The sequence below is a fragment of the Neopelma chrysocephalum genome, unplaced genomic scaffold (genome assembly GCF_003984885.1).
Source record: "Neopelma chrysocephalum unplaced genomic scaffold, ASM398488v2 Primary Assembly neopelma1_100, whole genome shotgun sequence".
In the NCBI taxonomy this organism is placed as follows: domain Eukaryota; kingdom Metazoa; phylum Chordata; class Aves; order Passeriformes; family Pipridae; genus Neopelma; species Neopelma chrysocephalum.
Window position 1 is genome coordinate 683549 of NW_020897763.1, and position 70995 is coordinate 754543.

A 70995-nucleotide genomic window follows, 5' to 3' on the forward strand; every position below is an offset into this window, starting at 1 on the left:
GCTATCATCACGCAATGGCACTTAGGAATATTATAAACAACTGTGTCGGTTTATAGGGCTGAAGACGTTTTCCCGTGGCTCGCTCAGCTTCCTTCTCCTTGGTGGGCTGGGAGCTGGGCAGGATGGCCTGGGAAATGAGGGATCAGCAGGGGGGTTTGTGCAGACCTTGGGGCTTCCCATCCACGCCTCCAATTCCCCCCAGAGTTTTTCTTGCAGCTCAGGGGCTGAGTTGCTCCCTGTGTCCCTCCTCAGCCACGGGCATCGCTCGGCCCGGCCGGTGCACGAAGGCAGGGTGGGATGACTCTGGCTCCTGAAACCTCCCCGGCAAAACCTCCCTCCCTCCTCTCCCCGGTCTGGTCCTCATTTTCTCCCAGCTCAGCACTTTCTCTGCCTGCAGCCCCATCAGCTGGCAGGCTGTAAATCAGAGCCCGGGCCTGTGTGGCCGCGCTTTGCTCCGGCAGCGCAGCCGAGGACGTTGTTTCGGAGGGGTGGGGAGGAATTATCTCGGCAGCGAAGGAAACCACCCCGGCGTGTGCTCTCTGCTGGCCCTCGCTGCACTCTGTGGCGGTTTCCTTCACGCAGCTGCTGCGTGGAGGATTTTTCCCTGCAGCAGAGCATCCCTGCTCCGGGCGTTGCCGGCTCGGAGCCTGGCTGCGATGCCGGAGGATGGACGCGCGTGTCCCGCCGGAGGTGCCTGTGAGGGGCATCCAGCCCTCTCCGCTCCTGTTGTGCCCAGAAATGAATGGGTCTGCTCCAGGCTTTGCTCTACAACGCTAAAACCCCCTAAAAACCTGCTTTATTCTGCGTGTCCAGGGCTGCAAAACACATGCTGGAGCTGGATTGCTGGCGCTGCGGTCCCTTACCTGGCAGATGGAGCGTGTAAGGCACACCCTGCAACGCTCTCACATGGAGCAGCAGAGGATTTATAAGATCAGTACGTGACTGACAGATAAGGGACTCCCACAGAGCAAAGACGAGAGCAGGGGAACCAGAAAAGCTCTATGCTTGGACATGAGTCAAGGAATTCGCAGCCCCTCTTGCTCAGGCAGGTTCTTGTAGAAAATTTGCCAAATCAACCGAATGCCGTAAAAACATTTCTTGAGGAAGGGTTGGGGCAGAGATGGGTTTGTAAAAAACACCCACCAACAGCCCCGTGTCCCACCCTGGTATTTATGAGATGCACGAGGAGGGTGTTGATAGCAGAGGCATTTTTGCAAGCCGATAAAACGGAAAAAGAGATTCCACTTGGTGAGGAGGGGTGGTGACTTTGAACGCGTCGAGGGCAATGAAGGAGATCATTCCATTGTTCTAAGATTTCCATAACTCACTGTGCTTAAGCACATAAAAATGTAGACATTCTGGCAATAAAGTTTGGGTAATTTTTGAGTATGAATCAAAAATCTCTCCCTCGTGCTCCCCTCCCCCCCTCGTTCTGCCTTTTGTTGTTGCTGCAGGCGCTGCCCCCCCCCGCTCGCCCGCTCCACCCCATGGCCTCACGAACGGAAAAATGTCTTCAGCAGAAACCTCCCAGCGTTTCATTCTCTAATCTGCAGCATCTGTGCCCGGCCCTGGCCATGGCCCGGCCTGCCCTGCAGCTCACGCTCGCAGGCACGTGCAGGTGAAGCCTCTCCTGCTGGACCAGCTCGGCTGCTGGAGGTGGCACTGGTACCGCTGTGATGGTGTCACCTGCACCTCTGGGTTCCCGCTGCCTGGGCAAGGGGATGTTCTCTCAGGGCACCCCATCACCAGGGCGACTCGTCACGGCCCAGGCACCCGCCCACTGTTTGCTGTCCTGTACCTGCCACCAAGATCAGCTTTGGGTGATTTTTCTTTTATTTTATTTTGCAGCACCAGGATGAGCCCCATGTGCTGCCACAGCCCTCAATGCATTCACCATCATCCCCTTAGCTCATGGTGGGATGGGAATCTGGGCCGTGGCGGGCAGCAGGGAGCACGATGGCAGCAGGAGCACCAGGGACTGATTCCTGCTCCCACTTTTCCCATGGGAAGGGCACAGGTGGCTGCAAACCCAAGGCATATGGTGGGTGCAGGTCCCTGTGGCCCTTGGGGTCACCAGTTCTTGGAGACCCAGCAGCCCTGGTGATGGGTGGCCACTTCTCCTCTTCAACTCACCAGATGGAAACACTTTCACCAAGAAATTGGAGGGATGGGGTGGTTTCCACCTGTGGAGGCTGGGGAGACTCTCTGAGGGCTCAGTGCCTGCATTCCCAGGGGTCTCTCCTGCCAGTGTTGGCAGCTCCATGTGGGGCAGCCCTGCACCAGCCTTCTCCTTCCTGCTGTTTGTGGGAAGTGCCAAATATTTTCCGTGAAGATTTGTTGGGTGAAATAAACATTGTTTTGTCAACATCTGATTTTCTGTGGGAAACAAGTTTCCCGGGCAGAGGGGTCTGGTCAGTGCTCCCCGTCCCTCCGGGGCTGCACAGGCAGAAGTTTCCCTGCATCGTGTCTCCTTTGCTGCTCTTCCTGCCCCACTGCTGGATGGGGCTGTGACACCTGTGCCAGTGGGGTGGGAGCTCTGCCAGCCCATGGTGGTACCAGCTGGGGGGTGTTTGAGTTGTGTGAAACAGCAAGGTGTTAAAAACTCTCGTGAGTGAGGAGAAACTCCCCGTCAGCCCCACCTCGCTGGTGCCCAACACCACCGAGAACGCCCGTGTGTGTTCACTGGTGCTGACCACGACTGATGATATGAGAACCAGATGATGGCAGAGCCAGGAATTCTCTCACCCATCAGTCACCTCAGATAAATAGAATCACCAGTTTCAGCACTGGGAGGCCTTCGGAGCCCAGCCCGGCAGGGCAGCACACGAGCTCCCAGAGGGAAAACTGAGGGAACCTGGGCTGGGTGTGAGACATCCAAGGGCCACGGGTGACACACACCCAGTGTGTCACTGGTGCTTTGTGTTGCCCTGTGTTTTTAGCCTGCTCCAGGGATGAAAAATCCAGAGACTTGGGCTGTGCTGATGGAGCTGTGGTGCCCAGCACTGGGGACATGGCAGTGACAGTCAGAGTTGGGAATCTCGGGATGCTCCCTGTTGGAATCATCACACTCCTACCCAGCAGACCCTCACTCTGCACCTTTGGGTCTTGTTTCTTTTTGTCTTTCCCTTTTTGCTTTCTTTCTCTTTTTTTTCTTTTTTTTTTTTTCTTTTTCTTTTTTTTTTTCTCTTCAGCGAACAACTTTATTTCCCACTTTGACATTTTCCAGACCCACCTGGGAGCCTGCTTGCCAGAAGGAGAAATGGCACAAGAGGAAATACATCTTCACAGCCCCGAGAGAGGAGAAGGTTGGAATCTGAGTCCATAAACAGCGTTGCTGCACACTGAGCAAAGGCAGAGCAGGTTGGGCTCTGGAGAGTGTAACCCCACCTCTGCTGCTCCAATGCCAATTAAAAATAACACAGACAAGTGGAGCTTGTTTGTTTTTTCCCTGTTGGACTGGGGATGCCATGCAGGGAAACCCCTTTCACAGATTTTTTTTGTCTTGGGAACCCCCCAGGACATGCTAAAGCTCAGGCCTGGCCTGGCTGGCTGGGACCTGCCAGGAGCCACCAGTCCAGAAGTACCTGTCAGTGCCCTCCCTGGCACCCACAGCCCCCAAAAACCACCATGGTGGGCACAGGGACAGCACTTCATGGCACAGAGGCAGCTGGGGAGAGTAAAACCACAGGCAGGAGATGGGAACCCCCCCCAGCTGTCCATGGGGTCAACATCTGCCCTGGGTGGGCACTGCCAGCACTGATATCCCTGCCCTGTGCCTGGCTGAGCTCCTGCAGCACCCAGGGTGGGACACAGGGCTGCCTGGGGGTCAGGGAGCTGCCTCCAGTGAGGAGCCACAAAAAATACCCATTTCTGCCCCAAACCATCAGTCCAGATCTTTCCACTGCCCTGAGCGTGGCCACCACCAGTGCAGTCCCCATGTCCTTGTCCCTGTCCTGCCACTGCCCTGGGTCATCACTGCCCTGCCTCTCCAGCTGTCTGCTGGCAGGGAGGTTCAGTTTAACCTGAGCAGTGCTGCAGTGGGTTTAACTTCGATTTAAACAGGTTTTCATCTGGCTTTGAAGATGATGAATCAGGGTGGTGGTTACTGGGGATGGCAGGGAAGTGGCAAAATCTGCTTCCTTCGATGCCTTTCTGCTGAGCATTGTCACATCACCCGCCAGCATCAGCACTGACAGCCCAGAAAACATGGAAAAATCAACCCTAGATGTGCTGGTGCTTTATTTTATACTGATCAAAGCCTGATCTTGGTTAAAGCCCCTTCCCAGCGTTGCTAGTACTGGTACCCAGTGACCCAGGGCAGTCCCCAGCGGTGAATCACACAGGTATGGAGCATCATTTACTCTCCCACCTTCACCCGCCAGAGCACGAGAGCATTCCTCTGTGCCCGGAATTGCCGGGATAACCTGTGCCTTTCACACGGGGGTGATGGATGTGGGCCGGCCGGGGAGGAAGCGCTGCCGGGGCTCCCGCAGCCCCTCCCCGCAGCCCGGGCCCTCCCACCCCACCGCGGCTCTCATCCCTTCACCTTTTTTTTCCGACTCACTGAGCAACAACTGTCATGTTTATACTCTTCCCCCACCACGTCCTGCTCTACCTCAAGGATTAAGCTTTCATCCTTCATTATGAGCTTCTCCCCCAGGCAACATTTTCCACGAAGAAAAAGGAATTTCTGGGATTTTGCTTTTAAGAGATTATGTTACTAAGCGTGTGTGTGTTTGTGCCGAGGAGAGGAGCTTTCCCACACACACACGGGTGATCTGTCACATCCTGGGGCGATGCAGGGAGCGGGGTGGTGTGGGGGGACAGGTCCCCAGGTGCTGCCTGGCCCTGGCCCTTCCTCCCCTTCCATCCCTGCATCCTCTTCACCCCACAGAGTGGTTCTGGTGACAGGACATCCAAGAGGGTGGACCAGGGTGGGTCGCACCACCACGCTGGTGTGGGGTCACCCCTCTGGGATGGGGGATACAGGGTTGGCATCGCTGGGCATGTGGGAAAGGAGGGAGCTCATCCTTGCTCACTGTTTTGGGGGTCACTGCCCTGGCCCTGCTCTTTGAGCCAGAATCACCAAATATCAGGTGCTCTCTGCCTGAGTTGCTGTGGCTTTGTGGCTTTCCCTGTCCCCAGTGCTGTCACAATGCTCTTGGTGGGGGGCTCCTGCCCTGGCAGAGCTGGGACCCACCTCCTGTGCCTGCGGGGCAAGCGCTGACCTCGCTGTGCTCTTGCCTGTGCTTACAGGAAACCTCAGCTCCTCACAGGGAGCTGATCCCACGCCTGGAGGCTCGGCCTTCCGAGGGCTTGGCTGCACAGTAAGTGTTGAACAAGGTTGTGCTTTCATTGGCAGCGGCTCTTGTTATTAAATCCTTTTCGGGAGCTCATCTAAGCCCAACAAATTAACATAAGGGAAGCACGACAGCTAATGTCAACCTACCAAAACAATCCAAATCTGTACTTAGGACAGGGAAGACATAAACACAGCCCAGGAGGAATAACTGCTGCGTGTTCAGCGTCAGCATCTGGGCTGCTGCTGCTCAGCAAGCACTTCGGTTGTGCTGGGAAATAACCAGGGGAAGGGCAGGTGCAGCCTCGGAAAAATTCCAGCCCCTGCCAAACCCTCGGGAGCTCAGGGATGGTGACGTGAGGCCGCTCAGGGGACACCCCAGGACGTGGCCTTGCCACAGGCGCGGGGGGGGGAGCAGAGGCAGAGCCCCCTGAGAGCCGGGACATCCCCACCCCGTTTGCATCTGCCGGGGGATGAGTAACAGCTTCACCCGGTGAGTCATGGCTGAGTCAGCCCTTGCTCATCCTCTGTGCTCTAAATGCCTCTTATTCGACAGTGTTCTGGGGGACAACACGAAGATCTGTTCCTAGAGAGGCGAGAAGCTTTTCCCTTGCTTCGGCTGTAGCCAGTAGATGAAATAATTAACAATTTCTTTCTCAAAGAGTGGCCCGCTTGCTGCCTGGCTGAAGGACCAGCTGCCACAGCCCTGCTGCTGGGAAATCAGACAATTCCCAGCTTTTCACTGCTTCTGACAAGTTGTTTTCAACTCTCCTTTAGAAGTCAATAAATAAAAACAGTAGATTCTGTAGATTTCACACAAATGTGAAAGTACATTGAAAAAAGGCTCTCGATGGCACAGGCAGCCCAAGCACACGCAAGAGCCCCCACCAAAATACACAGAACAGTAGGTCTGTATCACACATGCAGACTCTCACTATTGTGGGTATTAAAGAGCCTAAATCTGATTAAAGCCTTTCTATCCCCACCAGTGGTCAATTCCAGAAACCAGCTCACCCAGGAGGCCGAATTCATTTCATCCCCGAAGTCTAATTAAAGCCATTAGTGTATTCCTTGTCTTTCTGATAAGATCAAAGCATTCCAAGAGCCAGGCATTACCTTATTTTCAAGACAATTATACAACATACAGCATCGATTTATTCTGCCTCCAGCTGTACACATTTATCTCTGTCTATCATCGGGTAATCGGGACCATCAGACACAGCCCAGCTCTCGGCTGACAAGTGCCTGCGCTGGTTGGGCCGGGTTTCTTTGTCATTCTCACCTCAAATTAACATCTGAGGCAGTGCCTGGTGTCCCGACCCCGGTGCCCGTGGCCACGGTGGAACATGGGGCATGGCCGGGCTGCTGTGGTGCTGCTCAGGTGCTCCTGTGGCATGTGCCAAAGCCATGGGAAGTTGGGTGCCCACCTCCCCACAGCCAAGCCCCTGAGTCCCCTTGTCCCAATTGTCCCCACCTTCCCCTGAGCAGCCCTGGATTGGTGGGTGTGCAGATCCAGGACTGTCCCTGCCTGCTGCTGACCCCGGGGGCTCTGCCCAGCCCGCTGCTGTCGTGGCTCAGCGGGACCATCAGCCCCGGCAAGGGCTGGGCAGTGGGGCAGCGTGTTCGGGGGTGCCCTCCCCTCGCATAAACACCTCTCCAACAGCTCACGGCCCCTGCAAGAGCCGAGCTGTGAATTTTCATCTCTCAGCTAATCAACTCGCCGGCTAGTCCAAACTTGTCAGGAGCTTTATCCCTGCCCTGCCAGCCTCCTCCCGGCCCACGGGTGACAGGAGACGTTCCCATCCCTCCCCGAGACACATCCAGCTGCTACAAAAACAAACATCCTCCCGCTGGTGATTCCTCCTCGTCAAACAGTGCTGACCCTGGTCCCCTCGGGAACATCTGCGCTGCGCCCGTGCCCGGCCGCCGGCACATCCCGAGCCTCCGGGAGCGCAGGGCGCTGTTTACGGCGGGGACGGCAGAGCCCTGGTCCTGCCTAAGCCGGGGCTTTATTAATTGCCCGTTCTCCCTATTCCTCCGTGACAAAAGATTAATCACCCGGCCGAGGCCGCGCTGCCCGGGAGGCTCCTGCAGACGAGAGGCAGCTGTGGCAGAGCGGGGCTCCTGCACCGGCTGAGCCGACAGCCCCGTGCTGTGCCCCGGGAGGATGGGCTGCCCTGGCCGGGGTGCCTTCGGGAGCTCAGCAGGGTCTGGGCAGGTTGCACACTTAGGGATACCCAGGAACCCACCTGGGAAGCAGCTGTGGGATGCAGGGGAGACAGTGGGGCGTGTCCTGACCCTGGCCGTGTGTCTGTCCTGGTCTATTTTGCCACTGTGTGCCCTTGCATTAAATGCCCTGAGTGCTGTGCCTCGCCCAAAATGTGGCTCCAGAACACCCTGCAGACACTGCTCTTCATCTTCCAGTCACCAGGGTTTCCTTGGGGGTTGCAGCCCTGCCAGCCTCAATCCAGTGTCCCCATTTCTGGCACCTGGCTGGAGATGCTGGTGGCAGCAGATCCGCCCCTGGCCTGGGACGGGAGGCAGGTAGGGAGCTCTGGGCACTGCTGGGCAGCATGGGGGCTCTGGAGGAGTCTCTGCCCATGGCATGTTGGGCACAAGGTGAGTTTGTGCCCAGGCCCAGCGAATGTGTTGCACCTCCAGCTCCTCACGAGCAGCTCATGGAGCTGCTTCATCAATGTGTAAACAGCTCTTGGACTCCACACAAAACAAATTCCCCTCTGTCTTTCAGAGCGGGGTGAAAACCATCAGAATCAGCCCTTCAGCTGGATTCCCTCGTCTGTGCAGCACTTGGGAGCTGCTCACCCCATGGGAGGGCAGCACAGGGGACAGAGCCTGTGATGGGGAGCTCTGCAGGCCCCTGCCTGACCTGGGACCTGCCACCCTGCATCCAGCACCAGTTTCAGTTTCCAAAGCATCACCCCCCCAGTGTGGCTCTCCTTGGGGCTCAGCAGCTGCCTGACCCCCCATGTGGGGTGCAGAGCTGGCCCCTTGTCACCCCTCACAGCCACTCCTGTCAGCCAGAGCTGAGAGCAGACTCGAGGCACGTGGGATCAGTGGCCCAGTGGAGCTGAAATCACGCAGCCATGGGGGGAATGTTTTCAGCTGGACACCCACTGATTCCTAATTAGATGAGCCGTGTTTGATTTGTGTTGCAGTTACACCTACAAACACCTCTGCAGCCACACACACTGATTTTACAGAACCCTTCCTGCCCCTGAGCAGGTACAGACACATCCCCTGAGCAGGGATGAGCTGCAGGTCCCACATGGAGCAACTCAACACACCCCAGCAGGACGCACAAACTGGAGGCAGAGGACTGAGACCAGCACGTGGCGTTTCAACCTCCAAACCCAACCCTGCGTGTGCTGCTTTCACTGTCCTCGTCCCAAAAGAGACGATTACACCCCAGACTGGTTTTCTCAGACCCTTGAAGCTGCTGCTGTGGCTGCTGGGGTGGGTTGCTGTGGTGGTGAGTGCGGCGCCGGGCCGGCGCCCAGGGGTTATCAGCGGCGGTGGCCGAGGCTGAATTAGCAGGGCAGGGAAGTGGGGTAAGCAGAGCTCAGCTTCTTGGCATGTTTGCTTGTGCTAAACCTGCGGCAGGAGAACTTTTCACAACAACACTCAGCGCTTGAAGCCTCCCTTGGCTGCCTGCAAGAGATGGGGCTGGGTTGTGCAAACAAACCGTGGCCGCAGGATGGCCCGGAGCTGGTGCTTGGGGTGGATGCACAGCAAAGCAGAAGTGCTTTTCCTGGCAGAACTGCAGGTCACAGCACCTGGAAGGGGCAGCCACGTTTCCCAAGGGATGCTCCTGGTGGGATCACCCTGGCCCCGCTCTCGGTGCTGCCTGACAAAACCTCACCAGCACCCGGCATCCCCAACACTGCATCTCCCTGGCTGGTTTCTCTCCCCAACAGCACAGTGTGTTGTCCTGCAGTGGCTCCATAAGGTGCTCTGGAGCAACATGGTGCACCAGGACTGCTGGCTGACCCTGCATGAGCTCCAGTCCTGGGAGGGGAGGACACACAGCTGCCCCCAGCATCCGGGAGCTGGGATCAAGCAAGCCCATTCCTGTTTTCCCAATTAATTTAGCAACCCAAAGCTCCTGCCCTCCCTGCCTTGGGCACCGTGGTGGCCCTGCAGCTTGTCCCCAGCAGGAAGGGACTACTCTTGAGTTCTGTGCCATGTTTTATCCATGTTTGGAGGAAGTTGTGGCTCTGAATGGGAGGGTGGGAGTGGGCACGTGGAGCCAGAGCCTCGTAGGACTTGTGGTGTGTGGCCAGCTGGGTGCTGGAGGCTTCCTCCAGGGCTGAGCTCCTGCTGGGACAGAGCTGGGAATACTGGGAACAGCTGGTGTGTCGTGATAGAGCAGTAAAACCACGGCTGTCCCAGTAAAATGAGCTGTCCTGTGCTCAGGGGTGCCCTGCCATGGGGGTGCCTTATGATGGGGGTTCTCTACAACAGGGATGCTCTGAGATGGAGGTGTCCTGCAACAGGGATGCCCTGCGATGGGATGCCCCGTGATGGGGGTTTCCCTACGATGTGAGTGCCCTCCGTCGGGACAGGCGCTGCCCATTTCCCCTCGCGGGTCTGGCCCTGCCTGTCCCCAGCGCGGTCTCGGCACGAAGCGGCCGCCGGGCGAGTCCGGGCGGAGGGAGTGGGAGGGGAGCGGCCCCGGCCCGGCCCGTTCCCGGGCGCAGATCGCCCTCCAGCGGCCACGCATCGGAGAGAATGAGCCCTGCACAAGCCCCGGCCCGGGCTGCCCTGAGCATCCCTGGCCAGCCCTGAGCACCCCTGCCCAGCCCTGAGCATCCCTGCCCGGCTCTGGGCTCCCGTGCCCAGCCCTGAGCATCCCTGCTCTGCCCTGAGCATCCCTGCTCGGCCCTGAGCTCCCCTGTCCGGCCCTGGGCTCCCCTGCCTGGCCCTGAGCTTCTTTGCCCTGTCCAGGCTGTACAGAGCACCCCTGCTTGGCCATGAGCTTCCCTGCCCGGCCCTGGGCTCCCCTGCCCGGCCATGAGTTTCCCTGCCCGGCCCCGGGCTCCCCTGCCTGGCCCTGAGCTTCCCTGCCCGGCCCGGGATTCCCCTGTCCATCCCTGAGCATCCCTGACCAGTCCTGAGCTGCCCAGCCCCAGAAGCGTTGGAAGCAGGGTGGGACTCAGGGGCTGCAGCCCCGGCACCGCCGGCTGCAGGGATGGCTCAGGACGTGGCACCCAAGCCACAGCCCCACACCCAGCAGTGCCCGCGGCCGGCCTGCAGAGGGTGGCAAACCCCCGGGCAAACCCCCTCCTTGTGCTCCGGGTCCCCTCCTTACCCCACAAAAACCCCCAGGACCCCTCCTCACCCCACACGAGCCCGGGACTCCTCTCCTCACCCACACACGCAGGAACTGAGCTGGCACGGATGGGTTTTGGGGGATGAAGGGATGTCCAAGGAACTGATGCCCTGTCTCCTGTGCAGAACCCAGGTGTGAGCAGGGACCAGGACCAGGACCAGGACCAGGACAAGGACCAGGTTCAGCTCATCCCACTGGAAACAGGCTCCACGCTCACCCCAGCTGGGCTGGGACTGACGCCGTGCTCACCGCGCACCCCGTGGCGTGTCAGAGGCACGAGGAACCAGCTCGGTGGTGTTTACCCAAGGCTTTGTCAGCATTCCAGGCTTGGGCAAGGACCTGCCACCGCTGCTGCTATAAAAAGCCATCAGGGCTGTGGCTGAGCCACACCAGCTCCCAGTTCCTGCCCGGGCAGGGCTCCTCACCTCTGGCTGCTCACAGGCAGGAAGCAGCGCTTGTTCGGTGGCTCTTGGCTGGTGCCACCACGGGCACAGCACTCTGGGGTGTCACCAGGCCTGGAGAGGTGAACAAAGAGCTTCTTCCCAGGCTGCTGCAAAACCTGTTCAGCTGAACTGATGTAAAGATAAGAAAACCAGGTTACTACCGAGGTGCACATTAGGGAGGGACAGGAGCCGTGGGCTCTTCCCTGTGGGTGGGAGGGGAGGCACCTGCAGCAGCTCTCCAGGGCAGAGAGGTGATGGTTCTCTGCATGGACATGCTGCATCCTGGGCAAAGGGGGTTTTTCCACAGCCTGGGCCTGTTCTGAGCTGAGTCACTCCCTGTGACAGGACTGAGCCACACTGCTCTGTGGCAGAGGGAATCTCCATGAGAAACTGCATCCTGCCTGAACAAATCAGCAGGGGACTGGCACATCCACTTCCTCCCCAAGTGTTTATTCACATAATACCCCAAAAGTGTTATCCATCCAGTATCACAACACTGTGGCAAAGAGGTACTCTAGCAAAACTGGTTTTACTTAAAAATACCTAAAAGGCAGAGTTGTGTGGAGCACCCAGAGCGTGTTGTGCCATCTGAAGCACACGGTGCCCCAGGGAACCTCCCAAATTACAGCACCAGCAGCTGCAGGTGGGGGTGATGGAGGAGCCACACAGCCCAGGCAGCAGCAACAACTGCTCAGGACTTGCTCTACTCCCCAGAAATTTGCTTTCTTCTATATTTCAGAGCCCCCATTAAAGCTCCAGGTCCCACGTGAGCACAGACACCCCGTTCTCACCACCAGGACTGTTTCCTGCTGCGAAGTGCCAACTCCAAACATCTCCTTAAGCAATTTGCACATCTTAAAAATAAAATCCTTTATTGATAATATGAATGTTTAACATGTTTAATGCCATCAGCTATAAAAATGATTAAAGACTTCAGCTTGGTACATTTGGCTTTACAAATTTACAAGTGTTAATGAATTAATACTAGTGTTATACATTTTGCACTTCATTATACTCCATTAGCCAGTGACAAACTCTGCAACAATGTCTGCTTAGGACAGATGTGAGTTAGAGAAGAAATATTTAGTTGCTTCCACACAGAATCTACATCAACAGTTAAATACTAACTCTAAATGTCTTACTGAATTAGTTGGATCCATTTTAATCCCTTGTGCTTAGTCTCTCTCAGAAGTTAGGCTACTAGCAAAAATACATTCTTTTGCATACCCCCTTCCCATATTATATTTCAGAAGAAACAGTACTCAGTGCATTTCCTATTAGACTTCATCATAGTATCTCTCTCTCTAGAGCTATCAATAAAGGGGATAATACCAGTTAGATTAATGTAAAAGCAAAGAAACTCGTTAAAGCAGTGTATACAAAAGCCTCACTTTTGAATTGGAAGGGATACATGGGCCAAAATCCACCTGCCCATCCATTTTTACAGTTTCTCTCAGCAAGAGGAAAAAAAAATTTCCCGTGGATACTTAGTTAAAAAAGTAATAAATGTGCTTCCAAGAAGGTCACTGCCCATTTAGCTCTGGCTGCCTCTGTCCCTCTGCTGTTTGTGCACAGCCTGCTCCACTGGATTAGGAACAACAGCCCATAATATCACAATTTAAAAGGCTGCTAAAAGGTCTGTGCAAACCTCTGTTCTAGTCCAAACCTGCCATGGTGTGTGGGGTCACTCAGAGCAGCCCAGAGCTCTGCTGTCCTATGGAACGAGGCTCAAAGCCCCAAGGAACCTCCCTGCCATGGCCACAAGTGCATCCTCCCATGGCACAGGGATCCTCCCCCCAACAGAGGTGTTTTGTCTAAGGAAATATTGAAAACTGGCAAAGGAGAAGGTGTCTGTGGCAGTGGGAAGCTGTGCTCTGTGTAAACACCACACTGCACCCAGGGAAGTGCTCTCAAGGCTGCACGACACCGAGCAGCAAGTCCAGGTTCTAAATTTAGGATCATTTCCCATCCAACACCGGAGATCATTAACTCGGGGTCGTGCTCTCAGCCCCTGCCACTGAGCTGGGGGGGTTTGTCCTGTATTTCTCACCACAGTGGCTCAGAAAACCACCGTGCTGGGCTGGCTGCTTTGCCTGCAGCAAATGTTTCTGCACAGGAACCAGCTGCTTTCTCCCCTCTCGGGCCCAAATGCTTTTTCACACTCATGATTTGCCTCCAACTTAGACAACTCCTCACTAAATGGTTTTTTTAATTGCCACATCTTCTTCCTATTAGGCAGGAGATCGTGAGTAGATAAAGATTTCCCTAATACACTGTGTGGTTTAGTACATATGTGTGTGATATACCTACACATATATACATATTCATTTCCACAGCAGTAATGATTTGGTTCCATAATTGCAGCCAAGGAAAGCCAGCTAGTGGGTAAAATCCAGGTCAGTCAGACACAACTGACAGAGATGAGGAACAAAATTATTGCTTTTGTTTATAGTCGAAGATCCCATGTTACTGTTGCAAAAAAACTGTGTCATGTGGATTAGTGATTTTTTTTCAAGTAATAGTGAGATCTTTGTCAAGTAACAGAAAGATCCTTTTCTCAGAAGTTCTACACACAACAGTAGAATGCTTGAGGAGCTCAAAAATTCTGGGTGACACACCACAAACCAGAGTTTAGCCATTTAAAGCACACAGGCATCTCTGCAGAATGTGTGAGAGGAAAGCAAAAAGAACTATATGGACAAGAAATACTGTGAGAAAAAAAAGTATCTGGATTGTATTACAGCTACATTTTACCCCAAAAAACTCATGTGTTTCCTCAAATTAGCTGGGAGCTGTGTCCTGAAGGGCACAGCAAGGCTGGCTGTGTTGGTCTGGTGGTCACCTTACAGAATTTGTAGTGTATTTGCTAACTTCTTGTAGCAAATGGAAAGAATTCAAAAGAAAACCAGTGTTGGTTTCAACATTCAGGACTCAGAAGGATTTGTTTCTGCAGCTAGATGGTCCCCTCCTCACCTTTTCCCGAGAATCACATTCATATTGCAGGCTTAGTTCAGGCACTTTTATAAAATGTTCATCTGGAGTAAAAAGTCTGCAAAAAATCTTTTTCTGCATAATTTAAAAGTAGCATTTCAGTCCCATTAGAGGTTGATAGGTCCCACCACACGATTATGGTTCTCTCTAATGATCTGACTGTTGCCATGAGACATTTGGAGGCTACTGTATAGCTGTAGTTAAGGTTTCTTCATAAACAAAAATATTTTCCTACCTATTAAAAAAAAAAAGAGAAAAAAAATATACTAAATGCTTTATACAGACAGAATCTGCTACTATGGAAATAAATAACATGGAGTGGAAAAAACAGTGTCTTAGCTCCAGGGTGCTGAGCCGTGGAATGTCACATTCCCAGTTTCTGGAGACTAGCTGCTGGTTGGCAGGAGGATCTCCAGGTCTTTGCCATTCGACACGACAGCGTTGTTGGAGCAGCTGCTCGCCACGTCCATGGGGGCACCCAGGGGGGACGCCTGGCAAGGGGTTTTGGTGAGAGGAGCAGGAGCAGCAGGTGACTGAGCCAGGCCAGGTTTCTTGGGAGGGATGGGCGGAGGGTTCCCCCTCTCTGCTCTAGGAATGGTCGGCGACTTAATCCCAGGAGACAACGGGCTGAGCGGGCTGGACACCTTGACAGGGCTGGGGGAGTGCCCAGCCTCGGTTTTGGGGCTCCCAGCACTGGCCAGGGTTCGGTAGTCCGTGCCAAAGGGGGAGCTGTTGGGGGAGACGGGTTTGATGGGGCCCTGCTGGCTGGTGAACCTGGAGAGCACCTGAGTGACCGTGTTGCGGGCCAGCTGCTTGGCTGCTGAGTTGTCTGCCAGGGTGGGGGACAGGTCCCGGGAGGGGGGGCTCTGCAGCCCACTGGACTGATGGTCCTGCTCCGCCTGGGACTGGAACTTGTGCCTGGCTGCGTGGAAGCGCTGGTTGATGCCCACCTGGTAGGAGGACTGGTAGCCAGGGCTGCTGGCTGAGGCTCCCACCAAGCGTTTGGTCAGCACCGGTGAGGAGCAGGGAGAAGGTGTCAGGGAGGACCCAGCTGTGCTGCTGGGAGACAGGGAGACCCCCCCAGAAGGGTGCTGGGACATCAGGTGCACCGGTGACTCCGTTCTTACAGGAGAACTCCCGTTCTCCACCGCGTTTTCCGAGGCTGCACCAGCAGATCTCTCCCTCTGAACCTGGCTCTCTGCAGGGTGTGTCTGCAGGGGCTCCCCACCTGTCTGCCCATCTGGGTCACAATGCCCATTGGATTTTGCATAGGAGTGAACTGGTGCAGAGGGGCTGGGGAACATGCTGTGAACAGCTTTGCTTGTGCTGCCAGGGTTTGCCCTCTCTGCCTGCAGACACTCGGTCTGGCAAGACACGGATTTCACCGGGGGACTGTCGGTTGTGACACCTCTGGACATCACCGAGGGGCTCGGCTGCAAGGGCTCAGAGGGACTGTGCTCCTGCTGAGAAGCCTCCAGCTCTTTCAGGGCTTTCTTCAGACATTCCACCTCTTCTTTGAGTGCTTTTGTACGGTTTTCTTCTCTGTTCAGCTTGGCTTTCAGCTGTTCCCTTTCAATGTCGAACTCCGAGAGCTGCTTTTCTACCTGTGCTTCCATCTGCAAACCCCGCTTCCTCTTGGCTGCCAGCTCCTCTTCCAGCTTGCTCACCTTACTCTTCTCCTTTTCCAATTTCAAGCTCAGTTCTGCTGTCTTCTGCCCCTCCTCAGCTGCTTTGGCAGTGGCTTTCTTGCACTCCACTACAAGCATGGAAGACAGTTGCTTGTGGCGTGCCCTCTCCTCCTCCAGCTGGCTTGACAGCTTCTTCTGTTCTTTCTCAAACTTTTTCACTTGGGATTTTTCAAACTCCACCTGCAAATTAAGAACAAAAGAGATTCTAAGGGAACCTTAAAGCCTTGAAGGATAATGCCCCAAAAAGGAAGGGGGTTAACTGTGTATCTTGGAGAAATCACAAGGTTAAAGATGGCAATGGCTAAGAAAGAGGTTCTTGCCCCAGGAACCTGCAAGACAGTCTGGAATGACTCAGTTTGCACGTAGTAAGAATTATTACTTACTAGTAGTTTTATCATGTATGAAATTCAATTGACCTTTAGTGAGATATACACCCAGCCTGCCATGCACTGATGGAACAAGCGAGCCGGAGCAAAGCCTCCTTCCACCTCATTTACTACTTTGTCAGTTTGCCTTTTAAAGGCATTTAGGCTTTAAAATGCTGATGTGTTATGTGTGCTTAATAAAGGCAGCAGCGCCGGAGTAACTGAAAACAGTGGCTTAAATATTTATTAGCATCTCTGAATAACACCCCCAGGAGATCTTTCATGACTTATTCTGAATTTTGAGCACACAGAGCACCACTGACTGTAAGTTCAGTCCTGTTCTTGAGCACTCAGATTTCAGGTTGAAGGAAGATCTGATTGCCTATTAATAGCTTTTAGCACTGCTCAGCTACCTAAACGCCCCGAGAAATTAAGGTTGTTTTTCACAGCAAAATGATAAAAACCAGGAGTGCCTTAGAGAGGGAGGTTCCTGCTACTCTTTCAACACATCCCTGTGGGGTTCAGCACCCAGGAGCTCGGGGGTTTCTGTGGGCTGGGTAATCAGCAGCTCCCAAACTGTACCTGCTGGGTGAGCCGCTCCCGCTCCTTCTCCAGCATGTAGGTGACATCATCCCCCTCGGCCGTGTCCTGGGCGTGCCGCTGCCTCTCCTCCTCCAGGTCCAGGATCACCTGCCAAACAAACACCAGGGGATGCCCAGCTGTGCTTACAAGCAGGGAGAGATCAGCACAGACCAGCTGTGCTTACAAGCAGGGAGAGATCAGCACAGACATCCACACAGGTCCAAAGCCGCAGGGAGAGAGAGATCTGTGCCTTCGCACAGGTCCAAACAAAACATGAGAGCGACCACTGCAGCCTCAGACATCCAAATTCAACTCAAAATCACATTTTTGGACAGGCTCAATGCTATGTTGTTACCTGGTCTAACTGAGTTGGTTTGTGAAAGAAGTTAGGAAAATGTCACACTGCATCTATCTTCACATCTTCATTTTATTATTAAATACCTGAATTGCACGATTCTCCTCCACGCTGTGGAACAGCCTTGAGAAGTTCCTGTTATGAACATTCCCATCCCAGGATGGCTGGGGTTGGAAGGGCCCTCTGGAGACCACCTAGTCCAACCCTCTTGCCAAAGCAGGTTCACCTGGAGCAGGCTGCACAGATCACATCCAGGAGGGGTTTGGATATCTCCAGAGAAGGAGACTCCACAGCCCCTCTGGGCAGCCTGTCCCAGTGCACTGCCACCCTCAAAATACATCAGTGTTTCCTCATATTCAGATGGAACTCCCTGTATTTCAGTCTGTGCCTGTTGTGCCTTGAAACTCAGAATTTCCTGGCAGGAGCATCAATACAAACCCCAGCAGGAGCAGAGGTGCTGCATCCATGGGCCACAGCAGTGACAGGACAGTCCTTGCTATGGATCCAGCAGTAATTCCCACACAGGCTTCTCCCCAGTGCCTTACAGGGATTTGAGGGCTCCAGTGCCAAGTTTATTTTAAAGAACATTAATTTGTTCCTCCACTTAAGAGGAACAAGATGAGCTCTTGAAATGAAACTGCTTCCCATAAGGACCCAGTTAAGGAGCTCCTTCAGCTTTAACGCTGAATTACATGAATAATTGAAATTCTATTAACTCAACAAAAAAAAAACAACCACCCAGAATACAAACTTTCCAAGAGGATCTGCTGTATCTCATCACCAAAACTCCAAGCTCTCCCAACACATGTTCAACCTGAATTTAGCAGCTCCTCCTTAGCAGTTCCTCAGAAGCTCCGTCTTCCTGAAATTTAAGCTTCCAAATAATGCTTATATATCATTAAGTATATAAGGGAGATTTTCACAGAAGACAGGAAGAACAGAAGGAGAAGGGAAAAAATATCTGATTTTAATAGCATGATTTAATTAGATATTTGGCTGAAAAGTGAACCACAGCCTTGCTGTCACTTCCAGAGGCTTCTATTTCTGTGGAATTATGGGAACCAAGGACTATATTGATGCCAATATGCATTAAAACTACGTCTGAAGAATAACAGGTGCTTCATTAAAGAGGCAAAATAGCATGGAAAATACTTCTGGTCACTCCATACTTCCTTAGGGAAGCACAAGGAGGTGCTGTCCCATAACTACCTGGCACCAGCTCTTCAACAACCACTCACTACAAGCCACAAGCAGAACAGTGACTTTCTGCTGAGAATTCCATCTTCCAGAGATCCTTTCCTACATTTTGGGAAGCACTATACCCTCCCAGCTGTAAGCCAGTTCCTTTTTGGACTGTCCCAACAAAAACACCTTGTGTGTGCTTCAGATTTTGGAATTATAACTAATAAACTTACCAGCTGCATCATTCATCCCTGAATGAGAAGTTTAAACAAAGGTGCAAAGTCCTTTCAGTTACCAAACCTCAGGGATTTAAATGTTCTTGCTGAAGTTAACATATCACCAAAATGCACATCTTATTTGAAGCAAAACCTACCTTTCTGTGTCTGCTTTCTGCAGCAGCCAGTTGGGATAACATTCTTTCCTGCATGTTCTTGCAATGTTTCATCACCACTTTCAAAATAGATAAAGGATTGGAGCATACTGGTTGTTTTTCACCATGATTCCCCTCTTTCAGGGTCTCAAAATCCCTCTGCAAAGCCATCAGTGGGTCGCTGATGTTGTACTTGCCATAGCGTTCCTCAATGAACGTGTCCCTGTGCTGGGCCTGCAACACAAAAACAAATTTGCATTTTAATATCCTTGAAGCAAAAAAAAACCCAACAAAAAACAGCTAAAGAAGAAAGCATTTTGTAGTTAATATTCCTCTCTCTCTGTTTTCCACTTAGAGATAAAGAGAACTCCACACAGTTTGATTCATATCCTGTTATCTGCTATAAGAATAGGAGCATTCAGACAGGAAAAAACACAAGTGTGTGTCATGTTAAAGGTTAACAGACAGGAGGGTAATTCATAAAACAAAGGGATCTACCTGAAAGGCAGCACAGCCCATGCCACTGAAAAAAAAAAAGTCCACCTGGACCTTCTGATCACACCAATAACAAAGGGACAAACACTCTGATCATATTAATACCACGAGAAGGTAAGTGTAGGGCGAGGACAATAATCCCTCTATCATCAGAAGGGGTTTTAAAGCTGTTAAGTTTAAGGTTTCAGCTGGGCCCCAAGCTAATAAAAATGCTCATTAATACATTTAAAATGGGCAATATACCTCGAGTGCTGTGTCCAGCTCTGGCCCATCACTGCAAGGAAGACATTGAGGGGCTGGAGGGTGTCCAGGGAAGGGGATGGAGCTGGGGAAGGGGCTGGAGCACCAGGAGCAGCTCAGGGAGCTGGGGGGGCTCAGCCTGGAGAAAAGGAGGCTCAGGGGGGACCTTCTGGCTCTGCAACCCCCTGACAGGAGGGGGGAGCTGGGGGGGGGTCGGGCTCTGCTCCCATGGAACAAGGGACAGGAGGAGAGGGAACGGCCTCAGGCTGTGCCAGGGGAGGGTCAGGTTGGACATCAGGAGGAATTTCTTCAGGGAAAGGGTGGTCAGGCATTGGAAGGGCCTGCCCAGGGAGGTGGTGGAGTCCCCATCCCTGGAGGTGTTCCAAAAATGACTGGACATGGCACTCAGTGCTCTGGGCTGGGGGACAAGGTGGTGTTGGGTCATCAGCTGCACTCGATGATCTGGGAGGTCTTTTCCAACCTTAATGATTCTATGAAAAGCTGGTGGTTTCCCACTAATAAAGACAATAAAATCTAGAATATGGAAGTAAAGCCAGCTCTGGCCTGGATCAGATGCACAGCTGGGCATCTCCCCGCTTCACAACTGCCCTCCAAGTGAGACACCTGAGTCTTGCAAGTGGTTTTTGTAAATGTTCTCATTCCCACAGCTGGAACAGAGGCAAACCCACACTATTCAGCCTGAAAAAAGCCCCAGGGAGGTTAGAAAAACTATGTGCTTGATTAATTTCTCACTGTCTCTGTTGAACAGTGATTTTTAACTAAGTGGCCCCAGACAAACTAGAAATAAAGGAAAATCTTGCTTAAAACCAGCATCTCCACAATACATTCAGTCTACAAACATCCTCACACCACAGCTACCTGCCATGGCCATGACTTACATTCCACAACTGTGTGAAAGCAAAGAAGGTAAGTACCAACTCCTGCTCAATAAAAGATTTAATCATTTACTGTCCCATCAGTGAAAGAAGCAGTTTGTGTGGTTTCCTTGGCTGTGTCACCATCAAAGAATTTCATGTTGAGCAATTAAAGAGTTTCATTCTTGCCAGAGCCTATAAATCCGTGAATTGTTAATAAAATCCTTAATGTTCTCATCCAGACTAAACAGAGTTTAGTTTCTCAAGAAGCAAGACAGGACTGATGAGGTTTCTTTGGTGACATGTAAGAATTAAGACAACTCACATGTACCAGGCTCCACATTTACAGTGTTTAATGGTTGGACTCGATGAGCTCAGATGTCTTTTCCAACCCAAATGATGATGAATCAGCCATTCCATCTGGAAATCTGTTTGTTAGGATACCAATAGGCTTATCCCACTGAATGATTACTGTGAAGTTCTGAAAACTAAACAAAACTTCATAAACACACAGATATTAAAGTATTATCTGCATGTTTACCACCATGATAAGAAACCATGTGAAAACAGATATTTATGCAACAAGACACAGGAGGGAAAACAGTTCGAGACACAAAAGAGCCCTCAGAGCTGTCCTGGTTGGGAGAAATATAATCATTGCTTTCTACTGAAGTGGTTCTGGGGCTTTGTGAAAACCTGTGACTCTTTCACTGTGGGATTCTGAGCATTTGTGAAAACCTGGGGCTGTTTCATTCCCACGTGCACCACTGACAGCACAACCCGTGCCAGGGAATAACACCTTCCAAATCCCAGGTTTAACTTGGATTCTTCTGGATTCATATTGTCTCCTAAGGACTGGTTACCATGACAATTCACACCTTCACTTTTCCATACAAATGGCTCTGTTCTGTTCTGCATTGGCACGTTTTTAGTGAGGCCACACATGTGGGTTTTCCTCTGCACGAGTCACCTGCAGCACTGCAAGGCAGGAGTGAGTCCTAGTGCCTTTAACCACAGGGTGTTTAATTTAGAACAAACTTCAGCACCTTCAACCAGCCAAGCACTGTGTGACCCACAGGAGGGTTCTGATCCAAGCTGCACTTTTCCTGCCAGGGCACACAAATGACATGTTTTTGCCTCCAAACAAACGCTGCCTGTACTTTTATCAGATGTGCTTCGCCTTTCTGCTCCCAGCAGAGCACAAACAGCAACCAAACCATCCCAAATCAAGCACAGCAGCTTTCCAGAGCTGGTGGAGGGCTCCAAGCAGCAGCCCCACACAGCCCTGACTCTGCTGATGCTGTGAATGGCACTGAGCTGGCACAGGGTGGCAAACAAAGCTCCCAGCTCTGAATGCAGAGCCAGCCCGTGCCAGCCTCGCTGGGCACTTCCCCAGAAACCCCTTCAGGGAACAGGACTGGCAAACTGTCACCCATTTCTCATGGGACTGCACAAGGGCATCTTTCAGATAGCACAGACTGAGCCTGGCTCAAATGAAAAAGGCAGCTCAGAAGCCAGGACTTCTTGGAATGGCTGTTTCCTGATGTGCCAGTATCAAAAATGCAAATATTTCACTTGAGCATACAAGGGCTGCAGTCACAGAGCCATGGAATATCCAGAGCTGGAAAGGACCCACAAGGATCATTGAGTCCAACTCTTGGACCTGCATTCTAAGGTGCAACCATGTGAGTGGCATGAAAAAAATTAACAAAGTCAACTTCTGCTCTCCAAGGGAGAAGTGTTTGCATTGCCTTGACAAAAGGCAGAAAAAATGAAACCAGAATACTTTTATTTGCATATCTTCTCCATAACCAAATCCAATTAGGGACATTCATCCTGTTTGGAGCTGGGTTTTAACCCCTGCAGTAAACAACCACAGAGGAACAGCTCACACTCCCAGAAACCCCTCCCTCTCTATCAGCAATACCCATCAGGAACTGTGGATACCTTTGATCAGAGCTCCAGATATTGTTCTAACTTTACATAATGAAAAAAAAAGGAGAGGAAGGAAAAGATCAGCCCTGGAAATGGGAGGGCAATCCTGGATAATGGGGCAGCCCTGGTTTAATGAATCACAGGAAAAACTACAGACTATTTTTTTGGTTGTTTTTTTTTTCAGGAACAGGGAATCTTCAGTTTTTCTGAAGAATTTATAAAAATGACTCAATGAAACCTCAGTATAAGTGTGGAGGGAATTTCTACGTGACTCAAGCTTTAAAAAGCCTGTAAATATAAATGAGCTTAATCCCAACTCATCCCAGTGCTGGTCATTCCACAACCACACAGGAACACGGGAGAGACCCTTCCAAAGGGCACCAGTGTTTCAACAGTGTAAACAAACCTTGCTTTTACTGGGCAAGTTCTTCCTAATAAAATCTCAAAGAACTGGGATTAAGGTGTGTCCCCCTCCATTTTTTGCAACACTGGAGGTGTAACCAAAGCCCTGTTTTCCTCTGCTCCTCACAGCACTGATCTCTGTTGAATTTAGTGGGATGGTTTATTTCCTGTCTGGGAAAGAACAAGTAGTTCTTCCTTGCTACTCTGAGCAATTAAGTGTTTTCCTGCACTGGCATGACAAACAGATGAGACTGTCATAACATTAAGAGCTTTCTCAAGTCCAGCTATTCTTCTTTAATAGCCAGCAGAGCATAAACACTTAATTAAAGTTGTCTAGACTAGGAAAAGTCTTAACCAGGTCATCCTACACCGACCACATCTCGTTTGCAAAAACAAACCCAGCGCTTTGGCATTTGGGCCACCGTGCACTTGGGAATGCAAACAGGGATTTTTTTGCAGAGCAGTCACCAAAAATCATCGAGGCAGCTCTTTGAAAATGAAGTCACAGTGCCATAATATGGAGAGGCTCTTTTATGCAGGTGTGGAAGTGTCACAGAGTGACTCGTGCTCCTCGCTGAGACAACTCTGCAGCTCAACTTCTCCATCACTGGAGGACTCACAAACATCTCCAACAACTGGGATTTTGTCCTGTCTGAACTGGAGTTCAGTCTTAAATACAGGTGTTCAACTTTCAAAACAGAAGGAACTTGATGATAGAAGAGAAATATTCCGTTATTGAGCCCAAAACCTCGATCTCAGATCCCACTATCAACCTACTGAAACACAGAGATCCTCAGGAATACAAGGCTTTGATAATAAGGAAATAAGGTTACAAAATGCATTGTTAACTTAGGAGTGGAAAATTTCATCTGGATCAGAGATGACATATATACTCCCAACAGCAGCAACTATGCTTTGAAAGAAGATGAAATCCTCTGCAACTGGATGATCTCCTATTTTAGCACCTCCACCTGTAGCATCTCAAATATGCAGCTGGGAATTTCCTATCAAAACACTCCAACTCCTGAAGCAATTAAATGGATTACTCAGCAGTTTTGAAGACTAATAAACTGCCCTCTCCCAACAGGAAAAGAAGATAACATTTTAAGCTTGGGCTGCTTTTAAAAAAGGAAGCAGCCACGCACATCAAGTGCTCTTAAAAATAAAACTCCAGATGATTGGAAGAATTAGGCAACAGCAGAGAGGGTTCCATGTGAAACTGGCTGGTTTTGAGCTCCAGTTTGGGTAATGGACCACTGTTAGTCCATTTGGGAAGAGATAATTCTGGTTTTATGGAGCAGAAGCAATATCTGACCCAACTGACAAGATATTTCCCGTGCAGGCAAAGCAAAGGCTTTGCTTTCTTAGGAAAAAGCTACTGTTTCCTCTTGGGATTTCTGGACTGGTTTGGGATGAATGTTTCCCATAACCTATTTCTGTAGGATTTTTTTAATACAAGATTTCCTTTTACTGAAACCTTGTTTATGTGACAGCGTTTTCTCCCTGCATTCAATAATCTTTACAACTTGTTTTACTGGAACATCAAACAGGGAATTTCCAAGACTTTGTTTCAAGTATTTTTTGGACACAATGTAGAGGATTCCTCCTGCCTGTAATTTCAGAGTTCATCAGCACAAGGCAAACACACTGTTAATTAACTGTAGCTACTGTGTATGCAGTTCTCCAGTAATAATTTGCACAGAAGTTCCTCCTCCATGCAGCAGAGAGTGGAATAATCTTTAAATAGCTTCTTGCTGCCTTGAACTTCCTTATTAGCTTCTCTCCCCAGAGACAGATATTGGGAATAAAGACAGGCTGAGGTCACAGCAACCACTGACAGAGAGAAGGGAAATGGGGGTGGGGACCACTTGCTTTGCCCAAAAATAAATGTCAAAAAAGGCTGGAGTGGGATTCCCAGTGTTGCTTTAGCTCCAGCTCTGCAGCAATGGCAGGCACAGAGCCACAAAGTAAACTGCTCCAATGCAGCTTCTGTCTTAATTGCCATCATTATATCAAGTGAACAAACCAGATAAACGAGAGCTGCCCACATTTAACACATGTAGGGCCTGTTATCAGCTTTGAGAAGGGCAAGGAGTTTTCTTAGGAAATGTCAAAGAGCATAAAATTGCAATTTCTTTCTCTGGGAGCTTCTGGCCCAGTGTGTAAAGCCTGGCTGTGCCCAGCTCCCAGATGGTGCAGGGATGGCACCGTGCTCAGGAACTGCACCTTGGTCACCCCTAAACCAGGGAGCCCAACGACACCCCGAGAGCTGAAATTCCGAGCAGGAGCCATTCCAGCCTGGGAACCACTCCCACACCTCTCTGCTCCCTCTCCTGCACCTTCCTGGGCACTGAGGAGGTGAAGAGAATCACTTTTTTTGAAAGATCCTGGCAAACTGTGCTGCTTCCAGCAAGGAATAAACAAAAAACTTCCCTGAAGCTGCAAGGAAAGCTGTGAGGAAGGGCTGCATTCCAGCAGGACAGCACCCCTGGGAACGCTGCTCCATGGAAGCTGCTTTCCAAGTGATGCAAAAGCCCAATTTGCCCCATCTGTAAAAGATTTAGCAGCATCTGCAGTAAGGTTTTGTATTACTGAGCTTTTCTTTCCCTTTAAACAAGAGGTAGGCTTCAGGTTTTGAAACTGCTCTGTAAAACTTAGTTTCTAAATCCACTGACAAAGGAACACTTAATTTTGCAGTGCATTAATATTGCTTTAGAGTGAATCACTGAACTCAGAAACAAAGAGATGAACACCAGCTCCCAGTCATTAACACAAAATAGTTTCTATCCCAGTGTAAATTGCCTGAGGCCTTATTAACATAAAAGAAAAAAGCCAGAAAGCTGTTTCCTGTTTTCTAAAAGTAAACAGGACTTCAGTTCTAATGTATGGAAAATTCTCTTTAAAGAGCAGGGGGGCAGGGAACAAAGTGCTCCAACACTGCACTAGAGACCCATTTAAATATTGAATTGTTTCCAGTCGTGGTGTGCTATTTCAGAAGATGAACCTGTGGTTCCTGCAATCCTTTCCACACAGCAATAAGGACTCCTAACTCTTAGTATTATGCAACTCTCTGACAGCATCTGGGGTTTTTTGGATGATATAAACACAATTATAACTACAGGAAAAGGAGCACAATAAGAAGTGAGACTTAAGGTCTGTGCCAACACTGAGATTTATGTAGTGGACAGGAAGCTACTTTCAGGCAAAAAAAAAAAAAAAAAGGTGGTTTTTTTCTCCAAAGAGATTTTAAAATAGAGGAAGCAAACTGAAGCACTGGGAAAGGGTATTTTGAACACAGTAAACTTGTTCACTTTATACAAGTATAATTGAATAATAATATTTTTATTTTTTCAATATATTTTATATTGAAATATATATAATATATATTGAAATATATATTGAAATATATATGTAATATATATTGAAATATATATTGAAATATATATAATATATATTGAAGTATATATAACATATATATTCAATATATTTTATTTTATTCAATATAATTGAATAAATAATTGTTGAAATTGAAGTAATATTACAATTTTAAATGGGCATTAAAAGGCAAGACCAGGTTCACAGGGAGGGATGATTGTCCTCAATCATCCACAATGCCCAGCACTCCAATATACAGGAAAAAAGTAAACTACAGGAAAAACAAGAGCAGTGAGGGACACAAGTCAGGGAGGACAAATCCTGATATGCTGGAAGCATCAGTTAGAGGTGACCTAACAACTGCTCTGGGAGCACCAAATACATCCCAGGAGTTTAAAATTCCATCCCAGCACATGGAGAGCTGCTGGCTCCAGGTGGGGTGTGAAGAGATGTCCACAGCAAAGAAGAAAGAGTAAAGATTTGGGCAGGGAGGAAAGCAAAGGAGCACAAATGGTCTCTGGAACCCCCAGTGAGAAGCAGGGCCAGTGCCAACCAACGAGGGCCTGATACCAGGAGGGAGAGGGAAACTATTTTAAGCTTTGTCATCTGCATGCATGGATTCCCTCTGCTAAATGCCAGATGCAAAATGTTTGTCTCTGAGCGTGCAGGAGGATCAATTATTGCAGACTGTGTTATAGTCAAATTACAAGTTTACAAATGGAGGGGCTTTTTCCCTGCAAGTTCTTGTCCTTTCCTATCATGTAGCAAAGGATTTGCCTCAAATGTCCAAAGTTCAGAAGCACTTAAATATGAACTAGAAGTTAAATCAGCCCATGAAGGGAAATGCATTTTTGCTACTATGTGGGAAGTAAAGAGGCAGATAAAATTCTGATTTTTAACCACTGACACTGATGTGTTTAATGTAACTGCTGGGGAAAATCACCGTCATGATTTAGGATCGTGTAATCCCCTAATAAAGTTCAGAGGTTTGAACTCCACCTTTTTCCCCAACATATACCTGCACTTCCCATAAAACTATCACTCCTCCAAAGAAATTTGGCAGCTGAGGTAGGATATAAAGTCCACAACACTTAAAGAACAGAGAGAGCTGTGAGACCACAGTCAGACAATTCCTTCTCCCAGCCCTGGGTGTTCCAACCCCTCTCAGGGCAAATTACAGCTCAATTTGTCCAATATATGCAAGTTAAACTAAATGCTCTCAGAGCTTCAATCTTTAATTCGGTCTTAAAAGGTTTTTTTTTCTTCTGGGCAGCACTTTAATGTATCAAAACGTGAGTAAACAGATTAGCAAGGTTTCCTTTAATTAGTCACACACACAATCAAACTCTTCAGCCAGGAAGGCTCGGTAAAGCTGTTACCACAGTTACTATCAGCAAACAAGGAGAAAAACACAGCAAACCCCAGGATTTCTCTGGCTCTATATTCCAAATAAGTGGACAAAGCAAAGCTGGGAGTTTTCTGCTGCTGAACCTCTGCCCAGCCACCAGATTAAGCAGTTACATGACTTTTTCCTTCCACGTATGGAAAGGGCAGCGCGGGCTCCTGCCAGCAGGAAGCCAGGCTGGGGCTGCAGCATCCCTGGAAAGGAGCTTTTGGATGTGTGGAGCAGCACAGCTGGAGATTTGCAACATCTCCCACTGCTGCAGGCACTGGCCACTTTTCAGGGGTTGCAATTTTCATGCTCAGGAGGCAGCAAGAGCCAGTTCTGACTCGAAGCTTTCCCTGCCCTTTCCTCCCACCTCCAGCTTTCCTCACAATCTCCAGATGAAACCCTACAGCATATCCCTCACAGGAGAAGGGGAAAACAGCACTAACCTTTGATTAGCTCGGTATTTTATACTCCATAATTATCAAGCATAGGTTACAATTTCATTTAATTTCATCTCAAGTTATGAGGACTTGACAAATTATGTCAAAGGGTATTCTGACTTGTATTAATGTCCTCACACGAGAGGGAACTGCAGGTTAAATTTCAACAGAAGAGATAATTGCTTTACACTGGAAGGGAGGCAGTAAAAGGCCTCTGGAATGGAGCTGCTGCATTCCTTCCCATGTGCTCCATTACACGCATTTCACACTGAAATATTAAAGTGAGGCTTGTTTGGGTAACAAATTCTGACCACACAGAATGAGAAAACAGATTCCAGCACAGAGGAGAAACAAATCTCTTTCAAAACAGGAGCTAAACCTTCCACCTGACCCATAGTTTTGAGAGGGTGAAGATGTACCTCCAAAATGAAAATATTATTTAAATGCAAAAACAATTAACAGCAAACATAAGCAGAGGACATCCCTCTACTCCCCTAAAAGGTGTTTGGAATCAAGCTACAGAAGCTTTTGCTGGAAAACCAAGCCCTGCAGCTCCCAGGCCTGCAAGCTGCCATTCCTCTTTTGAAATAGCTGGGAATTTTAAACATTATCAGCAGTGACAGCTCAGCTTGGAAAAGCCTTCAATATTCAACCCTGCCACAACTCATTGCTTCAAAAATTGACCCCTTCCATCATTTATACCAACGGGGTTTTTTCCACCTTACTGAGGCTGAGTGCCAACCAGGTCTCCTAGCAGTATTACACATTTTAAAAATTATTTTCCAGGCTTAATATTAACACAACAAACTGGCCAGAGAGTACCACAGACCACACCACTTCAGCCAGTTTTCTTGCACCACGAACAACCCCTGCAAGAAGAGGCTCCAGCACCATTGTCCCTTGTCCCATCACGTGTGCTCACACCACCACCACCACTTCACCTGCACTGATGTGGCTTAAACTTGACTTTTTTTTTTGAGCAGTTTTAGCTGGTTTCTGCCTCACTGGAAGGCTACACTAATGCTTGTGCCAGCAAAGGGAAATAATAAGTCTGGGGCTCAGCAGTGCCAGCTTATGGTGGCTCAGTCAATACAAAGCCACGGGTGCTTTTCACTTTGTGACGTTATTCTCAATAAAAGACTAATCTGTGAGCCCTCCTGGCGAGCAGAGTTCCTGCTTTAAGCAGCCCTTTCCTTGCTAAAGGAGAACAAAACCAACAAAGGAATTCTGAGGGAGCTTCTGCACAGCAGAAACACATGGTTCTGTTACCAGGAGGGATGAAAACACGCAGGTAAGGCTGCATTTCAACGCTGAAATGCTCCTCGCAGCCACCTTCCCATAATGAATTCCAAGGCATAGGGGATAATACAGCATTTATTATGTAATCTTGCTGATATTAACATGGGATTCTGAGCCAGTAATAAGTCTTTGCCTCCCAATTTCACCTTGGATACAAGTGCTCTGCAGAACTTACAAACAGCAGAACTGATGTCATTTTTGCCTCTTATCCTGGTGCTTACAACATACCTTTAAGGCCTCTATGACAAGATCTCTTGCTTCTAATTCTCCCTCTAGAATGCTAAAGAGCGTCAGTAGTTCTGGTTTGCTGAGTTTTTCCAGATTCATCCTGAAAACCTGGAAAAAAAAATGGAACAGAGTTTAGTTTAGGTGTTTCTTTGGACATTAAAATCAGTATTCGAAGCCGTGACATATAAACTCCATTTAACTTCAGCTTCCAGATTTTGGATTGCAAATCGCCCTGAGGGGGGGAAGGGAACAATAAACAAGGGGATCATTTTCTCTCCAGCTTCCAAGACCAGTTGTAGGAGATGCATTGCCACCTTTTCCCAGGGGACAGGAACATATGCACACCCAGATGGTGAGGGCAGAGCGTGCAGGCTAAAGGGACAGGATAATATTCCCCAAGAAGTAGCCAAAGTTAACAGGAAAGGGGGGGGGAAAAACATGGATATTTAAAAGCTGTAAATGACACATCTGGATCACGCAGCTGCAAACATCACTGAGGAGCTGTGATGAATGAAGGCCAAGCTGGGCCACCCACACAAGCTCCATGGTGAAGGGAATATTGCAGTGCTGAGATATGTTTCCTAGGAATGCCATTATCCATTCCTAATGGAACAGGCCCAAACCACTTTACAAAAATCAATGCCACGGAAAATACACATTTAATTACCACTACTTCCAACTGTTTCACTATCACCATCATTTATTAAATACAATTTTACTGCCTACATAAGAACAGAGATCCATCATCTGAACTGCACTTAAAGAAGCTTTTTATTCCCTTGCATCTTTGCTGCTACACTTAACGTTGCCCAGTAATAAGCCTTTTCATTACATTATTTTGTTAAAAATGGAAATAATTGCAAGACTAAATCCTTGGCTGTAATGCAGATATACTCATTGAGACAGTCTTGTGCTTTGCACAACTGTTAAATACACTTTTCTGAGTCCAAGTTTCACCAAACTTCATGTCAATAAGAAAATGCTACAGCACCAAGAAGCTTCTCAGAGACTTCAAACTCCAGTGGCAAGTGATAAAGGGTTAAACTGACCTTTACTGGAGAAGCTTATCCAGCTAAAACATTCAGCTGAAGCCTAATTTGTCTGAAGTCACTGCTCCTTTACAACTGATTTGCATAACTGTGCCTTGGAGAGTTATACACAAAAGCAAGTTCTGTCTTGTTTGTGCCAGAGCAGTTTTCCAGTCACTGGGAACAGAAAGTTCTGCTCAGAGAGGAGCGAGTAGCTTCATACAGCAAGAGAAATCAGAGAAATGTGCTCCCTGCCCCTCTGCTAAGCAGGGAAGGCTCTCATCACACGCTTCATGCAGTGTTTCACATGAAATTCCAGAAAGCAGCAACATTTCTTACTCTCAGACTCTTCTGGCTCATCCTCCCACTGCCATGGGCTGCTCAGGAAACATCAGTGGAAGTGCCCAGGACTGGCTGTTCCAAACCCAACCCAACTGGACCCCATGGATCTGTCAGCATTGCATCCACACATTCAAGAGGAAAAACCACGAGTGCAGTGTTTGGAAAACCTGTTCAATCTGTTAAAAAAGCCTGATCTGGAGCTGACACAAGGGTGTCACTTAGGAAACTCGCTCTATTGACTCAAATCACACTTTGGTGGGCCAGGATAGTGCTGGTCACTCTTTAGCAAGAGTTAACACCTTCTGAGCAGTCAACACACCTTGAGTGGGCCAGGATGGGAACCTGAGCATCAGCTTCAGGAATGGCTGGATAGTTCTGTCCCCACGAGGATCCTGCCTAGCTGAGACCACAGGGAAAGAGTGTGATTTACAACTTGTTTCTCTTAAAAAGGGAGAGAATGCAACAGAAGCAGCAAATTAATGCTAAAATGTAATTAAGCAGACATTCAGGGTGAGGAGAGAGGGCTTATTTTTAGCCTTTAATATTTACTATGCTTGTGTTGGTGCTTAAGTCTGAGCTGCACCACTTCCCTGGGCAGCTTTTAAATGTGGAATATCCAAAACATCTGCTCAGGAGATGCACAAAACCACCCCAGTCCTTGCTCAGGCTAAATTCACAGGTGCTAAGACCGAATCCGTACTGAGGGGAAATAACTTTTTCTGCCAGATACTCACCAAGTTATATTGGTTTTCTGGCATTATAAACCAGAACTAAAAAGGAGAAGTTTCCTTTGAGATCTCGGAACAAAACGTATCATCTAATTCTGTCACCCCAGGACAGTAAGTGTTGAACATGGACTTCCAACGTGACTGTATCCAGGCTTTTCCCTTAAAAAGGGATGACATGGAAATGTGCAGCTGCATCTCTCTATGAGCTACCAACCAGCTCACTCTTACCAGCTGCAGTTTGGCATTTAAAAGCTATTAGTCTGGGCAGTAATAATTTCTATTCTATATCCTAAATACTCCCATTGTGACTTGTACTTCCCAGTGTTATAGGAATAAGCCCTGCTATTCTTACCACGCCTCTGTAGTCTTTAATCAGCTTAATAACATAAACAAGCCCTGGCCTAAAATATACAGGTAAAAATACTTGAGAGAAATAAAGAGCAGGAGCCAGTTTGCAACGGCAATCATTTATACAACAACAAGAGGTAACATTAAAGGTACAGAAGTGGTGCAGCCTCAGCTTCCTTGTGTGCAACCTGCTGCCTTTAGACCTCTAACTGCTCTCCTGGCATCAGTTACCCCACACTGAGGGGACAGACTGGGAACAGAGGCTACAAATAAGGTCACTGCCCTAAAAAAACCATTAAAATGCACCTGTATTCTGCAGGGATCCACAGGGAGCTTCTAGAACCCACCTGGCAGATTCCTGTTATGCTGAATGGATCACAACCCCAAGCGTTCCCTTTCAGGGCCACTCAACCCCAGGGAGCTGAAAATTTTGGGGGAAAAAAAAAGTTCTGTTCATTCTAAGCTGTTATTTTACAAGAACAAGAAGCATCTCTGGATCAAAGAGCTAATAAGCACATATTTGAGCTCCTCTTCCCCCTGTCCAAATCTAAACCCAAATCCATTCCAAGCCCTTCAGCATCACAGGCTCCTGAGCCTGACCATTGCAAGGCTGCTTTCAGGCTCCACATCCCTGTGCCTTCCCTCTTCCCACTTTTTAACAAAAGATCACCCCAACCCTATTCAATCACCCAGTTCTCCCCCTTGCAAACAGCCCCCTTCTGCCAAAGGGATCTGGATGCCTCAGCTGGGGAACCTGACCCTCTGTTTCCAAACCTTTAACCGGGAGATTGAGTTTCCCAGCATCAGAAACAAGATCTAGCAATTCCCAGGGCACATTATCCCTTCCCATCCAGGGAAACAGGCCGAGAGGAATCACAGAGCAAACCACAAGGACCTCATTATTTAGTCTGATGGTATAAATATTTTGCCCTGAGCCTGAGATATAGCACCATTTTTGGACAATAAGCCCGAGTTTAGAGCATAAACAAAGATAATTACTTATTGCTTGCCTAAAGGTGAGCTTCCTTTCAGCTATGGACCATCAGAGTCTCCCCAGCAGACCGTGAGTGGAAATAAAACTCTTCTAAGAAAGTTATTTCCCAGTATTTAACTGAAAATAACCATCAAGAGCAGTTGAAATGTACGTACAACCACACAAGCTAACAAACCAGAGGGGAGTTATCTTTGGCATGTGCCACTTGAGGAACAAAACAGATAAGCTTCCAGAGCGTGGCAGCTCCTCCTCGCCCTGAATCACGGCGAGGTGATTATGAAACCAGTCCAGGTTCCATTTCACTTGTCTCACACACATACGAGCACGAACCAAGTGAAAGAATGTTGCCAGCACAGGGGAACTTCACCCACCGACTTGCAGCAAAGGTTGGAGGCAGAGGGCAGCAATCAAAGACCAGCCCGAGGCACTGAGAGGGGAGTTTGTCAGGTGGAAGCTTCAAGATCCTCTGCAAGCTCAAAACTCTTCCACTTAAAATAATATAATGAAGAACAAAGCTCGTTGTTCCTTTTTCCTCCGAAACAGGGTATTTCCAAAGCTGTGCCAATGCAACAATGCCTTTATGTCCATAACCCTGAATCAGCTTCCTTTTCTCTTGCCTGTCCCCGAAGAGGGGCTGATATTTTCCAGGAGCCAGCACGGGCAGTCGTGTAATCGCATTCCCAGGAGAACCCAAATGACTAGTTTGGGAACTCCTGATAGACAAGTTCCCCGAACTGCTGCTGCGTGTGTAGCGTGATGTTCGAGTCGTTACAATAATTACACGATATGTTTATGTAATAGGGAAAAAAAAAGCCAAGATGCACTTTATAATTGTGCATCCACGGTGCTACCCGGCGTTGCATCACAACTGTGGAGGATTAGGTTAAAATGAGAAGGGTTTGTGTCTCTATCTCAGAGAAAGGGCATCTACCCCCCAAAAAACATCCTCACACTGTTATTTTTTTAAGTACTACTGGGAAAAGAAGCAAATCAGCAAAATTTTCAGCGTGTGCTTTGTGCGAGTCCTTGAACAGCCCCTGTGCAGCTCCTTGAAAGAGAATCAAAACCATCGCTGACCTTCAGCCCCCCCAGCCCGGGGGGAGCCTCGCCCCCTCCTGCCACACGATCGCTGCTGACCCCGGCACAGGGACGGGACGAGGGTCACCCCGGGACACGGGGCAGCTCCAGCGGCACATCCCGGGCACCGGCACCTCGGGAGGGGGCGGCTCGGCGCCTCCCGAGCTGCACAACCGGGCCGGTGCAACCGAAACAAAGGGAAACGCCGCCGCGGAGCCCGAGCCCGCCGCCGCCGCCGCCCGGAGCCCCCCGAGCTCCCCCGGCACCGGGGGCGGCACCGCGGGTCCCGGGGGGGGGGTGGGCACCGCCCCCCCCCGCCGCGCCGGGCCCGGCCCAGCCCCCGGGAACGCCCCCCGCTCTCCCCGCGGCCTCCGCGCCCCGCGGTACCGCCCAAGCCGCGGCCGCGGCCGCCCCCGCCCGCAGCGGCCCCGCCACCGCCCCTCTCTCAGCCCGCGCCGCCCCGCACCTGCCGCTGCCCGCCCGCAGCCGCAGCGCCGCGCCAGGACGGGCCGGACCGAGCGGGACCGAGCGCGGAGCCCGAGGCGGGACCCGCTTTGCCCCGCACAGACCTGCCCTGCCCTGCCCCGCACCGACCTGCCCCGCGCCGCCGCCGCCGCTGCCGCCGCCGCCGCCGCGCCGCTCCGCTCCCCATCGGCCGTCCCGCCCCTTTGCCCCGCCCCTCCTTGATTGACGGCGCGCCCGCCAATCAGCGCTGCGGCCGCCGCGCCCTAGGGCCAATCTGCCGCGAGGGAGGCGGGGAGAGGGCGGGGCGCGGCGGCAGCAACCAATCAGATGGAGCGGGCGGGGCGAGGAGGGCGGGGCGGAGAGTGAAAATCCCTTTTGTTCGCGGCGGAGCGAGCGGGCGGCCGTGATTGGCGCGTCACTTCCGCCGCGGGCGGGGTGGAGCCGCCGCGGGCGGGGCCGGGGGCGCCGCCCGAGCCACCGCCCCCGCGCTGGGGCGATGGCACGGGCGGGGACCCGAGAGCAGGGCCCGGGCGGCGAGAATGAGATGTATAAAAACAGATCGAAAGGAGCCCCGCAGAGCCCCTGCTTGGGAGAGCGGCGGTGCCTGAGCTGGAGGGGGCTCGGGGCAGGAGTGTGCCACTCATGGAGCCCGTGGCACACCAGAGTCCCTCACAGCCCTTCATGGTGCCCGTAACAGACAGTGCCCCTCAGCCCCTCATGGTGCCCGTGCAAGGGCGGTGCGTTTCAGAGTCCCTCATGGTGCCCATGGCAGACCCATGTCCCCTCACAGTACCCATGGCAAAGCAGTGCCCGCCACAGTGGCCAGGGCAGACCAGAGCCCTTCATACTGCCCAGTCCCACTCCCCTCACAGCAGTTCTGAGCTGTTCTCCCCTCACGGTGCCCAGGGCAGTCCCACTCCCCTCACAGTGTTTCTGAGCCCTGTTCCCCTCATGGTTCCCAGGGCAGTCCCACTCCCCTCATAGGTTTCTGAGCCCTGTTCCCCTCATGGTTCCCGGGACAGTCCCGTTCCCCTCACAGCAGCTCTGGGCCCTGCTCCCCTCACACCTCCTGGTCCTGCCCTTCATGGCAGCCCAGCCTGAAGTTGGCCTCACTCTTGAGACTGATGGTTTGCCCGAGGGTGTTTATAACACTTGTGTTTTCTTTGGTAAGGACCATTACACCACGCGATGTTTCACGGTGTGACTCACCTGGGCACATCCCTTACAGCCTGTCACAACTTCCCTCTGATGAGCTTTCACAAGCACCGAGCGACTCCCCGGCATGGAGGTGCTGTGGAAAAATCAGTGTTTAGATTTATTTACCTGCTGTCAGCTGAGGAAAGAGCCCTGAATACGCTGGAAAGGGTTGCTGGAAGGAATGTTGCCCATGGATGCCTCAGCTGGAGCAGGGTCACCGACACTGTTGAGGGCAGCAGGATTTTCGCTGCCGGAGCTGCTTACCCAGCACTCTGCTAAGCCAGAACAAGAACCTTTCTGTGGAGAACGTGGCAAATCATTCCACCCCTGACCTTCCACGGGATGTGCTCACTCGGCATTGCTAACGTGCTCAGTTCCGATGAGCTGAAAAAAATGGTTTTTAGTGGCTTTTCCCACTGCTGGGACTGTCTTAAGCTGTGCCAGGGGAGGTTTAGGTTGGACATTAGGAAGAATTTCCTCACAGAAAGGGTGATTAGATGTTGGAAGGGTGGTGGTGGAGTCACCGTCCCTGGAAGCTTTTAAGGAAAGACTGGATGTGGTACTCGGTGCTCTGGTTTAGTTGACAAGGCCGTGTTTGGTCATAGGTTGATCTCAGATGATCTCAGAGGTCTTTTCCAACCTCATTGATTCTGTGATTCTGTGAGTGTGACTGTGGGGAAGCGCTGGGAACTCATGGAGCTGCAGCACAAGGCCTGTGACACCTGCCACGAAACCAGCAGTGTCCAAAGCCACTGCAAAAAGGTGTCACATGGTGACAGGACTTTACATAGAGACAATGTCACCTCTAACCATTGCAGTCTCGTGTCTAGGATGTTCAGAAGATGGTTTTGTCTAGACAGGCTGTCTGAGCATTATTTCCCAGCCTTGATAAATACTGGAAGTTTTGCAGCGCCTCTGGTGTCACTGTCTCAGAGCCCAGGGGGGAAAAAAGCACATGGGTTACCTCTCCTGAGCCGTGCCAGGCTGGAAGTGCCCTTGTGGCACTGCCACAAGCAGTTGGTATATCAAGACCTATAATTGTAATTACCTTTCTCTCACCCTGGGCTTCTCCCGTCTCTCTGCTTTTCACCTGTTGTCTCTTCTTTTATCCTTGAAATATGGTTTTAGGGCAGACATCCTTTAATCACATACATGAAAAGTGGTGATAGCTCCCGTCACAGGCTTCTCTTTACTTCCTAAACACCTTCACTAGGACATGAGGGTGCTGAGTGAAGCCCTTGGAGAAGGAAGGATGGGCTGGAGAGGGTGTAAGAGGAGGGGGATGCTCTGGGAAGTCTGGGTAGGAGCAGGGGAGGAGATGGCTGCTGGCAGAGGGAGATGGGCTGCCTGCAGGAGGGTTGCTCAGAAAAGGGGAAGGGGGCTCATGGGGTGCCACAGATTAAGGAAGTTGGATAAAGCAAAAGCTGACTTAACTCACCACATCCTGCAAGAGCAGGACGTGCAGCCTGCCAGGGGGATCTGTAAACTGGCTGTAAACTGCCACAGCATCTCATCTTCCTAGAAAAAAAGGGCTTTGGGGGAAAAGTGGGTAGGGACAGAGATCCACATCGGGTGTGATGCTCAGTGAGGGATCGATGCTCGCACATCACTGCAGTGAACATCCATTCCCAGCACAGAACATTCCCAGAACACACAGACTGTCCCCACCTCCTGCACTTCTGTGTTGACTTTGGGGTCAATCACCGTTTGAAATCCAAACCGGTGGCGTGGCCCGGGTTTGCAGCCCCAAACCGCTCCGAGCCCCGGGAATCCGGCGTATGGAACCCGGGTGGATGGGATCTGCTCCCTCGTTCGCGTGGCTGCAGCTCCCCCGCGTGTCCGCAGCACTCGCTGCTCAACGGGAGCTCGGATTTTCCAAGAACTGCTGCGCTGGAACTGTTTTTCCAAGTCCCAAGAATTACAGCTGAAAGGTTATTGACATTTACATCTCGAGCAGCAAGGGAGGGGTTGTATTTCCCTGTATTTCCACGTTGGCACAGGTCATCGGCGGGATCATCTGCTCGCTGGTCATTCCTGCTGCGAACATTCCTGACGCTGCCCGGTCCCACTCCTGGAAACACAGGAGAAAGGAGACCTTTGTGCGGAAAGAGCTTTGCGTGAGGCTGATTGACTGGTGATGAATTGAGCCTGGAAAGGTCACGGATACATGAGTTACATCAGGGAACATCTGGCACCAAAAGCTTCTCTGTTCTGGGGCTTGGGGAGGACACTTGGTGAACCCACAGCAGCTGAAGAGCAAACATCTGAAGGGACTGAGAGTCCTAAACGTCCTAGGTGGTCTCAGGGATGGCAAATAAACAACTGCAGCCTTGAAATCCAGAAAATTAGTGCAGATGAGAGAAAAAAACCATTTCATAGCTGAGCCCATACAGAAAAAATATATTAAAAAATAAAGAATATATTCAGGTGCCCACGGGTCTGCATTTGGGGGGCAATAAATTAGCTGTACAGAAGGAGGAGGCTTTCCAGGTCTGGAAGACATTTCTTTCTAGGCTGTTTGGTCACTTTGTAAATTTTTTTTAACATGCAGTGCAGGCCCTGGCACTGGTTGCCCAGAGAAGCTGTGGCTGCCCCACCCCTGGAAGTGTCCAAGGTTGGGTGGGGCTTGGGGCAACCTGGGCTAGTGGAAGGTGTCACTACCCTGGCAGGGGGTGGAACTGGAGGATCTTTAAGGTCCACTCCAACTCAGCCATTCCATGACTTCTGTGATCACCAGGAGTGTCAGATACAGGCAGAAAAAGGAGGTGCCTGCCTGTGATTGCCTGCAGGGTGGATTTCTGGTGTAAGGACACAGCAGAGGTGTGCAGGGTGAGGGCACATCCAGATGCCTCCAACACCTGCACATCCATGAGAACAAGCAGAAGGGTGTGCAGGTGCTTCTGGTTCCCTGTGTCTGGTCACAGCGTGTGACACGAGTCACAGAGAAGAGCGAGGGGCTCTTGGGGGCCTACAGGTCCTGCAGGGTGAGAGTGGGAGGTCTTGGCCCTTTGGGAGCCCAAAGGAGGAACCAGGATGGGGTCCAGCCCCCTCAGCAGCACCAGGGAGGCTCACGATCCTCTGGAGAGCATTAACCACCAAAAAAAACTTCCAGGAGGGAACACATCAGAGAGATTCCTCCTGATGTATCACAGAGATAAACCACAATTAGAAAGAAGCACATCTGTCATGTTCTTGATGCTGTCGGAACGAGAATCCATCTGGGAGAAGAGCCAGCCCTGCCTCCCTGGGAGTTATGTATTTTTTCTTTTTAAATATCTTATGACATCCATCTCTAGAGCTGCGTGTTGTTTGTGCTGGCAAGGGGGGGTGTGGATTTCTGAAGGCTCCCCGTATTAACACAAGATCTATAGTCTCATTCTAGAAATTTTGTGGCTATAAAAATATATTCTGGGTTTGACTGAGTGGTTTTTCCTTCCCTCCTGAAACTCCGGAGCTGTGTAAAATAGCTTCATAAAACTTGTGGGGCTTTTTAAAGCACAAGTTACTGCCTTGCCTTGCTTTTAAAAGTGCACCCTTGGTTTTAAGTATTGGGGTACTGTTTGCTTTTAAACAAGTGAATGCTGAAGAGGTGTTCTAAATTCCTTTCTTTAGCTTATCGAGAAAAAGCCAATTATACCTCAGGGAAATAGGAATAAAGCATTTTATAAAAATATATGGTAGGCAAGCAAAAAAAAAAAGCCTCAGTCTTCCAACGTAAGCATGCAAAAAAGGGGAAAAGCTTTTCGGCATTATTCCTCATACTTGTATGTATACACATATATATGCACATATATATATATATACACATATACTCTCTCTTGGGAGCACAGTGGTGCCCAAATTATGAATGTACTTCCTGTGCACCAAAAAGTCCTTTGAGTGGTGTTGGTGTCTCAGGAAGGAGTGATGGGCTGTGGGAGCCCTGGATCCAACCTGGGCTCCCTGGCTGGGTCTGGCTCTGCCAGAGTTTGGCTGCTGATTCCCGTCCCTTGCCTGGGCCAGAGGGACCTGCCATCAGTACAAATGTCACTCCAGAGCCACGCAGGAGCTCCTGGAGCTGCTCCCAGCTGCTGTTCCCGCCTTGCAGGGAAAAGACACTCGGCTCAGCAGGGAAGCGACTCCTGGCTGAGGGTTCCCCGTCTCGCAGCCAGACTATCACTCCTTCCATCTCCCTCAATTGCTTTGGGAAGTGCTGGAGTGAGCCTACTCCAGCAGCCAAGAAGCAGCTCCAGTTCAAAGGATGTTGGGAAACCCCTTTTTTCCAATCAGGCACTTTGTAATTTTGATTGCTAAGTGTTTCCCTTTCATTCCTTGGCTCTCTAGCTCCGCCTGAATTGGCTTTCTCAGCACTTCAGGAAGGCTTGCGTTACATTATGTAAGATTTAACAGCCGTAACTTCTCCAAAGGTAACACAGAAAAGTATTTTTATGACCCAAGAGGGAGATTTCTCATTTGGGAAGCTGATTCTTTGTTGCTATCAAGTGACTGCTTCGGTGCCTCCTTCGTGCAACTTTATGAAAAAACTGAAGGAAATTTTGTTGATATATCTGATAAATGGAAGTACCCGCTGAGATGAAATTAAATTTGCTTTTTTTATCTTTATACATGCATATCATATGCATTTATGTGTCATATTTAGATAAAAAGACCCCTCAGGGTCTGCATTCACAGAAGCACAGAATGGGTCAGGTTGGAAAAGACTTCGGGGAGAAGGTCTGGCCTCATTCATGCAATTCTGGAGCTGAACAAACTGGGCATTAAGTCTCCAGTAAGGTCTTGTTCTTCCCAGCTTTGCTCTGCATGTTCTGCCCAACAGGAAGCTGACAGATAATTCCTCCCCCAGTCCTGTCCCAGCCCCAGCCCAGGAACCACCCCAGGCTTTCTAATCTCTTCAGATGACTTCCCTTTGCTCCATGAACATTTATTCATCCATTGATTCATCCACCAGCCTCTCACATGGACACAATGTCCCTTTGCTGGGAGCAGAGGGGGGACATGGGACACACAGCCTTTGCTTCCCAGCAGGTAGCATTGACCTTCCTGGGCAGGGAGCTTCTTGCCACACCTAAAATATCAATTATAGGCAGTGAGAGGAAATGTTGCTTTGCTCTCCTGAAGCTCTTTAGCAATTCCTCAGGAAAAAGCACTCCAGGAGTGCTGGGTTAGTGAGGACTTTCCTGACAGTGATTGAATGCTTTGATAAGGAGCAGGAGTTTGTTGCCACCTCATTTACCATGCTGGGCTCTTTCTCCAAAGCTCATAATACTGTTCTGGCCAGACCAGGACGTAAAAGAAGTAGAAAACAGAAATATACTTTGAAATTACCCTCACCTGAGAGCACAGCCCGTGGTCCTGCTTGCTTTGAATTACCCTACTCTCCGTGTGTTGGGAAATTGCTTTCCCTGATGGACAATCTTCCGAAAGCCCCGGGACCCTGATTGATTTCTGTGCCTCTGCAGTTGGGAGAGCAGAGAGGAGAGAAGTGTGAAAACCAGGACAAGAGTTCTCCCTGAACTGGCTGGGTAATGTTTCCTAATTATCCCTCTAAGCAGAAAAGAGAGGGAATACAAGGAACTGTGTTAGGCTCACACAGCTTCATGGCAGCACAGTGTAAATTAGTCCTCATTTCTGAGGGACATATTTCTGCATGGCACCTATTCTTGCCATCAATCCCGGGCTGTCTTTCTCCACAAGCTGCTTCGTTCTGTTTTATTCCTCCCTCCTGGAAACTCATTTATTATTTTACATTACTGTCTGAAGCCTTGAAGCATCTCTTCCTGCATTTAAAAGAGGAGGAGAAACCTCCCTCTGTGACATTCCCATGCAGGATTGGCTCTCCCAGCCCCACTGAACAGCTCTGAGCTTTGGGATGGGAAGGTTTGGTTAAACCAACCCACTGCAATGAGCAAAACATCTCATTTTAAATAGCATCTCATGAAAGATGCTGTAGGAGGGCTGGGAGCATCCTGACACTTGATTAATTGCACTACAGCATAGTACAGGACAACAGCACTAAAACAAACACAGACACATTCAAAAGGACATAATTAACTCAAAACCAGGCAGCTCGTGGCACTGCTGACCCTGCTCACAGGGAACAAACAGCTCTCAGCACGTGTGCAGGTTTGTCCTGCTTTGAACCTCACCAGGGAGGAGCAAAAGCCACAGAAAATGAGGTTTGGACCTGGGTTCTGAATCCCAAGAGAAGGATGGGATGGAGGAGCCCAGCTGCCTCCCTTCACCCCTTGCATGTCCCTGCCCTGGGTCTGTCAAGACCCATGTGCAAGGAGCTCTCAGGAGCCAACACCAGGAATGAGCAGCTTTGCTGGACATTTCACAGGCACCAAACAGGGAATCACAGAGCAGAAAAGTTCTGAGAAGAGGAACTTGCTGCAATCCTGCCAGTGGTGGAATGGACACCACAAAGAGCTGAAGCTGGGGAGCACAGGGGAAGTTCTTCACCCACCAGATGTCCTGTGGTAACACCACAGACGGAGCAGCCACTCACCAAGGATGCAGAAATTAGGAGTTGTGTTGCATCACAGGGAATAGAGGAAGTCAGCAGAAAACAGCTGTACCTTCTGTGGGTATTATGTGAAAATAAGAAATACTGACTGCTCCAGGAACTTGGTATCTTTAGGAAGATGCCCTTGGAGAGGAGGGAGCCTCTCCAGAGGAGGAGCAGAACTTGCAGCAATGGTCTGGGCTCCTTCCACTGTGTCTGACTCTCTGTAGGAGCACAGGGGAACTCTGCACTCCACCTCACTTCATCTGGGGAACAGCAAATGTTCCTGCAGACAGACTGCAAAACGCGTTGAGTCTATCACTGAAGGAAAAATATAAATATGCTCATGCTAAGTCTTGGTTTATGCAGAGATACAACCAGATAAAACAACACCTGGGGTAGGAATTGCTCCCGTTCCAGCCTCTGGTGCAATGCAGGGGCAGAGGTGAGTTTTCTCCCAGGACAGCATCCAGGAGTTTCCCTCCTTCGCAGGGGTTTGGTTTTTTAATCAAAACAAGAGCATGAGCAGCTGGTTCCTACAACAGTAAACTAATGTTCCAGAGACATTCCTACCCACGGATTGCAGGGCTCCTGCACTGCCAAGTGCCATTCACACTGATGGTTAAGGAGGTCACAAGAATGTCCCTCAGGGGAGAAGCCAGCCCAGGACAGCCAGCTCTGGCACTGTGGGGCCATGCCTGGCCACCCACACCTGAGGATGCCCCAAATTTGTTCCTCTCTGACTTGGTTTGTCTCCCTTTCCCATTCATTCCATCTGGTTTGTGAGCTCTTTGGAGCAGGGGCAGGGCTGCACAGTCTGTTTGTACAGCCCTCACATAACAGAACCTTGATTTCATGGAGGGTTCCCTAGGCATCACTGCAATATAAATGTTAATTAATAATAAAGCCTCCTGAAGTCCCACATCCTTAATGATATATGTGGCCTGACTTTAAATTTGTCTTTAAAAATCGCCTCACTGCACCTCCACAAGAAAAAAATTCAGGATTCAGACCTCTCCTCTCAGCAGCAGGAGCACTGTAATCCCAGATTTGTCCTTGGAGTCATATCCTCATCCATCTTCTGAAAACATCCAGACCTTCCTCCAGCCCCTTCCAGAAATCAGTTTCTCTGACCCTTTTCTGCACGAGTTTTTGGGAAACCTCTGTCACAGGAGGGGGAATAGTGGTGGGAAGAGGTTGGATGCAGCTTTGAGGAGAACAAGAGCCTGGGGTTTTCCTGGTCCTTCTTCCCTGGCTGCTGCTGTGTTTGCTCAGCTCTGAATTCCTACTGCAGCTCAGGTGAAGATGGGATCCAGGCTTCCAAAACTGCTCCCACGTGTGACTCTCAGATCACAGAATCCCAGACTGGTTTGGGTTGGAAGATCATCCAGTTCCACCCCCTGGCATGGGCAGGGACACCTTCCACTAGCCCAGGTTGCTCCAAGCCCCATCCAACCTGGCCTTGGACACTTCCAGGGATGGGACAGCCACAGCTTCTCTGGGCAACCTGTGCCAGGGCCTCCCCACCCTTTGAGTAAATAATTTCTTTCTAACATCTAATCTAAATCATTCCTCTTTTAATTTAAAACTGTGCCCCCTTCCCTATCACTATCTGCCCATGCCAAAAGTCACTCTCCCTCTGTTTTATAAGCCCCCTTTGGGTGCTGGAGGGCTGCAATGAAGCCTCCCCAGAGCCTTCTCTCCTTGATGCTCAGAAGATCCCAGCATCACATTATCCAGATTATCCAACTTGCAGGTTTATGATGTTTCCTCTGCCCACAGAAATTTGGCCCTTGCTGCATCCCCAGGCTCTGCCTTCCTGAGCTCTCCACACTGAGTCTGCCAGCAAAGGCAAAATCCTCCAGCATCTCCCTCTGACTCCACATTCCTTGGCTTCAGCTGGTTCTTTGTGTGCCAGCTCTGCTGTTCCGTTAATGTGCTGAGGAGGGTTTCTCTCAGCAGGCAGAGCAGCACCGAGGGCTTTCCTAATGGGGATCAATGGGCCAGAAAGAAAACAGTGTGAGGGCTCTGCAGTATCCCCCCTCCAGCAGCCCCTCGGGACCTGCTGAACCCACCCTCCCTTCCCCAAACTGGGAAAAATCACACTATGGCCAGAAATTCTGGGTTAATTCACCAGGGGCTACTTAAAGCAAGGATGAGTGTGCCACGAGGTGGTTTTCTCTCAGCTCTGAAGTGCTGTTGAGATGAGAGTTGCTGGGAGTCAGGCACAAGAGGCAGAGGAGATGCAGGAGACCCACAGATGGGGAGGCAGTGAACAACCTCAAAATTTCCAGCTTCCCCCTCAAAGCCAGGACTTGCAAAAAAACCACCAAACTCAGAATAAAAAAAACCCCAGCACTTTTAGTGTGTTTTCTGGCTCGTGGCTGCTCAAACACATCCTCTGTCCCACGTTGGCCTTTGCCCACACCTCGCTCTGAACCTGAACACTCACAGTAGGGCCTGAACCAGGGTGGGATGGATGGTGCAGCCACAAGTGATAGATCACTATTGATCCTGCTTATATTGATGAGCAACATTAACATACATCCACAAGAAATACACCCTGCAACAAAACAGACCTTTGAGTTCCAGAGCTGCCTGCATCCCTTGGAGTGCAGGGCAAGGAGCAGGACACAATTCCACAGCAACTTCAGCCACAACACACGAAGTCTTCTGAAATGGAGAGAATATGAAAGAATATAAATAAACTTTGCTTCTGCCTGGAAGGACTTTTGACTGTTTCTCAGCAGCATCCTTACAGGGAAGAGGTGGATGGGGAAGAGCTGTGGGACTGAGGAAAGGTCTCCTGAAGGCTCTGTCTGGAGAGGTTAAAGCAAACACAAATACAGCATTTCTGAGCCGTTTAATGCACCAGGCTCCCTCCCCTCCCTTTCCCCTGGCAGATCTCTTATTCCAGGAGCCTCAGAGAGGTTCCTGTTCTTCCAAGGAATGTGACAGACATCAGCCAGGGCTAAGGCAGCTCTGAAAGAGGAGAAGGAGTCACCCAGGTCCTGCTTGGATTAGTTCCGAGCTGGCAGAGGGAACATGAGAAGGAAGAAGATGTGAAAGCAACATTTTAAAGGCCATGGGCAATGAGGCAGGTCAGGAGGAATAATAAGAGCCTCGTCTGCATTAGGACTTCACTTACAAATAACTTCTGGAAGGCGGCTCTGAGATCACTGTGATTTCATACCCGATTAAACCGCGGTGCAGAGTCCTGGAGGCAGCTGAGACAGTGATTTCTGCTCTGTGCCGCTCACACATTTACTAATTATGTGTTTACTCTGCTCAAGTGCTTTCTCAGCGTAACTGGGCTCAGGTGTGATCAGTGGGCAGCGAGATGGGGGCACAGGGGTGCCCCAGATTCTCCATCACCCAGCTCCAGCGTGCCAGCACCCCAGCTGGTACAGGATGGAGCTGGGCACCGTCCCCAGCACCACACACTGCAGCACGAGCCAAGGGCAGAGTAGAGCATCACTGGTGGTGTTTCACTTGCCATCTCGGGGCTTGGTTTGCATTCAAAAATGGATATTTTTATGTCCATTTCCACCTGCTGCTGGGAATGATGTGCTGAGAACCACCCAGCCACTGGCTCTGTCCCCTGCAGCCTCCCTGCTTTGCAGAGGGAACATCACCCAGCTGTGCCAGGAGCCCACTCCCCTGGCCAGCCCAGCCTCAGACCTAAATAGTGACAATAATGAAATAACACAATTACAGTGAGCCTGAGCTGCTCAGGAGAGCTGACACCCAAACCTCCTCACCTATTCCTGAAAACAAACCAACCCAAACAAGGCCTGGGAAGCAGCAAAACCTAAGGCTGATATTTCCTCTCCAACATATTTACTAGTACAAAGGCAGAAGGAGATGGCAGGGCCAGACACTCAAGAATATTTCCTATTCTTCAGATTTAGCTCTGGTGAGGTTAAACCATGACAGATCTTAAAATATTAATGCAGTAATTGTTGAAGACGATTTTCCTTCTCCAGCTGGAGGAGCAGAGGTGAGGCAGGATGGCTCAGGCACGATGTCAGTGCAGGAGATGGAATGCAAGGGCAAGTCCTTGTTTAAATATGAACACAGAGGGAATAGGCAAAGCATTACAGGTACATGGAGAAATACCTGAGCAAGACGTGGGGCGACTGTTTCAATCCGGCAGCTGTGAGGTTTAAAACCCTCTCATTAAATCCATATTCTTTTCCCAGAAATCATAAATTACCCTGCACTTCAGCAAAGTCACAGTAGCATTAAATCAACCTGAGAGGAGTGAGGCTCCAGCCCTCTCTCACGGTTCAGGAAATCGCTGGTTCATGGGCCAGAAGCCACAGCATCCAAGGTTGCTGTGCCACAGGGAGCTCCAGGCTCTTCACGGGTGATGGATCGTGTCTTGGATGCTGCTCCAGAACTCAGCCAAGTTCTCATTTTATTACATCTGCTGAGAAAATACAGTTGAGTTTTTATTACCCAGGAAAGCCTTTCCTCTAGCACATATAATAGTTTATTGAGAAAATGACTCATTCGGTTTAATAACGAGAGGACACTTGTGTGGCCGCCCCGATTAATCCCCGGCCAACCTGCCAGCATCTTGGAGCCTGTGATAATTCCATGCTGAAAATCCCTGGCTTGGTGGCCTCATGCAGAATTCTGCTGGCAGCTCTGGGAAAGATCCTCTTGAAAAACCCCCAGTGCAAAAAGGGAACTCAGAGGACAAATTTCCATCAAGCCAAACCATGTAAATCTAAGGATTCTAAGGTAAATCTCAGGTTCTTCCCCCAGAGGATGGTCGAGCACTGGAACAGTGGGCACAGCCCCAAGGCTGCCAGAGCTCAAGGAGTGTTTGGACAACTCTCTCAGGCACAAGGTGGGATTTTGGGGTGTCCTGTGCAGGGCCAGGAGCTGGACTGGATGATCCTTGTGGGTCCCTTCCAGCTCAGGATATTCTATAATTCTATGATGGACTGGAGTTAAGGCGGATGATGGTCCCTGTGAACCAGAGTAAACTCTCCCCCATCCATGCTGAACAACTCTCCCCTCCCAGGAGGAGCAGGGGACAGATAAGGAAAAGGTCAGAAAGGATGTATAATATTGTCATAATATGTCTATGATTGTTATAATATGTATGATATTATTATAATATGTACAATATTGGAGAGAACTGAACTAGCAGCAGCACAGAGGACCAGAGGATCTGGTCTGATGTTATCATGCATGTCAGACTTGCTGGCATTTGGCAGATTGCTTCAGAATTTGCATTCAGGCAGTGTGAGTTGAAACAGCAACACCAAACTTCATCAGTCTAATGTATAGGTGATTTGCATAACTCCCTATTTGCATGGGGCTCCTGCTTAGTTTTTCCCCCCTTCTATGATCAAATATACCTACTTCCAGATGAAACGTGTGTCAAGTTTAGAGGGTTAACTTGAAGGAAGGACAGTGCAGGAAGGGACAGTGTTGACTGCTTGTTAGCTCTGAAATACAACTCCAGGATCCTTGGAAGCTGGAGAAATCTCAGCTGCCTCCATCCCTCAGGGAATTGCAGCACCACCACTTCCAGGGGCTTAAGAAAGAAGTCGCATGCCCAGGGCCCCCTTTTCTCCCTCTCTTTTAGTACCTGGGCTATTTAGACTTAAATAGATCACAGGAAGCTCGTGTGTGTCCACCCAGAGATCCCAGGTTTGATGTCCAAGGCTCCCAGTTCCCACAGGGGTGCAGCATTGCACCTTCTGCCCGGGGAATGGAGCTGAGTTGTCGCTGCCAGTGTTTCAGCTCCCTCTCACACGGGCAGAAACAGGTTCAAAGCTGCATCTGAAAGAAAGCAGCTTTTGGGAAAAGAGCAGCTTTGCAGCCTGTCTGAATGACACGAGTTTGCAGGACCAATGCACACTAAATGATTGGATTGGGGACTAGGGTGACATGGGCTCTGTGGCTCTTTGGAGGGCACAGAAGAGATGGGTCATCCCTGCCTGCCTCAGTTTCCCCACAGCAAGTACCAGAGTGGCAGGACTGGTGTGTACTGTACTACAGTTCAGGAACAAGGGCATTGCCAAGGTTAATTAATATCAGCTTGGAAAAAGCTTTGAATTGAGGTCTCAGACACTGGATTCATATCCAATGCCCTGCTCAAGGATACGCCACCTCCACCCACAGATGGATGCATGGACCCATCAGCAGCGTAACTCAATGAAGTATCTGGCTGATTTGCTTGCTCAAGGAGTGGGAACTGCTCAAGGATGGCAGTGCCTTGGTGCTGCCAGGTCAGTGAAGTGCCTCGTTGCACTGAGCTCATCCCCATCACCCTCAAGATCCCGTGTGGATTCTCCATCCGCGTCGCCCGAGCCACGGAGACGGAGCGACTCTTTGTCTGACAGGAATGAATATTTAACACAGCCTTCCTCACACCTGCCCTGCTGGCTGGACAGCCCAGCCTGCCTTTTCCTTCACGGGCAGAAAAGCCTACATTGATCTGCTGCTAAAAATAGGAAAACAGGAGCCCTGAGGTTCGGAGGCAGCGGCACCAGCTCCGCCAGCGAGGCTGCGAGAGGTTCCTCACATCTGTCGCCTGGCAGAGGCCCAGAGTATTTTTCTGGTACAGGGGGCTTTTTTTTCATGCATCACCAAAGAACAGAGCTGCTATTTTTAGCTCTAATAAGCATATTTAATTTCCTACTGCCTCATTTCTACTGTTTTGTGCAACTAGCATTTCTGAGCACGTCCCTGGGGAGCAGGTGAGGAGCAGCTCCTGCCTTGTCCTCGTCCCTCGAGCGTCTGAACTGATGCTGTTCCCCTCAGCACCACCAAATCCTGGGATTCAATAAAGAACAATGTGCTGGGGCTGCCCCAGATGTAACCTCGAGGCTCCCACTTATCAGGGCCTGTGGGGTCCTCTGGGCAAGGACCCCCACACCACCCAGTACCCCAGTTATTATCTGGGGCAGCAAAGCGCTCCCATTACTCAACTGATTAATCAACACAACATCAAAGGTCGCTCATTTGAAGGTATAAAATGCAGAGTAAGGCACTAAGAGTCACTGTCAATTAAAAAAGATGCAATAAGAGCAGGAATGGTGGAGCCATTTCCCAGTTGGAAACACTGAGAGGAGAGTGGAGCCAGTGCTGCCTCACTGGGACTTTGCTCCTGCATCAGTCCAGGACCACACAAGATAAATAAAGTCACATCATGGGCCCTTCAGAATTTGAGGTGGGTAGCCACAGTAACACAGACAGGAAAAACAGAGGACTTAGAGAAATCTTTTGTTTTCACTAATTTCAGGGAGGGAAAAAAAATTCAACAAAAAAAAAGCCTCTGGAGTAGATGGTTGGCAAAAGATCTACAGAAAACATTTCTGAGAAGTGAAGAGGGGAAAAAAAATCCCGATAAACCTCTAAATGCTGAGGGAGTGATATCATAGAATCATCAAATGGTTTGGGTTGGAAGGGACCTTAAAGATCACCCAGTTCCACCCCCTGCCATGGGCAGGGACACCTTCCACTAGCCCAGGTTGTTCCAAGCCCTGTCCAACCTGGCTTTGGACACTTCCAGGGATGGGGCAGCCACAGCTTCTCTGGGCAACCTGTGCCAGGGCCTCCCCACCCTCACAGGGAGGAATTTCTTCCTAATACATAATCCAAATCTCTCCTCTTTTAGTTTTAAACCATTCCCCCTTGCCCTATCACTATGTACCTCTGTAAAAAGTCACTCTGTTTTTATAAGCCCCTTTTAAATACTGAAGTGTTCATAAGGTTTGATGTATCATCAGAGTCAGGAAAAATAAAACCAAAATCTTATTGCACTCAAAAGTGCCAATGAGAAAACAGTGTGGCCACACTGTCCTGCAAATCCCAAACTTGCATTGCCATGAGCTCATGGACACCCTGGGCTGATTCCAAGTAGAGTCCAAATTCATTCTCCATCCATCATTGATTGTGATGACAAGGGGAGGGGATGCAAATGCTGAACTGTGTGAGAAGTAACAGAACCCATGGCATCCTCCATAATTCACTGTCAAGCCCAGGCTGCAAACACAGATCTACCAACCAGACAAATAAAGAATATGGGCTGTTTATACCTTTTCCTCCAGTGATCAATATGGCTCATTAGGTTTATGAGACAATCATGTCTTCTGCTACCCTGGCCCAGAACCTCTGAGTAGTGGCTGCCAATGCCAAGTAATTATAACGACCTCTTGCAAGTGAAGCAGAAACAACCAAGTAAACGGATTTAAAGCAGTTTAATCAGGCTGAGTTTTCCTTGAGCTCAGTGTCATTCCAATGTTCTATCAGCCCAAACCTGCACTTTAGGAGATATTCTTGTTGGCTTTCAGTGCCAAAGGAGCTACTCTTCCTTTCCAGCCCTCTGCTCACTGGCTGTACCCTCACCCTGGGAGCAGAAGACCAGCCTGAATATTTCGAAGCAGTGTTGTCACTCTTCCAAACCAGAGTGACAGCAGCTGGATGAGCAGGTAATGCTTTTCTTACAACTGTGCCTGAAAGAGGTCAGTGGGACATGGTTTTGGATGAGGACATGGACTCCTTCAGGAAAAGCCATTCCACTGCCAGTGGCTTGGCAACAAATGGGAGGTGCCCTGGGGACTCAGTATGATGATTAAAGTAGTGGCAATTACAGGAGCAACACTGTTGACCAGAGATAGGAAAGCAGCTACTCCAAGCCCTGCAGTGTCTGTGGGATGAAGCTCTCCAGGCCCATCCAGGTCCCTTCAGCCACCTCATCCCTGCAGTTCCTCCAGCTGTGGTGCTCCAGCTCTCACTCAGTGTTTCATTTCATCACAACCTGTTGCTCTGTTTCAGAGCCAAAGGTTCACCCTTTTCCACCTCCCCAGAGCAAAGCAACCCCTCGATCCACTAAGCACACTTGACCAGGGCAGGGTGGCTGTCAGTAAAGATTGACTGAGAGGGGATCTCATCAATCCATACAAATCTCTCCAAGGGGTGCCAGGATGGGGCCAGACTCATTTCAGTGGTGCTCAGTGACAGAACGAGGAGCAATGGCCATAAACTAAAACACAGCAAGTTCCACCTCAAGATGAGGAAGAACTTCTTTCCCTGGAGGGTGGCAGAGCACTGGAACAGGGAGGGTCTGGACACATTCCAAACCCACCTGGACGATTTCCTTTGTAACCTGCTCCAGGTGACCCTGCCTGGGCAGGGGGGTTGGACTGGATGATCTCCAGAGGCACCTCCCAACCCAAACAATTCAGTGATTCTGCACCAGCCAGAGCCCATGGGGGTGGCTCAGGGGTGAAGGTTTCTCTCCCTACAAACAGCAGCTGATGTGTTTTCCTGGTGTCTCTGCAGCCCACACCACACTGTCATTTCTCCCACCTGTCCCCTCCTTCCCAGTCCCTCTTGGCTGCAGTTGGGCACAGCCCCTGTCCCCCCAAACATCCCTCCCACTGCTTGAGAGACAAACCCAGCCCCTGCAGGCTGACAGCTCCAGGTGTTCTGTGGATTACTACCTTGGCAGGCCTTAAATGTTTGCTGCAGACAGAAGCCTTGTCATGGCTGATTTTATTTATTGTTGTGTAAGTGTATTTCCAAATAAAACAGAAAGTGAACAAATAAACTGGGTGACAGAGCTATAAACCCCGAGCCTGCTCATTCACTTGAAGAAAAGACTTCCTCAACTAATTAACCTGTGCAAGCCTTTTGCTGTTCATAAACAAGCCAGGAATTAATAGTGTGTTTTTTCAAACAGCCAACATATGCCACTAAATCTTTATTGGGCAGCAAAACAGAAATAGCTTTGCTTTCTAGGGTAAGTACAACAACAACAACAACAACAAGAGGCTGAGTTCTTAAATGAGAGTAAAAGATTAGAACAAGTTTATTCCCTGCTTTTTCTGCCTGCACTGGGCAGCATCTGGGATGTGCTGGAGTGAGGGTTGTGTGAGTGGAAGCTGCAGTCTCCAGGGATTACAGAAACAAGCACCAAAACATGGCTTTTCTACACCAAACCTCCTCACAGACCCAGCTGGAGGATGGATGACGTGGTGCAACAGTATGAGAAGCTGAGGGGAGCAGAGAGGAACCTGTGGAATGGGTAAAGGAAGCTGTGGATCTGCTGGAATGGGGGGAGGATGGTCACAAGTAGCCTCTAGGAAAAACAAACAATGGGAAAAGCTGGCAGAGGGTGTGCTGGGCACAGGGACCTCCTGGCCCCGCACAGGTACTGCAGGAGGGGTCTGCAGGCTTTGCTCTGAGACCAGCCCTGTGCAGTCACTGGTCACACACAGGATGGGACACCTCAGGCAAAATAGAGAGGGGGCAGACACACAAATCAAGGAGTAACACTTTTGAAGGAGAAATTATAAATTGGAATTTAATCACATAATCACTTTGACACTCTCAAGCAAGCTAATTTCTTCCCTTGCCTCATTTCACCCACTTGGCAAGATGAATCTTGATGAATAATGTCCTATGAATATTTAATTTTTTGATCAATTTGATTTTTTTCGCCCCTCCTGTCCCTACCTGCTGGATAAATCAGTTCTTTCCTTTTTTCCTCTCACAAACATACAGAGAACAACAGCTTCTCCTTTGACTTCCATCCTCTGCTGATTTCATCATTTTTTTCTTTCTTCTTGAAGGCTTTTTGGCCAAATTGATCATTTCCATCACACCTCACCTGTCCTCTGGCAGCTCCCTGGGGCTCACCCTTACTGGGAAACTGGGGCCAACAACACCAACTTATTTCACCCTGAAAACCACCCTCCAGCTCCAGGGAACTTCCTCCAACCAGGAAAGCTCTGCAGGCAGATGAGAAAATCGATTGCAGAATGGCAGATCTTTATTGTTAATTGATTATCTCTAACTGTTTTTAAGCAGTTTAAATATAATGAGATTGCTTGTGCAAGTATTTGGTGACTGAGGAGAGGGGAATGATTATCTCCCTGCTAATGAGCATTGACAGCAGCACCCTGTGATGGGTGGTCTCATCTGTGGGACCCTCAGGGTCACCTCTGCCAACCCCACAGCTCTCATTCCTTCCCTAAACACAAATAGGAGGGGTGTTGGGGAGAAGTGCTGGTGCAGGCTTCCAGGAATTAGCTGGATGTGCCTGCAGGATCTTGCTTAAAAACAGCCAACCACCTCTTGGAGCAGGAGGGAAGGATAAGTGGTCCACCCTAATCCCTGTCTACTTTATTTCCTGTTTTTTCTTTGTCTCTCCTGACTGTTTAATCCATTTCTGCCTAAAATTACCAAATTAGGAAACTGTTTTCAGACTTAACACTGATTTCAAGCTACAAATCGATGCCCTTGGCTTTCCAGAACAATCCATCCCCACCACTGCTGCTCCTAACAAGCTGCAGGGAACAACCAGACTGTGCTGAGGCCACGAGAAATACGGGATAAACTCTGCCTTGAAAGCCATCGGATTTGGGGTCCTGCAGGTTTGTGCTGCTTGCTGAAATCTCCAGGCTGAAGGCAAAGCTGCACTCCTGGCTCAGCCTGACAGGGTATTTTCTAAGCTTGCTATAAATAGATGTGGCATCCAAGGAAATGCTGGGGAAGTTATCGTGGCCACACTCTGGGATGGGGGGATTTTGTCTCCCAGTGGGTTCCCACGAGAGGAGCACATTGAACAGGCTGGGCTCCAGCTGCCTCAGGAGAGGGGAAGGTGGGGTGTGGAAGCTGGGATGGTTTGCTGGGTCCTTGCTGTGCTGTGCCTGGTGATAAATCACCATCCTGAGCTCACCAACATGAGTAGTGTTTGTATCCTGGGGGGGCAGGAACACCCAACCCTCTGAAGGGCTCTGAGCACGGGGTGACAGGACAGGGAGGAATGGCTTTGAACTGACAGAGAAGAGGTTTAGATTGGATATTAGGAAGAATTTCCTCCCTGTGAGGGTGGTGAGGCCCTTGCACAGGTTGCCCAGAAAACCTGTTGCTGCCCCATCCCTGGAAGTGTCCAAGGCCAGGTTGGAGCAACCTGGGCTAGTGGAAGGTGTCCCTGCTCATGGCAGGGGGTGGAATGGGATGAACTTTAAGGTCCCTTCCAACTCAAGTCATTATGGAATTGGTCTTAAGCTCTGCCAGGGGAAGTTTAGGTTGGATATTAGGAAGAATTTCTTTCCAGAGAGGATAATCAGCCATTGGAATGGGCTGCCCAGGGAAGTGGTGGATTCCTCATCCCTGGAGGTTTTTAAGATGAGACTGGATGTGGCATCAGTGCCATGGTCTGGGAACCACAGTGGTAGAGGATCAAGAGTTGGACTTGATGATCTCAGAGGTCCTTTCCAACCTGGCTGATTCTATGATTCTATAATTCCATGACTATTACACTCCAGTCCATGGTGGGCAGGGATAACCTGTGTACAACACCTCCCTGTCTGTCACACAGAGGGGTTCTGGGACATCCTTCAGTGCCAGCCCACTTACTCAAGCAGTAGGAGAAGGATGTAAGGACCAAGAGTTTAGAAACCATTGAAAAAATCATTCCCAGGAGAGCTGGTACTGCTCCCATTGCTGGCAGGTTATTGTAGACTTCTCAGCTCTTGCCTAAGGAGAGACTCCCAACTTATGTTTTTAGACACTTGATTTATGAAATGAGCTCTCCAGGCCATTTGAAGGAATTCCAGCAGTTTTTGGCTGGTGTGTCTGGAGCCATAATGAGCCTTTGGCCAGAAATCCACATTTACAGCACCCAGGAAGGCTCCCACAGGCTCCAAAAGGCAGCAGCTGTAACCACAGCCTTGGTTAACTCAGCATCCCTCATTTCCCAGCACACAGGTGATCACTGAGTAATGTGCTTGATGTTTTCTGTTAGCTATTCAAAAGAAATCTCAGATTACAACTTACAAATCTTCTGCAAACGGCGAACATGAAATTTAAGACCTGTTTTGATTGAAAAGCAAAAAAGCTGATGGCCTCATAAGGAGGTGGCCTGAGTTCTGGGTTATCCCATCAACATCCCATCTGTTATCTGACCTTATCCCACCCTGATCTGCTTCCCCCAGTCACCTCCCTCATGGAAAGACTTGAGCATCAACTCAATCTCACAGGATTCATGTTTGCTGCCTTTTTAATACCCCAGGTGACACAGATTGAGCTGGACAGGCTCCACCACCTCCAGGTGAAATAGGACAAGGGGAAACAACCTCAAGTTGCACCAGGCAAGGTGCAGGTTGGATATTAGGAAAAATTTATTCCCTGAAAGGGTGGTCAAGCACTGAACAGGCTGCCCAGGGAAGTGCTGGAGTCAAAAACTGAGTAAATGTGGCACTTTGCACCATGGTTTAGTGGGCGTGGTGGGATCTGACCAAAGGTTGGACTTGATGATGTGGAAGTCTTTTCCAACCTTAATAGTTCTATTCTATGAAATCCTTGCCCATAATGCCAAAATATCATCCCCCTGTGACCTCAGATCCCTTCCCCTGCCATCCCCTTTCCCCAGATACCAACCCCAACCTTGGAGAGGTGTGCCTTGGAGCTGTAACAGGGGGCACAGTGCTTCCCACAAACCAGTAAAACCAGTCCCAATCTCTGTGGAGGATGAAGGAACCATCACTGAGGGTCCCTGCAGATTTGCATTGTTGGCTGCCACTGACCACCAAAAATTAAGTTGAAAGACTGAAAGGAAGGGACACAGTTCAGTGGTGGCCCCACCAGCGCTGGATTAACGCTTGACTTGATGACCTTGAAGATCTTTTCCAACCTCAACAGCTCTTTGAGGAGATAGAAGAACTGAGCTGCACTGAGGGGAAAGGGCAAAGCATCCAAAAGCACCAACCAGGGCTGCAGGAACCCTCTGGATTCAGGATTCCCCTCCCTCTTCCTGCTGCTCCAGCCGAGCTGTTCCACCGGCAACTGTGCCTGGTGCCTGAGCACAAACACTTCCCTTAAATCCATCGCCCAATATTCAAATCTGCCAACTGTTTGAGCAAGAGAGAGAGGCTGTGAGAGCGCCTGGCACGTGCTGTTTGTTTAAGCTGTTTATTAAAACTGGCAGTCAAATCACTACAAATCCAGCTGAAACGCCTCTGTGGATTTAAGGAAGGAGAAGGAAGCGTGAGTGTTGCGGCACAGGGGGTTTGTAACCTCTGAGACTGAGTCTTGCAGAGGGAGAAAGGAGGACAGTGATGTCTTGGGAAGCTGCACAGATCCCAGAATGCTGTGAACTGTTCCTGCCTCTGCCTTGCATTCCCCATTTCCCGCTGTGCTTTCGGGAGGTTGTTAGCTCAGACTCCCACTTTCCCTCTGTGCAGTGGGATTTCTGAGAGCCTGCCCTTGCCCTGGAGCTCTCACAGGGTGAAGTGACCCCTTGCACTCAACAAATGCTGCTCCAGACCAAGCTTCTCACTGTGCCAAGCACCAGTGCCAACGCTCCTGGCATCTGCAGGGAACACAGATGTTTCCTCATTCCCTGTTTTCCCTCTTTCCCTGCTGTTTTAGAAGCAGCCATTCGTTTACTGAGTCCCAATTCATCCCTGCTTTCAAAGCAGCCAAGCTATTGGCTTTCCACATCCATCATCCCATCTCCAGGCATTCCACTGGAATTTCTCAAGCAGCACAGGGAAGGGAGCAACAGTTTACAAACAGAGTTCAGTCCCTTTAGGCTGATCAAAGGGAGAGACGACAGTTTTCTCTCTCTCAGGTAAATACTTCAGCACAGAGTTTGTCTCTGATGATGGAGATCCCAGAGTGGGCACCAGTGGAAAACAGATTGTGTGGAAAAAACATGAATGGGGAGACAGGAGCAGCCTCTGGAGGGAATGACTGAGGCTTTGTGTGCCTGGTTGAGGTTCTGGGGTTGGTGCTGCAGCCAAGGGAGAGGCAGAACTGCCTGGAAGGAGCTGCTCAGCCACGTCACCTTCTGGCTCCCAACTGCTGCTGTCAGTCCACTGGCCTGATCTTGTCAGTGTGTGAAAATGAATCCAAGGGAAACGTGTTCCAAAGCAGTTGTGACACGACACTGTCTGAGGCTGTGGTCAGGCTGGATTAGTGTGTGTTTGCTGTGAGTCAGGGTGACAGTCCCTGGTGGCTCAGCCCAGCTGACATGGGGTGCCTGCAGACACCTCCCACCAGCAGGAAGCAAAGAACTCTACAGGCTGGGATAATGCCCTGCATTCCCACATTTTCTGCCTGTACAGACAGTCAGAGTGAGCTTGAGCTTAGCACAGACCTTGTTTGCAATAAACCCATTCTGAAAGGCCAACAATGGAGCTTCAGCACCTGGGCCTGAATCCTGACACCCATTGGCTGGGTGATGATGGTTTCTCTGCGCTGGGAACAGTATTAAAAAGAAAAATATCACACACAAAAGCCTCTAGAAAATCTCTGTGATGTGCTGGAGAGCAGAACAACTCAAACAGGCACTTCTGATGTGCCGGGGAGAAAGGAGTGATTGCCCAAGGATGAGCTCGTCAGGAATTGGGGACAGAGGGATGTGGGAACAGGAATGAAAACAAAGAGAGATGGAGTTGTCTGTGGGAGGAAGGGCAAGATTTAGATGGCAATACAGTTAGACAAACCATTCCTGCTGGAAATCAACACACCAGTACAGCAGCTCAGGCACAATCTACAGTAAATTTGGCCAAAGATACCTAAATTTGGCGACAGGAGAAACCTCATCATAAATTATTACCTTTGGAAAAAACTAATACTAAAGAAGAGAATGAGAGGAGAGGGTGCCCTGATGTAATATTCAAATCTCAAACATTTTTTTGTTCTCCAGAGCTGGTTTCTGTGTTATTACCCCAAGCACACATCACCTCCCCTTGGTGATGTCCAGGACTGTGGTAACACTGCCAAAACTGCACCCTCACACACCAAACTGCACTGCTCCCATTGCTACCAGAACACCCCTTTTTTAATTAATTTGGGTCTTTTTATTTAATTCTACATCCAAGGCCACTGCCAGGATGTGCTGAGCAGCTCCTGGCCTGGAGGAATCCAGCCCTGTGGGTGCTGGAGGGTCAGGTGGGAGGGCATCACTCTGCAGGGCACGCACGAGGGGTTTGCTCTTTCACTGCCCTCATCATGTTGCCATTTGCTCTCCTAAAAGGGGAGCAGAGTCGTGTTCTGAGACAACCAATGCTTGCAAAAGGTTACCCTCCCTTTGGCATTTTCCTAGTGGAAGTCACAAGACAAGGAGCTGAAGTTCACAGCCAAGCTGCAGAATTAATCCTTCGCTGCTCTCGCTGGTTCATTCGCTCGATGGAGTGAAAGAGTCAGGGATGGAATTGAAAACAAACCCCCTGGAAACAAACCCACCCCAAAGCCTCCCCACATCACCTGCTGCTGGAACAACCCACAGTGAGCTGCTGACACAGAGGGTCCACTTCCATTCATGGCACACTGGAAAATTTCCCTGGAGCAGCACACGGGGCAGGTTGGGATGGGGACCTCAGTGGACATTGAGCCTCTAGCAGGGGGTTGCTGCCTGCAAACCACAGCCCCTCCACCACCATCTGTAAAATCTGCCTCCCTGGGCCAAAAAAACCATCTGACAAAACTCTAGGACAGAGAGCAAGCCTGCTGTTTGTGAATGCAGCTGTTGTGAAGCCATTCCAGGGAAGCCAATGTAATATGAATGATTAAATAACACATGAAATAGGGGAGCTTCATCTCCATATATCCCTCAAATCCCAGGGCCCTCCTGTTAGTGGGCTGGGCAAATCCTGGTTGCTTCCTCTCCTCTATCCATCCCTCCCTCCTTCCCTCAGCAGTGCCAAAGCAAAGCCCTCCTCTGCCCACAGCATCCCATCACAGCTTCCCCTCCTCCACCAATTATCCCCACAATTCCTATTTCCAAGCTCTTCCTCACGACCTCTGCCTCTCAACAACTTTCTCTGAAGCTTGTCCTTAGTCCTGCACAGGCTTTAGGGGTGAGAAACACTTCCAATCTATGAAAATTTCAGCACAAACCTCTGGGTTCTTTTAAAGCCTCATCAGCACAATTCTTGTGCTGCTGCACAGAAACTGCTTCTCCTGAAGTCCTCTCAACTTTGGTGCCTTGGCCGTGCCTCTCCATGCCTGATTACATCCCATCTAAAGGCATTTTTCTTCATTTTCAGGAGCTCTGGTGCTGCTTAACGAGGGGCACAGTGCATGGCCACCCCCTGCTAACGGGAGTCACTTCATTACGAGCTCCAAGCCACGGCTCCACACCACGGAGAACCCAAATCTCACCACAAGGACTTTAATTTGGGATTAACTGATCGGGAAATTAGATCACTCCTCACATCAGTCATCCCCCTCTCCCTTCTTAGCCCGTGCTCAGGAAAGCTTGGCTGCAGCAGGGAGGTGGGAACAGGCTCCCCAAGGCTGCCAGAGCTCAAGGAGTGTTTGGATAATGCTCCCAGGGACAGGGGGGGATTTTGGGGACTCCATGGTCCTTCCTCGTTGGTCCCTTCCAGATCAACACATTCTCTGATCTTTACACCTTAAATAAGAACCACTCCTATTCCTTAAATAGGAAGCACTCCACGTGCCTTTATTTCTCTGGGATGAACTTATCCCTCAGGATTGTATTTTCTTACTTATGCAAATAAATTTTACTCATAAGAGTAATTCCTTCAGACTCGGCCTGGATATTCCAAAGGTTTCCATGGCAAAGGGGTAAAATGGTGCCCAGCACCTGCACAAACCTGTTGCTTATCCACGTGGGGAATGCTGGGGAAAAATGAAGGGTAGAAGGTGAGGGGTTTTTTGTTATTTTCCTAATTTTTATTTAAATGAAATTGTGTTTGAAAAAGTAATTAACTATCAGTAAGTAGGAAAGGTGTGGCAGGATCAGCTCCAGCTGTGGAATGCTCATACACATCCCCTCATCCAAGGGCATTTTGGCAGTGTTTTTAATGCAGCCCTCCTACCCCAACAGCAGCAATGCAGATGCTACATCAGCTTCCTGATTTGGGGTCTAAAATGTTATTACTGAGGGGAAAAAATGTACTTTTCTATCCTGTGACAAGTAGATACAGGAAAGATTTGGCAGTATTAGGTTTGCAGTTGGACTCAACCACCTTAAAAGTCTTTTCCACCCTAAATAATTTTATGATTCTATCTGCAATTGCTTGCAAGTCACCCCCACTCCTAAAATAATCCCCATTTCCAGGAACACTCCTGTTAGCAAACCATGTCACTTGTGTGTTCTCAGCACAGAAATGCAAGAGAGGCACAGACACAGAGGAAACAACTTTGTGAAGCTCAGGAATCACAGAAAAGTTTTTTCATGCTTTCAGTAGAGATGAAGATTCGACAATAAATTTTTCTTTAAAAGCTTTTGATCTCAGAACTCACTGTTTTTTGTAGTCCAGGCCAGAGTCCAGCAGCTCTGCAGCCTCACTGCCCCCAAGGCTCCCATCAGCCACCCCCAGGTGCTCCTGTGACTTTGGATTTATTGACTGTCCCTCAATATTTGGCAGCTTGTTTAAATGAAAACTAATTAATAATGATGCTTACTATTCAACCATTGTTTGGTGTGAGTGTATCTTGTATTATGGGATTGCTCTTCGGTTTAAAAGGCAGAAAATTCAGTGTCTATGGAAGGAAATCTTCCTGTGCTTACCCTGAGAGTCCCAGAGACACAACCTGGTTTTCCAGTGGGTCAACCTGGCAAGCAGGGGTGGATTAAGGGATCATGGAATGGTTTGGGATGGAAGAAACATTAAAGCCCATCTCATTCCAGCCCCTGTCATGGGCAGGGACACTTTTCACTAGCCCAGGTTTCTCTGAGCCCCGTCCAACCTGGCCTTGGACAATTCCAGGGATGGGGCAGCCACAGCTTCCCTGGGAATTCCATCCCAGCCCCTCACCACCCTCACAGGGAGGAATTCCTTCCTCAAATCCAATCTAAACCTCTTCTCTGTCAGTTTGAAGCCATTCCCTCTTGTCCAATCACTCCAGCCCCTTGTAAAATGTTTCTCCCCATCCTTTTTGCAGGTTCCCTTCAGGCACCAAAAAGCTGCAATTACATCACCCTGAAGCTTCTCTTTTCCTGGCTGAACAATCCCAATTCCCCCAGATTTTATATTCCTTGTCGACAGGAATTCTTTTGGACCTCGAGCCACTTCCCAAAGAAATCCAAGTGCAACATTTACATGCTATAAGCAGGATGTGGGAATCCCTTGTCCAAGGTCAAAATCAATTTATTCTCCTGTTCAAAGCAATATCCTTGTGAATACATCACTCTTTGTGTGTGTGTCCCTGCATAAACATGCACACACACGCACACACACCTTATCTTGTAAATTCCTGCTTTTTACTCTCATTTCTAGGGCGACACTTAATAGAAGATGCAACATAATAGAAGGCCCAGCTGGGGAAGGCACGATAGAGCCCAGGCCCTAGAAAGTCAATTACTCTGTAGGAGAGGGTGACAACTAATGAGATTTGCATGGAAATAACTGATCTCCTGATACAAAGGATCACACAGGCTGTGCTGGCAGACAGTGCTGAAGGAAAGGTAAAGGCAGAGGATCAGAATACATCAGACATGGCTGGGATAATCAGCATTTCTTTGTTGCTTTGTTGGAGATGGCCAGGCAGGAGACTGAACCGGGGGAGATCTGGCTGCATTCTTGCAAAAGCCATTCATTGAAAATTAATGACAGCTTAAGTTTTCAATTAAATTTTAATTCAAACTCTGTGACTGGTGCAAATCAGCACAGTGCCACTTGTGTCAGTGATTTATGGGAGCTGAGGGTTTGGCCCCACGTCTCGAGTGAAAGCTCTGCCAAAATGTGCTGCGACAGAGATCCTCTGGCCAGATTCTGGGATGTGTTAAAGCCCTGATAGGTGCAGATAGGCATGAAATCAATGGAGCCAGGCACCCCTGAAAACTCCATTAGGGGCCTGTCTGAATCTCCTGATACTTCAAAAACTGCCCCCGAGTAAAACTTTGCCATAAAGGAAAAAAAGAGATCCTGCAACCACCAAATCCTCTTTTCTTTTCCAAGTGGGATCTGTTCACGGCACTGAACAGATCCCATTGATCAGGGGTCTGGGCTGAGCTGGTGCCTGACACAGCAGAGTCTTTTAGTTTTGAGGGATTTAATTTGCTTTCCTGCAGCTCTACTCTCATTTTTCCATGTTGGGCCTATTTGAGCATCAACCTTTTAAAAACCTAAATGGACCACGAGATAAAAATCAGGAGTCAGATGTTTTGATGTTTGAAAAACACCTCCTGCACTTTGGAGAGGGCACAAAATAATTGGCCATTGTGAGATATTATATCTAATTCATAGGCCATTACTCCTGTATTTTTGGTAAATAATGCATTTTAATGAACACATTCATTGTAGAGGAGCTGAATGACCGAGGTGAGGGCATTTGGTTTCAGATCCCAGCCTGGACCTGCACAGCCTCTCCACAGGCTGCAGCTGTTTCCTCTCCCAGGGATTCTCCAGGGAATGATATTCCCACACGTTGCCCACCCAAAGCCATGGGGGGAGTGGAGAGTTTCTGGGCACATTCCCTGTGGCTTCATTCCAGAGGAGGGGTTTGATTCGGACTCAGTGGCTCCTTTAATAGATCCCTGGCAGGGAATTTAATAAGTCAGGAAGTTTTACACACTCTTTTTCTTTTTTATATTTAATGTAGTCATTTCTCAATCTGCCATTCTCGAGAGGTTCTTTTTTTCTCCTCCTCTGTTGAGATCTAGCTGGATTGAGTCATTATTCCTGATGTTCCACAAGTCCCATCCTGAATATTTTTAGATGAAAAAAAAAGTGAGGTTTCTGCCCAGCGCCTTTTTTGTTTATAAATTTTGCATAAATTTCTAACACAAAAGCAGCAAAAAAAAAAGGAATTCAACTGAATCTTTTCAAGAACAGGAAGAGCTTGTGATGTGCAGAGCAAAACCATTGGGTTTAACAGGCTGAGAGGCTGGAAGAGAAGGAAGCAATTAAGGGGAGGGAGGGATGTGGAAATGAGGGTCACTCACACTTTACAGAAAACCAGCCCAACATTTAGTTATCTCTTAAACCGTGAGGGCTTGGAAAATCCAAGGACAGGGAGGCCAAGGCTCTCTTGACGTGAGTATTCTCATTTTTACTGGTGAGGGTGCTGAGGGTGATGACAAAATCACTTGTCAGTGCAGCTTTAGCCCTGAAAGTTCATGTTTTTGTGCATTAGACTGGAATAGCCAGTTCCAACTCACCTGGCAATGATTGGGCTGCACTAAACTTACAGAGACAAGAAGTTCAGGAGAGGTGAGTCACAGCCTTCCCACTCCCCAGGATCAGGGGTGACTGGACGAGTTTGACTCACACCCAAAGGCTCAATAATATTAACAGAGCCCTTTGAAATGTAAGTCTGTGCAGGGTGGAATCTGTCAGACTCGTTTACACTGTGTGGAGGAAACATATTGGGAGTTTGTTCTGGGTAATGCTCGGAAAACTTCAGAGCGAGTGGCAGTGATGGATGGGCCCAAAGGATCAGAGCAGGCACTGCCAGAGGGGGAAGATGAGGAGCTGACAGCAGGAAAAGCTTCCCTGCACATCCACTTCCTCCTCCAGGGGTTCTGCAGGTGGGGACAGGCGTGGGGAGCAGCAGGATGCTCCTCCATGCACAGCACAACACCCTCCTTCCAGGTGGAGCACAGCCCTGTGCCACTGCAGGCACCTTCTGTACAGCTGGGCAAGAGGGATTCTGGTCGAGCTGGGACAGCCCTTACCCACTCAGCCAAAACACAGATATTTTAAACATTTTCAAATCCAACCTCTCGTCCATCCCCAACTTTTCCTGTGGCCTCTGAAAGCAGCCAGAGGAGCAGGGAGGCTCCTCTCCCTCTCAGTCGTGCTGAGCCTCCTGGAAGGAGCATCCCCAAGAAAGGGTTAAATCAATCACAACTGAATTCACTGGCCTTTTATTAACAAGTGTATCAAATTTAAATAATTAGCATTTTAATGTCACATGCTGTATACAGGGACACCGAAGGGATGGCAGAGCCATATGGTCCTCTGATTAATAATGTCAAGCAGAAGCAGGAAGAGCATCCAAGGGAAAAAACATGCAGGTTGCAGAGGCAAAGAGCTCTGCCATGCCTTGAGCAGTGTCATCCCTGTGGAAAGGAGCTGTACCCATATGGTGGGGTGGGATGGGCTCGGGAGCTGCAGTGGCCAGAGGCCCCCCAGGAGCCAGAATGTCCCCACAGGCATCCTGTGACCTCACAGGCTGCCTGGTCCTTGAAAAAACAGGAGCTGCTATGAGTTCCATCTGACTCATGTTCCCAGAATTCAGCACAACTGGATCACTCAGCCGAGGTCTAAGGTGGGAGCAGCGTGGGTTGGGCAGAGCTGGGCATTGTCCTGGGCAGGGGGAGCTGGGGGGGGGTGGCAGTCAGACTCCCCTCCCATGGCTGGGAAGGGCTGCTCTGGAGCTTGGTCAGGTGTGAAGGTGGGTGGTGGCATGGGGAGTCACACAGACTGTTCCTGAGGAAGGTCACCAGCAATTTATCTCCTGACATGATGATGAAGCAAATGACACGTGTGGGAGAGCCCAAATATTTCTCTCCTGCTAAGGGACAGAGAGACACAAAGGTCTGCACAAGGGGGAGTGGTTTCAAGCTGAAAGAGGGTAGATTTAGCTGTTAGAGAAAAATCCTTGGCTGTGAGTGGGGTGAGGCCCTGGCACAGGTTGCCCAGAGAAGCTGTGGCTGCCCCAGCCCTGGAAGTGTCCAAGGCCAGGTTGGACGGGGCTTGGAGCAACCTGGGCTGGTGGAAGGTGTCCCTGCCCATGGCAGGGGGTGGAACAAGATGAGCTTCAAGATCCCTTCCAACCCAAACCATTCTGTGATTCTATGACTTATGATCACAGACTGCAACACTCCTGGCAGAGAATTTGCTTTGGGAGAAACCCCCCTCCCTCCTCTGCAGCTGCAGCTGATGCCACTGGTCCCACCTTGGCTTTACCAAGGTGGGGTTTCTTAGAGGGCCTTAAAGCTTTTAATGCTCCCACATCTCTGAACACAGTAGATAAGAAAAAAAAGCCATTTTCCATCTGTCTGCAAAGGCCTGTTTTGTTCTCACTCACACGTAAAGCGGAGCCAGCAGAGATTGTTACGGGCTCAATGACAGTGCTCTACAAATGTTAATATGGTTTTTAATTGGGAGGAATAATAGCTTACTGCTACACGCTTGGCAGGCCAGTCTCTGCAGCTACTCAGTCCTCCCCCTTTTCTAAAACAGAAGGGAAAAATTGCAATTCTGCATTGCAGTCAGGATTTATTTTAAGTAACTGAGGTGCTCAGCTGACACCGACAGTGTCCCTCTGGTTCCCCTGGGATTGGCAAAGGCAGAACCACCTCTCCCACAGCACGAGGGAGCATCCAGCACCTACACACACCCCCTGAGGAGGGGGACAGGACTTAGGATCACTAAATGATTTGGGTTGGAAGGGACCTTAAAGCTCATCTCCTTCCACCCCCTGCCAAGGGCAGGGACACCTTCCACTATCCCAGGTTGCTCCAACATCCAGCCTGGGCTGGGATGAGTTCCGTGGTGGAGCTTGGTCCATCGCCAAGCTCTGCTGAAGTTAATGAGGGCCTGTGTGCCAAAGGAGATCAGGAAAATAATCTGAATTAACTTTTAAATGGATTAGTCAAATTGCATTAAATACCTTTGTAAACACTTTTGTTTGGAGTTGAGGGGGCCTAACTCAATCTCACTCGCTTCACTTTCGTTCCAAGCAGCACCATCTAAATGGATGTTTAAAGAAATTTAACCAAAAAACTTGAAATTTGCACCCTAATTAGTGAGGTGAGTCAACCTGAGCACCCAGAGCAGAGCCTGGGGGATCCCCCCAGCTGCCTGTGTGGGGTGGGATCCCCACCTTGGGAACCTCTCAGGAAGGGACTGCTCTGCCCAAGGCTATGAATCCCAATGGGTTTGATCTTTGCACTCCAACCACTCTGTTTAAGTCTTTCACTGGGTTTTCCCTCCTCTTTTCCAGCTTTGGCACAAGTGCAGGGCATGGCTTTGCTTCAGCCAGAGCTGGGAGGGCAGACAGTGAGTCTTGGCGCTTCCCAGGGAGCCCCCATGAGCCCCCAGCCCCTTGTTGAGTGTGTCTGACCTTCAGGAGCCCAACTCAGGGCTTTAATTTGTCTCTTCGTCTGTGTGGGGAAAACAGAGGCAAAGGGAGAAATCCCACCAAGGCACGTGGGGTAATCAGGGTAATGGTTGGTGCTGGCAGAGCATCAGTGAGTCTGTTTGCTGCCAACCCCCTGGCACAGCAGCCTGGCTCAGAAAGTCTCTGTGTCCTTCTCACTGGTGGTGCCTGGGATGGAGAAGGGCTGGGCAAACTCTCCTTGGGAGAGGTGAAGCACCGGGAACACGAGGCTCACTCTGTCCAGAGTCCATCCTTGGCTGCTTCCCCTGCCCACCCACAACATGATTCATCCTGGGGGCAAAGAAAAGTGTGGGAAAAGAGGATTTGCATTGATCCAGAGCACAGTCAGGGTGGGGAAGCAGGGACACCATCATGTCCCTCAGCCCCACTCCCCCTGCCAGCACACACCCACCCTGTCACCCCTGGGACACCGGGGAAGGGGGAAGGAGTGGGGTCTCAGGAGAATTTTCTGGAAGCTGATGTCAGCTGATGGGATTTTCAAGGGCAGAGGGAGATAATTCCTGCCCAGCTTCACTCCCCAGGCAGAACAGAAAGGGCAGCCATGCAGCTCTGCCCCTTTTTGGAAGAATTACAATGCAGCCAAAGTATTTTTAGTAGGACCTTAATTAAATCATCAAAATATTCCAGGCTTATGTTCATCAGTGAGTAAATTCAGAGAACAGGACAAGAAAAGCAGCTGTGCATTATTTTTGAGTAATGATATTTGAATCTCTGTGCTACAGAAACCGGGGAGAAAAAAGTAAATTATAGAGAAAATGCACTCAGGAAAATTTTAATGTTATTACAGACCTTCATTATAATGTATGGTCAAGCATGTAAGTGAAAATCTTGGGACCCGGGGGTAACATATTGATTCTGGTGGACATTAAAATTTTTATTTGATGCTTAAGCAAAATCTAATCTGACTTCTGATTTCTCAAAATATTTTAGGGTAATTAGACATGTTTGTGCTTTATTGATTCTTAAAATGAACACAAGCACACGGGGAATTGCTGTGGCTCTGGATTAAAGGAAACAAGACTCCTCACTTTGCAGAATTTCCTGTAATTAAATCACCTTCTGTTAATGTGACCCTCATTATCTTGGATGGAAATGAATGCAGGAACAAGTAAAGGAGTTTATAATAACAGTGATGATAAAAGTGAAGCTTTAAGGTTTAAGTGAAAGTTTGGTTTCTCCTACTTTTCCCTCTGGGGTTTGGATAAATCTCTCACTTTAGGATTGGGGCTCCAGTGCAAGGTGTCCCTGCCCATGCAGGGGGTGGAACAAGATGAGCTCTAAGGTCCCTTCCAACCCAAACCAGTCTGGGATTCTTTGATAAAACCCCAAACAGCCCCAGAGCAGGGGGTGGGGGTGGATTCCCATTAAAAATTGGCTTTTGAGGAGTCAAACTCGGAGCAAATACTGAGGGCATGGTTGGCACTGCCAGCCTGATGCACTGATGGAATGACAGTCCCTGTGCTGTGCTTGCTGAGGGAGGAGATCATCCAACACCACCCTGAGCATTTCCTAGCAAGAGAGCAGTCCTGCCAATCCATCCTTGAGCTACAGCAACACTCACCACTCTATGAATTTTTGCTGCCTTTTCCACAAGTATTTTGGAAGATCGAGGCCAGTGCACAAAGCTCTGGGGGGAAGGGGTGACACCTCTGCAGAGCTGCCTCTCCCGAGGGAGGAGCAGGGACCTGACAAGCTGCATCACCCCATGCTGGAACCCCTGGCATTCCCAGAGCCCCCAGCCCCCCCGGAGCCCCCAGCCCCACGTACCTGCTGCTCTGAACACCACCAGCCCTCCCCAGCCCCGTTCCCAGGCTGCTCTGAAGGAAGCAAAGTCCCAGCAGGTCCTCAGTCACATTCAGCTACTCTGCACCACTGGTCGCTCGAGACCTGCAGGGGTTTTGGGATGGGAAATGCCTTATTCCTCATTTCATACTCAACACTCCAGACCCAGTTCATCCCAATCCTGCAGCTGGAAAAAGCCAGAGATGGGGAGCAGGATGAGCCAGGTTGGTGGACACTGGATCCAGGGTCAGACCTGGAGTCAAAGGATGTTTCATTAAGGCTGGGAGAGGCTTGTCCCCAGTTTGTTTATTAACGTGATTACAAATAATCTTTCATCTCAGAGACAGGACTGGTTCTTACCCTGGCTGTGAGTCAGAGCACTGAGTACAGGCCATTTGTACTTCTCCTCCTTAGCAAGCACACAAGGCTTCTTTAGATTTATATTTTAGCCAGTGCTGTGAACTGCAGATGAAACATTTTGGACAGAAAATCAATAGGAGGACATGTGTATTCCCACCCTGAGGCACAGCAGCACTGACAGCAGTGCAGAGTGTGCCTCCCTCTGCTCCAACCCTGTGTTTATCCAGGAGTCCCTGGATCCTGCAGTGCATCAGGTTTACATCCAGCATTGGGTGAACTCAGTCATAGATTTTGAAGGCAGAAAGTACCATTTCAGTGACCTGGTCTGGTCTGCCATGTGAGTCAGGCACAGGATTGCCTGGGATACAGGGCCCTGATTTATCTGGTGGACTCACAAGGGTAAGTCACAGAATCAGAGATTGTGCCAAATTGGAAGGGACCCACAGAGATCATCGAGTCCAACTCCTGTCCCTGCACAGGATCATCCCCAACAGCCACACCATGTGCCTGAGAGTACCACCCAAATGCTTCTTGAGCTCTGGCAGCCTTGGTGCTGTGCCCACTGCCCTGGGGAGCCTGTTGGGTGCCCAACCACCCTCTGGGGGAAGAACCTTGTTCTAACACCCAACCTAAACCTCTCCTGACACAACTTCAAGTCACAGCAGGGTCCAGGCACCCTGATCCCAGGAAAAACTGTGGTATTAAGCTCAGTATTAAAAGAGTGTCCCAGGGGCTGTGTGGGGTGGTGGCTCTGCTGCAGGATGGGACCGTGTGCTGCCAAAACACCCACGGCCACCGTGACCATCCTCAAGCAGCACCATCTCATCCCTCAGCATCAACCCCATGGGATGCAGCACCAGAGGCTGCAGATCCAGCCCAGCCACGCTGAGGCTGCATCCAGGACTTGGGAGCAGAGAGGACAAAGTGCCCTTGGGAGCGAGCCCCGTGCCCACCTCGCAGGGCACCGGCTGCTGCCAGGGTGTGAATCTGCTCAAAATGCACAGGAGGACAGCAGTTCAGCTGGTTTGAACAGATGGCTGAGTAACATTTGTTGCCTGAGCCTCAGGTCCCCAGCAGGGCCTTTCTGTTATCATTTACTGCACTCGCTATTTGTCATGGCCATGCAGGGACACGCACACGTGTGTGCAGCAGCCCCGAGCCCCCCGTGCCCGCCTCGGCCCCCCCGGCCCCCCCAGCACTGCAGGTTAAATGGAGTCATAAATAAGCAATAAGCAGAGATAAGTGTCTGATTTATTGGGGAGCTCAAAGGAAGAGACAAGCAGCAGCAAGGTCACATCCACGGTTAAGCGCGTCCCCGACACAGCTCGCGCCGCTCTCCCCTCCCCTCCTGCTCCCGCCTGGGCTGGGAAACAGCAAAACCGAATGTTTATCTGCAACTTCTCCCTTCAGCTTCCTTTGTGCATCGAGAGCAGCTCGTTTGCTCCAAACCCAGGCGGTTTTTCCGGGCCCCAGTGCTGGTGTAGCACAGCACAGAGGGCTGATGGCCGGGGGCTGGGTGGCTCCTGGGCTCTCTGTAGCGTGGCAACAAGTGCTAAGCAACACAGAGGTTGCCATCAGGACCTCGGTCTGGCTTTTTATCCGGTGAGGGACCACTTATTTAAGAGCTAATCTCTATACAAGACACTGCCCCTCTGTGGGGCTGACAGGCAGATTATTCATCTGGACCTGCTTGAAGTGGATGCTCATTTAAAAAATATATAAATCTCCTCTCTCTGACAGGCGATATGTCAATAAGGGGAGCCTGCTGTAATCCACATTACTGTGGCCCGGGTGCTTTGTCAGGATTAGAGCTTGTGATTTTCCACCTTCCCTTCCAAGGGAAGAGGCTGCTTTGGCAGAACATGGATTTCATGTGCAGTGAGATTTGTCTCCCTGCAGGTCCCTGACTCTCCCGAGGGGATGGATCAGGTGGTGATGGATGCCCATTCCCAAGGGAGAGGGCAGTGCTCATGCAGCCCTGTGCCAAGGATCATAGAATCCTGGAATGGTTTGGGTTGGAAAGGACCTTAAAGATCATCCCGTTCCACCCCCTGCCATGGGCAGGGACACCTTCCACTAGCCCAGGTTGCTCCAGTCCCATCCAACCTGGCCTGGGACACTTCCAGGGCTGGGGCAGCCACAGCTTCTCTGGGCAACCTGTGCCAGGGCCTCCCCACCCTCATAGGGAAGAATTTCTTCCTAATATCCAATTTAAACCTCCTCTCTGTCAATTTGAAGCCATTTCCCCTTGTCCTGTCTCTCCAGACCCTTCCAAAAAGTCCCTCTCCATCTCTCTTGGAGCCTCTTTATGTCCTGGAAGGTGCTATAACAGGGATGCTCCTGCCAGAGCTGTCCTAGGCAGCACAGACACATCCCAGTGGATCCCTGACCTGCACAGGATAGCACTGCAGGGCAAGAAAGAAATAAAACTTCCAGCTGGCAGGAAGGTACCTGCCTCGCCTCCTGGCCAGGAATGTGGGCTGGGCAGGAAAACGTGCTTTGGAAAAAAAAAATTCCTGGAAGATATCTGGGAAGACAGGCTGCCATCTCCTGCCCTTCTGCTCTCTTTTGCAGCATTAACTAAAGCCTGGTGGCCAGAGAGAGAGGGTTGAAAGTGATGCTTCCGTGGGTGACACGCTGGATTTCCCGTCACTTGCTGCTAAATAATTCCCGGCAGATTCAAAAGCACCACAATTGCTGAAAAAATAACCTCAATAAAGTGGGTATAAATAACTGTATGGCAGTATTTCTGCGTGTTGGAATTGTTTATGCAGGTAAAAT

General features: G+C 49.7%; 1 protein-coding gene across 4 annotated transcripts; it reads right to left on the minus strand.

The window, feature by feature from the left end:
* Nucleotides 1–11941: 11941 nt before the first annotated feature.
* CTTNBP2NL (CTTNBP2 N-terminal like) lies at nucleotides 11942–34473 on the minus strand. 4 transcript variants are annotated; one of them, XM_027695350.1, is made up of 5 exons: nucleotides 34391–34444; nucleotides 29305–29412; nucleotides 18629–18859; nucleotides 16719–16826; nucleotides 11942–15951 (listed from the first exon to the last, which is right to left on the minus strand). In XM_027695350.1, exons 2-5 carry the CDS (start codon nucleotides 29401–29403, stop codon nucleotides 14470–14472), a joined length of 1920 nt encoding a protein of 639 aa, XP_027551151.1. In that variant the 5' UTR covers nucleotides 29404–29412; nucleotides 34391–34444; the 3' UTR covers nucleotides 11942–14469. The 4 variants fall into 4 exon arrangements, with proteins under 4 accessions (XP_027551151.1, XP_027551150.1, XP_027551152.1 ...); XM_027695349.1 differs by having other exon boundaries at nucleotides 14470–15951; nucleotides 34416–34473; XM_027695351.1 differs by lacking the exon at nucleotides 34391–34444 and adding an exon at nucleotides 34288–34311 and having other exon boundaries at nucleotides 14470–15951.
* Between the last annotated feature and the right edge of the window lie 36522 nt (nucleotides 34474–70995).

What these genes read in the sequence shown, in the direction of transcription:
- CTTNBP2NL (XM_027695350.1), bottom strand. Translation starts at nt 29,403, where the DNA reads ATGAATCTGGAAAAACTCAGCAAACCAGAACTACTGACGCTCTTTAGC. An exon ending in TTGTCATAGAGGCCTTAAAG is followed by an intron (nt 18,860 to 29,304) that starts GTATGTTGTAAG and finishes TTTGTGTTGCAG; the next exon opens with GCCCAGCACAGGGACACGTT. An exon ending in GGGAGCGGCTCACCCAGCAG is followed by an intron (nt 15,952 to 16,718) that starts GTACAGTTTGGG and finishes CTTAATTTGCAG; the next exon opens with GTGGAGTTTGAAAAATCCCA.